The sequence below is a fragment of the Aquarana catesbeiana genome, linkage group LG02 (genome assembly GCF_042186555.1).
Source record: "Aquarana catesbeiana isolate 2022-GZ linkage group LG02, ASM4218655v1, whole genome shotgun sequence".
Classification (NCBI taxonomy): domain Eukaryota; kingdom Metazoa; phylum Chordata; class Amphibia; order Anura; family Ranidae; genus Aquarana; species Aquarana catesbeiana.
This window is the reverse complement of record NC_133325.1, coordinates 277,521,824-277,593,912: the sequence shown is the minus strand read 5'-3', so window position 1 is coordinate 277,593,912 and position 72,089 is coordinate 277,521,824.

The following is a 72,089-nucleotide window of genomic DNA, read 5'->3' as shown; positions in this document are numbered from 1 at the left end:
TCTGTCTAGTTCTAATGTCACCCTTGATCCATCCTGCTCACATTGATAGCTGTTTCTCTAGCTGTTTACTCTGCATGATTCTTAGTCCCTGTGGACCTTGGTAACCCAGTTACCCATTGTGGATCCCTGTCCACTCTAACCATTAATCTAGGGGCTCAGTATAGGCAGAACCGCACCTTCGGTTCATATATAGCGCTTCTCTTGCGCTGGGCATTTTTGAGGGTCTCTTACCCTTCATTCCCTTACTTAATTCAATGCCCATAATGACTGGCCAGTCTTCTCTCTTCTCTACTTGTGCCTATACCCTCTTGCCTCTAAACTACTTTATCTAGCAGATGTACTACATATACCTGTGAACAGCACTATTCTTCCCTTTCTTATCTATAACACTCCGATGGACAATAGACAGGGACAACATAACATATAACCACCAATCAATACAGTTCGATTAAGGGGAGTAAAATAGGTACCCTTTGTCCCGAAAATGCCTTACCGATCAAGGAAGTCTGATAACTCAAATGTAAGCAAAAGGCTTACCTCAGCCGGCTGATTATCAGAAATTCCCGGATCGTCTCAAACTCCTCGTTTCGGATACTCAGGGTCACCTGGAATCCCCTCCTAAGGCAAAGCTCGCCATGCATGACTCGGTTAAATTGATGATAGGCAACTCCTATCCTCATATTGATTAGTGGTTCCAAATTAATAATATCTACTGCAGTAGGGAACAGCATCTTTCCAAATTACTGTTCTGCTTTATTATGACGGAATTGAAGGTTTTTATGCACATGATTACGTAGGTATCACATTAATATTACAATTGTAGGTTTATGGTAACAAGGGGCGTTACATAGGCAGGCTAATTCTAATCAGGACTCGAAAGAATGTAAACATTTACTGAAAACATTATTAGTGCCGTGTGCACAGTGAGGGCAGAGTGCAATACATACAAAATACAATACAATTATATACAGAACTTACAAATTTCCATTACACTGCAAATTCAAAAGCCACGGAACACCCTTTAAAAGTCTATGGGAGAAATCAAAAGTGCTAATTTTAAAGGCTTATATGCATGGTATTGTCATAAAAAGTGTTTGGGGACCTGGGTCCTGCCCCAGGGGACATGTATCAATGCAAAAAGAAGTTTTAAAAACGTTGTTTAGAAGAGTCTGACAGCAAAATGACATTTCAAAGGAAAAAAGTCATTTAAAACTACTTGCGGCGATAATGAATTGTCGGTCCGACAATACACATAAAAGTTCATTGATAAAAACGGCATGGGATTTCCCCACAGGGGAACCCCTAACCAAAATTTAAAAAAATTTTCCCTCCTCTGATGCATGGAGAATTCACGGGACTTCCCTATGGCTTTCCCTGTGATGTTGGAAGGGGACGGGGTCACCGTTTACGTAACCGGGTGACCCCGCCCCCTCTGACAACACGGGGAAAGCCACAGGGAAGTCCCGTGAATTCCCCGTGCGTCAGAGGAATTCCGTTATATAAGAAATGTCAGAAGAAGCGAAGTGTCACACGGCTGAAGACTCCCACTGAGGCGGATCATGTAGACGGAGCGGAGAAGCAGCCTGGAGGAAGATCCAGGACGAGAAGAGCGGAGGAAGAAGAAGATGGAGAAGAAGAGGATGAAGAAGAAGATGAAAGAAGAAGAAGGACACCGAAAGAACACCGGAAGTAAGAAGATGGAAGAAGCCGAATGAAGGAATTAATAAAGGACTTGTCAAAAACCGTCTCTTGTGTTTTTTCACTTTTTGACACTTTTTTTGTGAAATGGTAGGGGTATAAATATACCACCCCATTACCAATTCACACAGGGGGGGCCAGGATCTGGAGGTCCTCTTGTTAAAGGGGGCTTCCAGATTCGATAAGCCCCCCCGCCCGCAGACCCCCACAACCACTGGCCAAGGGTTGTGGGGATGAGGCCCTTCTCCCCATCAACATGGGAACAAGGTGCTTTGGGGGGCTACCTTAAAGCACCCTCCCAATGTTGAGGGCATGTGGCCTGGTACGGTTCTGGAGGGGGGGGTGCTCTCTCGTCCCCCCTCTTTTTCTGCGGCCTGCCAAGTTGCGTGCTCGGATAAGGGTCTGGTATGGATTTTTGGGGAGACCCCACGCCATTTTTTTAAAAATTTTGGCGTGGGGTTCCCCTTAATATCCATACCAGATCTGAAGGGCCTGGTATGGAATTTAGGGGGACCCCCCATGCACTTTTTTTTTTCCTTTGGTTCGGGCTTCCCCTGTGTGGAAATCCCATGCAGTTTTTATCAATTAACTTTTATGTGTATTGTCGGACCAACAATTCATTAAGAGCCGCGAATAGTTTTAAATGACTTTTTTTCCTTTAGAAATGTCATTTTGCTGTCAGACTGTTCTAAACACGGGAAACATGCACCCCTTTTACAGGCATACTATAGACACCCCCCAGGTACGAAATTTAAAGGAATATTACACTTTTATTGTGTCACTTTTAATTATTAAAATTACTGCTCCCGAAAAAACTGCCATTTTTTAAAATTCTTTTTGCACTGATACATGTCCGCTGGGGCAGGACCCAGGTCCCCAAACACTTTTTATGACAATAACTTGCATATAAGCCTTTAAAATGTGCACTTTTGATTATTCATGGTCGTGTCCCATAGACTTTAATGGTGTTCACGTGTTCGAACAAATTTTTTGCCTGTTCGCAAGTTCTGCTGCGAAACGAACCGGGGGGTGTTCGGCTCATCCCTAATGCTGAGTGACTATCCTATTATGCTGAGTGACTATCCTATTCCTCCAATTTTCATGAGGATAGCTTCTAAGAATATTTTCGGTTCAGGGCACCACCACCACTACCTAAGGCCCAATTTTTCTGCCCCTGTTTGACAGGGGCGTGTAATTACAATTTTTGATCAAATATTTAACAGCAGGGCTTGTTCCTGCACTCAACAAGGGTATCTGTGAGGGGTTGCAGTGTTGTGGCACCACCACCACTGCCTAAGGCCCAATTTTTCTGCCCCTGTTTAACAGGGGCGTGTAATTACAATTTTTGATCAAATATTTAACAGCAGGGTCTGTTCCTGTTCTCAACATAAGTATCTGTGAGGCTTTACAGTGTTGTGCCACCACCACCACCACCACCGCCACCACCTAAGGCCCAATTTTTAAGCCCCTGTTTAACAGGGGCATGTAATTACATGTCTTGATATAATATTTCACAGCATGCGCATTCCAGGGCTCACTAAGAGTAACTGTGAGGGCTACAGTGTTCTGGTACCACCAACACCTAAGGCCCAATTTTCCGTAAAGTGTATAGAGCAAGCTGTATAGTATATACAGGCGGTCCCCTATTTTCAAACATTCGACTTACAAACGACTCCTACTTACAAAAGAAGGGAGACAACAGGAAGTGAGAGGAAATCTACCCCTAGGAAGGGAAATTCTCTCCTGTAAGAGTAATATGGGAAAAAGGTGTCTCCACTGATGCTTTATCACCAATCCTTGTTTGCCTAATAACCCAAAATTTTCAAAATCCAATTGTCATTGGGACAGAAAGTTAAGGTTAAATCTTCTTAACAGGGGCACAGACAGAAAACAAAATGTTACAGGGGTGATAACCCTTCCCTATATTATCCAAAAATCTTAAAAATAGATTTTTGGGCTGGCGCTACACTTAAAAAATGTATCTGTTCCAAATTACAAACAGATTCAACTTAACAACAAACCTACAGTCCCTATCTTGTTTGTAACCCAGGGACTGCCTGTATACTGCTGTTCATATAGGGCCTGGGGGCCCCATGCCTTTTTTTTTATTTGGGTGCGGGGTTCCCCTTAATATCCATACCAGACTCAAAGGGCCCAGTAATGGGCCGGGGGGGGGCAACCTTACATTACAGCCGCAAGCAGTTTTAAATTACTTTTTTTCCTTTAGAAATGTAATTTTGCTGTGGTATTGTTCTAAACATGGGTAAACTGCACCACTTTACAGGCATACTACAGTCACCCCCGGCACAATATTTAAAGGAATATTTCATTTTTATTGTTTCACTTTAAGCATTATTAAAATTACTGCTCCCAAAAAACGGCCATTTTTAAAACTTTTTTTTGCATTGATACATGTCCCCTGGGGCAGGACCCTAGTCCCCAAACACTTTTTATAACAATAACTTATTAGCCTTTAAAATTAGCACTTTTGATTTCTTTATGTTTGAGTCCCATAGACTTTAACGGGGTTCACGTGTTCGCACAAATTTTTGGTCTGTTTGCATGTTCTGCCACGAACCGAACCAGGGGGTGCTCGGCTCATCCCTACTTGGCAGATAGCGTATCCATGTTCTTAGAAGTTCTAGATATCATCTCTGTACTGTAAAAATATGGATCATACTTAAGTTCATGGTATATTAACTGAAATTGATATTATTATGGGGTGGGATAGGGTGGTTCTCAAGAGATGTGTTTAGGGATGAGTAGTTCTCGGGTTTGGTTGCTCTCTTTTTTTTTATTTTATCTTTATACATAGGGATGAGCCCGATGTTCGTGTCGAACGTAAGTTCCACTCGAACATCAGGTGTTCGACTGTTCGCTGAATAGCGAACAATTTGGGGTGTTCGCGGCAAATTCGAAAGCCGCGGAACACCCTTTAAAAGTCTATGGGAGAAATCTAAAGTGCTAATTTTAAAGGCTTATATGCATGGTATTGTCATAAAAAGTGTTTGGGGACCTGGGTCCTGCCCCAGGGGACATGTATCAGTGCAAAAAGAAGTTTTAAAAAATGGCAGTTTTTTCGGGAGCAGTAATTTTAATAATGCTTAAAGTGAAACAATAAAAGTGAAATATTCCTTTAAATTTCGTACCTGGGGGGTGACTATAGTATGCCTGTAAAGTTGCACATGTTTCCCGTGTTTAGAACAGTCCGAGAGCAAAATGACATTTCTAAATTGTCGGTCCTGCCAATACACATAAAAGTCATTGAAAAAATGGCATGGGATTCCCCCACAGTCCATTACCAGACCCTTAGGGTCTGGTATGAATATTAAGGGGAACCCCGAACCAAAATTGAAAAAAAAATGCGTGGGGTCCCCCCAAATTCCATACCAGGCCCTTCAGATCTGGTATGGATATTAAGGGGAACCCCGTGCCAAAATTAAAAAAAAAAATGGTGTGGGGTCCCCAAAAATCTATACCAGGCCCTTATCTGAGCACACAACCTGGCAGGCCACATTAAAAGAGGGGGGACGAGAGAAAGCGCCCCCCCTCCTGAACCATAACAGGCCACATGCCCTCAACATGGGGAGGGTGCTTTGGGGTAGCGGCCCCCCCAAAGCACCTTGTCCCCATGTTGATGGGGACAAGGGCCTCATCCCCACAACCCTTGCCCAGTGATTGTGGGGGTCTGTGGGTGGGGAGCAGAAGAAGATGAATGGACTTCGTGGGACACTTTAATGTTTTTATTTTTGAATAAAGGGCTTGTCCCAAGCTGTGTCTTGTGTTTTTTTACCATTTTCACACACTTTTTGTGAAATGGTAGGGGTACATTTGTACCCCGTTGCCATTACACAAAAGGGGGGGCCGGAATCTGGGGGTCCCCTTGTTAAAGGGGGCTTCCAGATTCCGATAAGCCCCCCGCCCCCGGGGACCCCCACAACCACCGGGCAAGGGTTGTGGGGATGAGGCCCTTGTCCCCATCAACATGGGACAAGGTGCTTTGGGGGCCACTACCCCAAAACACCCTCCCCATGTTGATGACATGTGGGCTGGTACAGTTCAGGAGGGGGGCCGCTCTCTCATCCCCCCTCTTTTCCTGCGGCCTGCCAGGTTGCGTGCTCGGATAAGGGTCTGGTATGGATTTTTGGGAGGAACACCATTCTTTATTTAAATTTTGGCGTGGGGTTCCCCTGAAAATCCATACCAGGCCTTAAAGGTCTGGTATGGATTTTGAGGGGGACCCCCACGCCATTTTTTAAAAAAATTTTGGCGCGGGGTTGCCCTTAATATCCATACCAGGGTCTGGTAATGGACTGTGGGGGAATCCCATGCCTTTTTTTCAGTGACTTTTATCTGTATTGCCGGGACCCGACAATTCATTATAGCCACGTGTAGTTTTAACCTATTCCTGACCAGCCACCGCAGTTGTACTGCGGCAGAATGGTACAGGCAGGCGAAGCGCCGTTATGCTACGGCGGGTGCGTGGCCAGAGGGGGCGATGATCGGATTCAATCAGGAACCAATCAATCCCCAGGCCCAGGCCAATGATATCTGGCCTGGACCTGGTGATCGCTCCTGATGAATGATATCCTTCCCCTGTCTGTGTAACTGTAAACACATTTCCCTCGTGTCTGTCTTTTCTGTTCCAGAGTCCTGACTAGGGATGAGCCGAACACCCCCCGGTTCGGTTCGCACCAGAACCTGCGAACGGACCGAAAGTTCGCACGAACGTTAGAACCCCATTGACGTCTATGGGACTCGAACGTTTGAAATCAAAAGTGCTCATTTTAAAGGCTAATTTGCATGGTATTGTCCTAAAAAGGGTTTGGGGACCCGGGTCCTACCCCAGGGGACATGTATCAATGCAAAAAAAACTTTTAAAAACGGCCGTTTTTTCGGGAGCAGTGATTTTAATGATGCTTAAAGTAAAAAAAAAAAAAGTGAAATATTCCTTTAAATATCGTACCTGAGGGATGTCTATAGTATGCCTGTAAAGTGACGCGTGTTTCCCGTGTTTAGAACAGTCCCTGCACCAAATGTCATTTTTAAAGGAAAAAATCTCATTTAAAACTGCTTGCGGGTTTAATGTAATGTCGGGTCCTGGCAATATGGATGAAAATCAGTGAGACAAACGGCATGGGTACCCCCCAGTCCATTACCAGGCCCTTTGGGTCTTGTATGGATATTAAGGGGAACCCCGCACCCAAATTAAAATAAGGAAAGGTGTGGGGCCACCAGGCCCTATATACTCTGAACAGCAGTATACAGGCTGTAGGTTTGTTGTTAAGTAGAATCTCTTTGTAATTTTGACCGGGTACATTTTTAACGTGTTTAGCTCTAGCCAAAAAATCTTTTTTAAGCTTTTTGGAAAACATAGGGAAGGGTTATCACCCCTGTGACATTTGTTTTGCTGTCTTTCCTCCTCTTCAGAAGATTTCACCTCACTTTTTGTCCCAATGGATTGGAAAGCATCAGTGGAAAGGAGAAATGTTTTTCCCATATTAACTCTTACAGGAGAGAATTTCCCTTCCTAGGTGTAGATTTATTCTCACTTCCTGTTGTCTCCTTCCGTTTGCAAGTAGGAGTCGTTTGTAAGTTAGTTGTTTGAAAGTAGGGTCCTGCCCTATATACTCAGCAGAAATTTGGGCCTTAGGTGTTGCTGTGGCCACAACACTGTAAGCCCTCACAGGGCTCTGCTGTGAAATATTAGATCAAGAATTGTAATTACATGCCCCTGTTGAACAGGAGCTGAAAAATTAGGCCTTAGGCACTGGTGCTGGTGCCACAACACTGCAACCCCTCACAGACACTCTAGTTGGAATGCAGGAACGAGCCCTGCTGCAAAGTATTACATCAAAAATCGTAATTACACGCCCCTGTTGAACAGGGGCTGAAAAATTGTGCCTTAGGCACTGGTGGTGGCACCCAGAACCAAAAATGTTCTTACAAGCTATCAGCGTGATGATTGAGGAGGAAGAGGATAATTACTCAGGGATAGTCACTCAGCATCAGCATAGGCAGTCTTTGAAGGGATCTGAGATTTCAAAAAAAATTATTCGGTTACATCAGCATCAGGTGCTTGGTAGCTGGTGGTGATCCAAGACTCATTCATTTTTATGAAGGTCAGTCGATCGACCGAGTCAGTGGACAGACGCACCCTGTGATCGGTTACCACGCCTCCAGCAGCACTGAATGTGCGTTCCGAAAGAACGCTGGATGCAGGACAGGCCAGTAGCTCAATTGTATACTGTGCAAGCTCTGGCCAGTGATCCATCCTCAAGACCCAGTAACCCAGAGGATTTTCGGTGGGAAAGGTGTCCAAGTCTGATCTTGCCCCTAGGTATTCCTGCACCATGTAAAACAGACGCTGGCGATGGTTGCTGGAACTAGGGCTGAAACAACTAATCGATTAATCGACAACTAATCGATTATGAAATTAATCGATTACTATTTTCATAATCGATTAATCGGCCAGTAACATAATGGGGTTAAAAATAATAAAATTAGCCCTTTATAGTAGAAAAAGAGCAAATAATCGCTACTGTAAATATTACTTTCACAGTTCTACAGTAAAAAAATGAACCCCTTACAGTAGTGATCATTTGCTTTTTTTGTACTATAAAGGGCTCATTTTAGTTTTTTTTAACCCCATTATGTTACTAAACATTTTAGACCTGTATTACATCTTTGTGTTTTTTGGTGCTTTTTGCAGAAACACACTACAATTCATTTAACATGGTTTTCTATGGGACACTTTCACAACTATACTTTTTTTCAGCCGCTGCATATTTGGAAAGGGTCAGGGACTTTTTTTTTTTTAACGCAAAACGGTGCTTTTTTGGTTCAATATACTTCAACGGAGAAGCTGCAGAAAAGCATGTAATTCGTTTTTGCAACAAATTGGCCAAAAAACTGTATTTCTCTTCTAATAGTGTATATATAGTATATCTCTTCTGTCTGTTATTCTCAGAGTGGATTTAATATTTTGCTCCCTAACCATATAGTTGGTTGTTTATATTTACCACTGCATAGAGATATTTAAGAATACATCGTTTTTTTTTTAAACTTTACACACTAACTAAATTATACACCACACTTTTTTTTAAGGTTATTAACCGATTAATCGATTAATCGAAACAATAATCGACCAACTAATCGATTATGAAAATAATCGTTAGTTGCAGCCCTAGCTGGAACCGATCATACCTTGGGGCTGCGGACCAAAAAATTGTCTGAACGCATCGGTCAGACGGCCACCTTCTCCACCGCTCCTTCTTTGACTGACCGAAGCCTCAGCAACACGTTGTCCAGAAACAGGAGTTTGTAACATCCCAGTCTCTGGGAACGCCTTGCACAGACCTTTCTGCAAGGCCTCCCGAAAATGTTTCATCCTCTGCTCCCTCTGCGATGGCAAGATAAGGTCCGCAACCTTACCCTTGTAACATGGATCAAGGAGGGTTGCCAGCCAGTATTGGTCCTTCTCCTTGATACCACGAATACGAGGATCCTTACGCAGGCTTTGCAGGATCAGGGAGGCCATGCAGCGTAGGTTTGCTGAGGCATTCGGTCCGGAGTCCTCTGGGTCACTAAGGACGACATGGTCCGCAGCCACCTCCTCCCAGCCACGTACAAGTCCATGTGTTTCTTGGGACTGATCCCTTAAAGACTGCTGCTGATGCTGAGTGCCAGGCTCCACCTCCATACTGACACAATCTTCCTCCTCCTCCTCCTCCTCTTCCTCCTCGTCCTCTTCCTGTGTGATCGGCGGGCACGCAGGAACACTGTCTGGATAAAGGGGGCCTTGAGAGCTAAGGAAGTCCTCCTCTTCCTGCCTCTGTTCTGCCTCAAGTGCCCTGTCCATTATTCCACGCAGCGTGTGCTCCAACAGGTGGACAAGGGGGACAGTGTCACTGATGCATGCACTGTCACTGCTCACCATCCTCGTGGCCTCCTCAAATGGTGACAGGACAGTGCATGCATCCCTGATCATGGCCCACTGGCGTGGGGAAAAAAAACCAAGCTCCCCTGACCCTGTCCTGGTGCCATAGTCGCACAGGTACTCATTGATGGCCCTCTGCTGCATGTGCAGCCGCTGCAGCATGGCCAACGTTGAGTTCCACCTGGTGGGCATGTCACAGATTAGGCGGTTCTTGGGCAGGTTAAACTCCTTTTGGAGGTCCGTCAGCCGAGCACTGGCATTATATGACCGGCGGAAATGCACACAGACTTTCCTGGCCTGCCTCAGGACATCCTGTAAGCCCGGGTACCTGCCCAAGAACCGCTGCACCACCAAGTTAAGGACGTGAGCCAAACAGGGCACATGGGTCATTTGTCCCTGTCGGAGGGCAGAGAGGAGGTTGGTGCCATTGTCGCAAACCACCATTCCTGCCTTAAGTTGGCGTGGCGTCAACCACCTCTGAACCTGCCCCTGCAGAGCTGACAGAACCTCTGCCCCAGTGTGGCTCCTGTCCCCCAAGCACACCAGCTCAAGCACCGCATGGCATCTTTTGGCCTGCGTACTTGCGTAGCCCCTTGAACGACTACGGAGCACCGCTGGTTCCGAGGAAGAGGCCATGGAGGAAGAAGAAGAGGAGGGGGTGGAGGAGAGAGGTGTGTCACAATCATTAGCATTTTGGAGGCGTGGTGGCGGAACAACCTCCAACACTACTGCACCTTGTCCTGCATCCTTCCCAGCTGCCAGCAGAGTCACCCAATGCGCCGTGAAACTTAGGTAACGTCCCTGTCCATGCCTGCTGGACCATGAGTCAGCGGTAATATGCACCTTACCGCTGACCGCCCTGTCCAGCGAGGCATGGACATTGCCTTCCACATGCTGGTAGAGAGCCGGAATCGCCTTCCGTGAGAAAAAGTGGCGTTTGGGTACCTGCCACTGAGGAACCGCACATTCCACAAACTCACGGAAGGGGGCAGAGTCTACCAACTGAAAAGGCAGCAGTTGAAGTGCTAGCAATTTTGCCAAGCTAGCATTCAACTGTTGGGCATGTGGATGGCTGGGAGCAAACTTCTTTCGGCGGTGCAGCAGCTGGGGCAGGGAAATTTGCCTGGTACAATCTGACGTCGGTGTACCAAAATCAGATTGCCCACAATTACGTGGCTGTGACACACCTAATTCTACACCTTCATTCCTCTCAGTGCAGGTCTCAGAGAGGACTGAAGGTCTAGTGGGGTTGGAAATCTCAGCTGATGAGGAGCAAGCAGAGGTCCTCTTTGTTCTTTGGTGTGGGTCTTTTAGATACGCTTGCCAACGAACTGCATGGCAGGTCAACATATGTCTGGTCAAGCATGTGGTACCCAAGCGGGAGATGTTTTGGCCACGCGAGATACGCTTGAGACATATGTTGCAAATAGCAGCGGTGCGATCTGATGCACTCGTCTCAAAAAAGGCCCACACCAAAGAACTTTTTGAATAACGCGCAGAGACTGCAGCGCCCTGCACATGTGGAGCTTTGGGGTGTGATGCAGTCAATGTGCTGCCCTTAGGCTGGCCCCTGGAGGGCATCCTGCCTCGTTGGTGATGTGCCGCCTCCTCCTCCTCCTCCTTCTCTCTCCTATCAGGCACCCACGTTGAGTCAGTGACCTCATCATCCCCTCCCTCCTCATCACTGGAGCAAACCTGGCAGTATGCTGCAGCAGGGGGAGCATGACTGCCAGATTGCTGTCCTTCTTGGGCACCCCCTCTGTCCGTGCTCGTGTTACTGCCTTCATCGAGCTCAGTATCATCATCAGAGCCTTCCAAACGCTGGGCATCCTCCTGGAGCATGTACCCAACACTGTGGTCAAACAGTTCGAGGGACTCCTCAGGAGGACATGGTGGGGCTAGGGAAGGAGTCACTGATGACATTGAGCCGAGGGAAGAGGCCGCTGCTTTGCCAGACAAAGTACCCTGGGCATGGGTGAGAGAGGATGAGGAGGATGAGGACGGCTTGGTCATCCACTCGACCAAGTCTTCCGCATGTTGCGGCTCAACATGGCCAGCTGCCGAAAAAAAGGCCAAGCGTGTCCCATGGCCACGTGCTGATGAGGATGCACCGTCTCCACGACCAGCACTAGACACAGAGCCTGCTTGCCCTCTCTTATTGGCTTGTGACTGTCTGCCTCTCCTTTTTGGCCTTCCAGACATACTAATGGCCTGTAGCTGCACTAAGCTGGGATATATATATATATATATATATATATGTACTGATACTGCAGCTAGCAAAATCAACTGCCTGCCTGTAGTATGAGAACACCACCAACCTTCTACAGGTAGCTTTAGCTGAACACTGTGAGGTGGACGCACCCCACTAACTTGTAGGTTTAGCAGAACACTGTGAGCAGGACGCACTGCACTAACTGTAAATAGTCTAGCTGCCTGACTGTGGTACTAATAGGATCAAAAGAACACCAGCAATTTTCTTCAGGTAGCTGTATTTACTGTAACAAGACAAGCCTGCCTGTCAGTAAGAAGATAACAGAAACGGATCTAGCTGAACACTGTGAGCAGGACGCACCCCACTAGCTTGTAGGTTTAGCTGAACACTGTGAGGTGGACGCACCCCACTAACTTGTAGGTTTAGCTGAACACTGTGAGCAGGACGCACTGCACTAACTGTAAATAGTCTAGCTGTCTGACTGTGGTACTAATAGGATCAAAAGAACATCAGTAATTTTCTTTAAAATACTGTAACAAGACAAGCCTGCCTGTCAGTAAGAAGATAACAGGAACGGATCTAGCTGAACACTGTGAGCAGGACGCACCCCACTAGCTTGTAGGTTTAGCTGAACACTGTGAGGTGGACGCACCCCACTAACTTGTAGGTTTAGCTGAACACTGTGAGCAGGACGCACCCCACTAACTTGTAGGTTTAGCAGAACACTGTGAGCAGGACGCACTGCACTAACTGTAAATAGTCTAGCTGCCTGACTGTGGTACTAATAGGATCAAAAGAACACCAGCAATTTTCTTCAGGTAGCTGTATTTACTGTAACAAGACAAGCCTGCCTGTCAGTAAGAAGATAACAGGAACGGATCTAGCTGAACACTGTGAGCAGGACGCACCCCACTAGCTTGTAGGTTTAGCTGAACACTGTGAGGTGGACGCACCCCACTAACTTGTAGGTTTAGCTGAACACTGTGAGCAGGACGCACCCCACTAACTTGTAGGTTTAGCAGAACACTGTGAGCAGGACGCACTGCACTAACTGTAAATAGTCTAGCTGCCTGACTGTGGTACTAATAGGATCAAAAGAACACCAGCAATTTTCTTCAGGTAGCTGTATTTACTGTAACAAGACAAGCCTGCCTGTCAGTAAGAAGATAACAGGAACGGATCTAGCTGAACACTGTGAGCAGGACGCACCCCACTAGCTTGTAGGTTTAGCTGAACACTGTGAGGTGGACGCACCCCACTAACTTGTAGGTTTAGCTGAACACTGTGAGCAGGACGCACCCCACTAACTTGTAGGTTTAGCAGAACACTGTGAGCAGGACGCACTGCACTAACTGTAAATAGTCTAGCTGCCTGACTGTGGTACTAATAGGATCAAAAGAACACCAGCAATTTTCTTCAGGTAGCTGTATTTACTGTAACAAGACAAGCCTGCCTGTCAGTAAGAAGATAACAGAAACGGATCTAGCTGAACACTGTGAGCAGGACGCACCCCACTAGCTTGTAGGTTTAGCTGAACACTGTGAGGTGGACGCACCCCACTAACTTGTAGGTTTAGCTGAACACTGTGAGCAGGACGCACCCCACTTACTTGTAGGTTTAGCAGAACACTGTGGGCAGGACGCACTGCACTAACTGTAAATAGTCTAGCTGCCTGACTGTGGTACTAATAGGATCAAAAGAACACCAGTAATTTTCTTTACAATACTGTAACAAGACAAGCCTGCCTGTCAGTAAGAAGATAACAGGAACGGATCTAGCTGAACACTGTGAGCAGGACGCACTGCACTAAATGTAAATAGTCTAGCTGCCTGACTGTGGTACTAATAGGATCAAAAGAACACCAGTAATTTTCTTTAAAATACTGTAACAAGACAAGCCTGCCTGTCAGTAGGAATATAACAGGAACGGATCTAGCTGAACACTGTGAGCAGGACGCACTGCACTAAATGTAAATAGTCTAGAAGATAACAGGAACAGATCTAGCTAAACTGAATACAGTATATATATATATATATATATATATATATGCAACACCTGGGATGCATATATATACACAATACACTTTAAGTGCAGCTAACTGACTGACTGTCCTGCCTAATCTAGCTAACTCAAATGAAATGACACTGTCTCTCTCTCTCTAAGCACACCGGAACACACTGCACAGGGCCGCCGTGCAGGCGGCCTTATATAGTGTGGGGCGTGTACTAAATCCCCTGAGCCATAATTGGCCAAAGCCTCCTTGGCTTTGGCCAATTATGGCTCTCTGTTAAGGCGGCGCTGTGATTGGCCAAGCATGCGGGTCATAGTGCATGCTTGGCCAATCATCAGCAAGCAATGCACTGCGATGCCGCAGTGAATTATGGGCCGTGACGCGCCACACGAATTTGGCGCGAACGGCCCATATCGTTCGCAATTCGGCGAACGATCGAACAGCCGATGTTCGAGTCGAACATGGGTTCGACTCGAACACGAAGCTCATCCCTAGTCCTGACCGAGAGGAGAGAGCATCAGAAAAGTGAGTTGCACGAACACTACACTGTCACCAGGTCACGTGGGCACACATTCACCCCCCGATCACCCCCCCGATCACCCCCGATCACCACTGATCATCACCTGCCACTGTGTCACCCAGTACAGCAATCAGATTTTTTCTTTATCGCTGTACTAGTGTCATGACACTAATCAGTGTTAGGGTAATTAGTCTTAGGCCCAGATAGGACTAGGGACCCCCCCTAACCTCCCCAATAAAGGTTTAACCCCTTGATTACCCCTTGTCACCTATGATCACAGTATAAGTGTCACGGGTGATGCAGTTTAGCTAGTTATTTTTTTATAGCGTCAGGGGACCCGCCGTATTTTACCCAATAAAGGTTTAACCCCCTGATCACCCGGCGGGTGATCAAAGTTAGGTTTTAGGGTCAGATAGGGTCTGCGTCACCCCAAGCAGCGTCAGGTTAGTGCCAGTACTGCTAACACGCACGCACCATATGCCTCCCTTAGTATAGTGTTTGAACAGATCAATATCTGATCTGATCAGAACTATATTAGCATCCCCAACAGTTTAGGGTTCTCAAAAACGCAGTGTTAGTGGGATCAGCCCAGATACCTGCTAGCACCTGTGTTTAGCCCCTCCGCCCAGCCCAGCCCACCCAAGTGCAGTATTGATCGATCACTGTCACTTACAAAACACACATAACTGCAGCATTCGCAGAGTCAGGCCTGATCCCTGCGAACGCTAACAGTTTTTTTTGGCAGCGTTTTGATACAGTCGCTGACAGTCAGGAGCTTTTTTACCTGTGAGTCTCACTAGTGTACCAATAAATTTAGAGCCCAAAATGGCAAATCGAAGGTACACTAGTGAAGAGGCCTACATGTTTCTGAGCATGACAGATAGTGAAGAGAAAGTCACTCATCTGTCAGATTCAGGCTCAGAATACGATCCTGTAGATGACAGCGGCACCCTGACAGAAAGCTCTGACGACGGAGTTGTGGTCCCTGCCAAGGTCAGGCTTACCAGACCCCTATCTTCTGCTGTCGTTGAGGTGCAAGAACTGCAGGTCCTCGTATGGAGCAGAGAGCCAGTACTAGCGCCGCTCTTCCTTCTGGTGAACTGGCACGCACCAGGGGCCTAGTACACCCTGGTAGTACATCCAGCACTGCAGTAACACTTGGTGACGTGGCGAGTCCCATAAGTGCAATTCAAGCTGGAGAGTTGACAAGCACAAGCAGTGTTCCACTGCCACCAAGAAGACAAAGACAGGCCCGTCGAGCCCATAGTGCCCTTCCTGCTGCATTCACCAATCCTAATTGGTAACCCACCACTTCTGCAGCACCCGTACTTCCCCCATTCACTGGCCAACCCGGCATTCAGGTGGAAACAGTTGATTTTACGTCACTTAATTTAATTCGCTGTTTTTCACAGAAGATCTCTATAGATCTATTGTGGACCAAAGCAATTTATATGCCGGTCAATTCATCACCGCTAATCCCCAGCTGACCCTTGCCAGAGATTGGAGACCAATTACGGTCTCTAAATTTAAGACCTTTCTGGGCCTATCCCTCCTCATGGGCGTAACTAAAAAGAGTGACTTGCGGTCATATTGGTCCACTGACCCAATTCACCATAAGCCCGTGTTCTCTGCCTTCTCTGAATTTGATCGCTTCTACAAAATTCAGCCCCTCGTAAACCACTTCAAGCAATGTTTTGCAGCCTTGTTTACTCCCCATCAAGTTGTCTGCGTTGATGAGTCCCTGATTGCATTTTCTGGCCGCTTGTCATTCAAACAGTATCTTCCCAGCAAGCGTGCCAGATACAGGGTCAAGATGTATAAGCTCTGTGACAAGGCCACAGGCTATACATATAGTTTTATGGCTTACGAGGGAAAAGATAGTGATGTAGAGCCGCTAAACTGCCCTGACTACATAGGAAGCGCTGGCAAGATTGTGTGGGACTTGGGGACCCTTATTCGGAAAGGGGTACCACTTGAATGGGGACAATTGTTACACAAGCGTGCCACTTTTTAGTCACTTGTTTGATCATCAAATTGGTGAATGTGGCACCGTGTGATCTAATCGCTGGGGCTTTCCCCAGTGGCTTGTAGATTCCCGTCTTAGACTGGGGGAGAGAGCCTGCTTGAGATGTAATAATTTGCTCGCTGTGAAGTGGAGGGATAAGAGTGTTTTCGTTCTTACCTCCCTTTATGCAGACACGACTGTCCAAATTACTACGGCGACTGGTGTTGTGGAGAAACCCCTCTTTGTCCACAAATATAACCAAAATATGGGAGGGGTGGACCTCAACGACCAGTTGTTGGCGCCGTACCTAATTGCCCGTAAGGCCAGATGCTGGTATAAAAAAGTGTCTGTATACTTATTTCAATTGGCTTTGCTGAATGCTCATGTGCTATACAGAGCTTCAGGACGAACTGGATCCTTCCTTAAATTCCAGGAAGACATCATCAGAGCCCTTCTGTTTCCAGACAGTGCTCTGGCCCAACTTCCCAGTGCAAATGCAGTAAGCTGGCTGCATGAAAGGCATTTTCCGCATGTCCTCTCTGGCACCCCTACCCAAAGAAACCCCCAAAGAAGATATTGTGTCTGTAGAAAGCGCGGATTTAGGTGTGACACACACTTTTATTGTCCCTCTTGTCCTGACCAACCTGGTCTTTGCACTGTTTCGAACGCTATCACACACTAGTTGAGTATTAGCGTAGGGTACAGCACCACACAGTCATAAGCACGTGTACACAGGGTCTTGGGATCTCGAAAGATGTGATGGCCATCACATTTTGAGAGACCCTAATATGCAATGTTCAGTTTATTGTTTTTTTACAGTTTTTATAAAAGTGAAAAAAGTGAAAGAAAAAACACACACACAAAAAAATTAAAAACAAAAAAGCCAAAAATAGTTGTGGTTGCATTTTTCTTCTCTCTCTCTCTATTGTTCTCTCTCTTATGTTCGTTCTCTAATTTCCACTCTACTGTTCGCTCACTATTGTTCTATATCTATCGTTCTTTATTTTTACTATGTTTTATTGTATTTGCTTTGCAGGTATAGTATGTTATACTGTAATGTTTGTTTTATTGTTAACCATTATTTGCTTAGCAGGTACGCCATTCAGCTGCAGTGTGGAATTATTTATCTTGACAGCAGCAGCTTTTGCTCCCACGATAGATAAAGCCGTGACTCCAGTGCTGTAGGAGGTGATTTCACCACCACAGTTAAAAAAAGAGCATATATGCCGAAGCATGGGGGCAGCAAGGGGGGAGAAGTAATTTGCTCCTACATTTTGGGGCGGATGCCCCCATGCTTCGGCATATACATATATTTTAGGCACAGATTGCGTTAAAAAATGTTTTATTTTTTACTATGTTTTTTTTTTTTGTATTTGCTTTGCAGGTATGGTAAGTCTTACTGTTATACTGTAATGTTACTTTGTTTTACTGTTAACCATCATTTGCTTAGCAGGTACGCCATTCAGTTGCAGCGTGCATTTATTTATCTTGACAGCAACAGCGTTTGCTCCCATGATACATAAAGCTGCAACTTAAGCGCTGCAGGAGGTGATTTCACCACCACAGTTAAAAAAAGAGCATATATGCCGAAGCATGGGGGCAGCAGGGGTGGAGGAGCGATTTGCTCCTAACTTTTGCGGGCGGATGCCCCCATGCTTTGGCATATATAAATGGTGCAGGTATGCCCATCATTAGAAGTGGGTGGATGAAGGGAGGTATTCTAATGGTGGGCATACCCACCGATCAATCTCTTTTTTTTGTTAAGCCCACAGGCTGCATGAAAAAAAAGATTACAATATATGCCCAACAAGGACCAGCAACCTACTGGTATGTTGCTGGACTTTGAGTGGTTATACCAGAATGATGCCTGCGGGTTTAGGTATCATCTTGGTATCATTCTTTTTCAGCCAATGGTCGGCTTTCATGTAAAAGCAATCCTAGTGGTTAATTAGCCTCTAGACTGCTTTTACAAGCAGTGGGAGGGAATGTCCCCCCCTCCCACCATCTTTCATGGTTTTCTCTGGCTCTCCTGTCCCAACAGGGAACCTGAGAATGCAGCCGGTGGTTCTGCCCGCTGACCATAGAGCTGATCAGAGACCAGAATGACTCCAACCATCTCTATGGCCTAAGAAACCGGAAGCTACAATCATTTCATGACTTAGATTTCGCCGGATGTAAACAGCGCCATTGGGAAATTGGGAAAGCATTTTATCACACTGATCTTGGTGTGGTCAGATAATTTGAGGGCAGAGGAGAGATCTAGGGTCCAATAGACCCCATTTTTTTCAAAAAAGAGTACCTGTCACTACCTATTGCTATCATAGGGGATATTTACATTCCCTGAGATAACAATAAAAATGATAAAAAAATGAAAGGAACTGTTCAAAAATAAGATTAAAAAAGCAAAAAAAATAATTTAAAAAAAAAAAGCACCCCTGTCCCCCCTGCTCTCGTGCAAAGGCAAACGCAAGTGTCAGTCTTGCGTCATATGTAAACAGCAATTGCACCATGCATGTGAGGTATCACCGCGAAAGTCAGATTGAGGGCAGTAATTTTAGCAGTAGACCTCCTCTGTAAATTTAAAATGGTACCCTGTAAAGACTTTTAAAAGCTTTTAAAAATGTATGTAGTTTGTCACCGATGCACGTTTGTGCGCAATTTTGAAGCATGTCGTGTTTGGTATCCATGTACTCGGCCTAAGATCTTATTTTTTATTTCATCTAACATTTGGGCAATATAGTGTGTTTTTTCCAAAAAAAGTGTTTGAAAAATCGCTGCGCAAATACTGTGTGGAAATTTTTTTTTTTTAATCTGCAGGGCCTTTGCTTTAAAAAATATATATAATGTTTGGGGGTTCAAAGTAATTTTCTTGCAAAAAAAAAAAATATCTTTTTATGTAAACAAAAAGTATCAGAAAGGGCTTTGTCTTCAAGTGGTTAGAAGAGTGAGTGATGTGTGACATAAGCTTCTAAATGTTGTGCATAAAATGCCAGGACAGTTCAAACCCCCCCGCCCCAAATGGCCCCGTTTTGGAAAGTAGACACCCCAAGCTATTTGCTGAGAGGCATGTTGAGTCCATGGAATATTTTATATTCTAAATTGTATATTGCTCAAACATGCCATGGGCATATGTGAAATTACACCCCAAAATACATTCTGTTGTTTCTCCTGAGTACGGGGATGCCACTTGTGTGAGACTTTTTGGGAGCCTGGCCACGTATGGGACCCCGAAAACCAAGCACCGCCTTCAAGCTTTCTAAGGGTGTAAATTTTTTATTTCACTCCTCGCTGCCTATCACAGTTTCGGAGGCCAAGGAATGGCCCCATTCTGGAAAGTAGACACCCCAAGCTATTTGCTGAGAGGTATGGTGAGTATTTTGCAGATCTCACTTTTTGTCACAAAGTTTTGAAAATTTAAAAAAGAAAAAAAAATACATTTTTCTTTTCTTTCTTCATTTTCAAAAACAAATGAGAGCTGTAAAATACTCACCATGCCTTGGGATGTCTACTTTCCAAAATGGGGTCATTTGGGGGGGCTTTATGTCATCTTGGCATTTATGGCCTTCAAAACTGTGATAGGTAGTGAGGAGTGAAATCAAAAATTTACGCCCTTAGAAATCCTGAAGGCAGTGATTGGATTTTAGGGCCCCGTATGAGGCTAGGCTCCCAAAAAGTCCCACACATGTGGTATCTCTGTACTCGGGAGAAGCAGCAGAATGTATTTTGGGGTGTAATTCCACATATGCCCATGGCATGTTTGAGCAATATATCATTTAGTGACAACTTTGTGCAAAAAAAAAGAAAAAAAACTTTGTAATTTTCCCACAACTTGTGGCAAAATATAAAATATTCCATGGACTCAACATGCCTCTCAGCAAATAGCTTGGGCTGTCTACATTCCAAAATGGGGTCATTTGGGGGGGTTTGTGCCATCTTGGCATTTTATGGCCTTCAAAACTGTGGTAGGTAGTGAGGAGTGAAATCCAAAATTTACGCCCTTAGAAATACTGAAGGCGGTGCTTGGTTTTCGGGGCCCTGTATGCGGCTAGGCTCCCAAAAAGTCCCACACATGTGCTATCTCTGTACTCAGGAGAAGCAGAAGAATGTATTTTAGGGTGTAATTCCACATATGACCATAGCATGTGTGAACAATATATCATTTAGTGACAACTTTGTGCAAAAAAAAAAAAAAGTTTGTAATGTTCCCGCAACTTGTGGCAAAATAAAAAATATTCCATGGACTCAACATGCCTCTCAACAAATAGCTTGAGGTGTCTACTTTCCAAAATGGGGTCATTTGGGGGGGTTTGTGCCATCTTGGCACTTTATGGCCTTCAAAGCTGTGATAGCAGTGAGGAGTGAAATCAAAAATTTATGCCCTTAGAAATCCTGAAGACGGTTTTTGGTTTTCGGGGCCCCGTACACGGCTAGGCTCCAAAAAAGTCCCACTCATGTGATATCCCCGTACTCGGGAGAAGCAGAAGATTGTATTTTGGGGTGTAATTCCACATATGCCCATGGCATGTTTGAGCTATATATCATTTAGTAACAACTTTTTGTAAAAATTTGTTTTTGTTTTTTTTTTGTCATTATTCAATCACTTGGGACAAAAAACTAAAATATTCAATGGGCTCAACATGCCTCTTAGAAATTTCCTTAGGGTGTATACTTTCCAAAATGGGTTCATTTAGAGGGGTTTTGTACTGCCCCGCCATTTTAGCACCTCAAGAAATGAGATAGGCAGTCATAAACTAAAAGCTGCGTAAATTCCAGAAAATGTACCCTAGTTTGTAGACGCTATAACTTTTTCGCAAACCAATAAATATACGCTTATTGACATTTTTTTTTACCAAAGACATGTGGCTGAATACATTTTGGCCTAAATGTATGATTAAATTGAGTTTATTGGATTTTTCTTATAACAAAAAGTAGAAAATATTTTTTTTTCAAAATTTTTGGTCTTTTTCCGTTTATATCGCAAAAAATAAAAATCGCAGAAGCAATCAAATACCATCAAAAGAAAGCTCTAATTGTGGGGAAAAAAAGGGCGCACATTTAATCTGGGTACAACATTGCATGACCGTGCAATTACCAGTTAAAGCAGTGCAGTGCCAAATTGTAAAAAGTTCTCTGGTCTTTGACCAGCCAAATGGTCCGGGGCTGAAGTGGTTAAATTACTTTTTTTTCTTTAGAAATGTCATTTTGCTCTCGGACTGTTCTAAACAGGGGAAATATGCACCATTTTACAGGCATACTATAGACACCCCCCAGTTACAAAATTTAAAGGAATATTTCACTTTTATTGTTTCACTTTAAGCATTATTAAAATCACTACTCCCGAAAAAATGGCCGTTTTTAAAACTTTTTTTTGCATTGATACATGCCCTTTGGGGCAGGACATTTGCACTTTTCATTTCGCACTTTTCATTTCACACTTTTCATTTCGTGCTTTTCAGTTCCTTTCTTCTTTCTTTCTGAGCGGCCGTTCGTCAACCAGACATATTGCAGAATCGGAGGAGATAACGTGTTATTTATTATTGGCCTTGGAGTTATTGCTTTGACATTTTTTTTGGTTGAATGATTTGATTTGGTATATTTTCTATATTTTTGGATGCATAGAATGCACTTTTTGTTTACGTTCTATGGGCAGATAGCATGACTAATTTTATTTGTTTTCTTTTTTTAATGCACAATAAAAAAATTGAGAGTAAGACTTGGCTATGTGTTTTACTTCAAATGACAGTTTGGGAGTAGGCAGTTACATTTAAAAAATACAATGTAAAATTAACAAGGGACACCAACAAAACTACGGGATAATGGTGTTGTGGTAACTTGTCCAAATAATAAAAAAAAACATAATAATATTATTCTTGATATCACTAGAAAAAAAAGCCTTTGAAAATTTGTTTGCAATAACTCCACCAGTATCACCAGCAAAGCAGCTTCATTGTTATCCCATTAAAGAAGAAGAGAATGTGAGCTGCATTTCGAGATTTCATAATTTGCCACGTCACGAATGTTAATTCTCCATTACGAACGCTAGTTTGCAAGATCGACCGCTTCTGGCTCGTCCTTGCTTCTGAGCATGCGTGTTTGTACTTTGGACTTTTGTCCAACGAACTTGTGTATACACGTTCGGAAAATCCAACACCACACATTTGTCCGCAAAAACTTTATAAGCCTGCCATCCAACATTTGTCCAAGGAAAGTTGGCCAACAATTGTCCAATGGAGCATACACACGGACAGATTTTCCGCCAACAGCCTGTCATCACACATTTCCCCTTGGAAAATCCGATCGTGTGTATGAGGCTTTAGAGAACAAAAGATTTTGATTTAAAAGTTCCAATTACAGACAACTTAGGGACTCACCTATAGGGTGGTGTAAACTTGCATTAGCCAACACTAACATTTATATGGAAGCCTGGGAAAAATAATTAATTAACAATAATAGGAAGTCAATTAATAATGTGGACGAGGCACACTGGTGATTGCCTTTTTATGTGGGGCAGTTCTGAAAAAAGCCTGAAGGGGTATAAAGACACAATAAGGATAACCCTAAAAAAACGATAAAAACGATAACCCTAACTGGAACCTCAAATTCACTGTCGCATATAGTACAATGGAGGTAACTTTTTTAGGTTTGACCTTCATCAAAAGGCTTCCCAATGCCTTGGGAGGGATAGCCAAGTGACTGTTTTTGTTTTGCTTACTTCAGATGCTTCTGTGTACCTTCTCATTAATGTTATATCACTCATTTTCTGGATGCACAGGCTTGAGGGGTGCTCTAAAATTGGAATAAAAGTCATGTCAACACTTTAGGCAAAATAACATTTTAAATTGATTTGTAATTTGTTTATTAAATATGTCTACAATATGGAATATATGCAGAGGAAAAATTATAATTTATCATATTTGCAATACGTGCAAAATGAATATTGTGCAGTCTTGAAATAGTAAAATATAAACACTTTTGGGCACATTAGCAAAAACTAATAGCGTGCATGGCTTGGATCTTACTGCCTGTGGAGAAGTGAATACCTTATTACTATTAGTGGATAAAATACACTATTTATAAGCCCCGTTGTTTATCAGTGACAGTTTCATATGCAGTTTGCATAAGTACTTGATGATTAACAGTGGAGAATAAATATAAGCTACAAATTCTGCTTCTTCAAGTCACAGGACATCACATGAAATATATTTATATAATTAAATGAAATAATAATAATAAAAAAAAAATAATAATTTTATAAATGTTAAGATTGTAAAGATTGCATAAAAACATACACATTTCATATGTAGGACCTCTTCACCCCTATTTGTTGTAGTAACATGCATTACTAACACATAACTTATGCCACTCTGTGCTATACATTGTTATGCCATTTATGACACCACAAAGCTTCTAATCCACTCCTTGGTCATCTCCCGCCTCGACTACTGCAACTCCCTCCTCATTGGTTTACCTCTAAATAGGCTATCCCCACTTCAGTCCGTCATGAACGCTGCTGCCAGGCTCATCCACCACACAAACCGCTCAGCGTCTGCCACACCCCTCTGCCAATCCCTCCATTGGCTGCCACTCAGTCACCGAATTAAATTCAAGATACTAACTATAACTTACAAAGCCATCCACAACCTGGCCCCCAGCTACATCTCTAACCTAGTCACAAAATACCAACCTAATCGTTCTCTTCGCTCCTCCCAAGACCTCCTGCTCTCAAACTCCCTTGTCACCTCATCCCATGCTCACCTTCAGGACTTCTCCAGAGCCTCCCCCATCCTCTGGAATGTTCTACCCCAATCCGTCCGATTTTCTCCTACTTTATCCACTTTCAGACAATCCCTGAAAACTCATCTCTTCAGAGAAGCCTATCTGGCCCCCACCTAACAACTCTACATTTATCTTCTCAATCAGCACATCACCCATAGTTATTACCTCTTGTATCTCTTGACCTTCCCTCTTAGATTGTAAGCTCTAAGGAGCAGGGCCTTCTGATTCCTACTGTATCAAATTGTATTGTATTTGTACTGTTTACCCTCAAGTTGTAAAGCGCTACGTAAACTGTTGGCGCTATATAAATACTGTATAGTAATAATTTAGGCACAAAACCACAGGTGCTAATGGTTGCACACTGCAACACATCTTTACACATATACCATTGAGTTTTTGTTTCACTGCCATTAGCTGGCAGCGCACTCTTGAGGCCTGTACACACGATATGAACATTGGAAGTAAAATTTTATCCAGCGAACGATCAGACGATTTTCAGATCGTTAGTATGGTGCTTTCGATTCTGGTTTTTCGTTAGACAAAAGCTGGATGTGCAGACTATAAAATTTTTGTCATACGGGACCTCGACGTCCGATTTTTGTATAATTAGTATGGTTTTTGTACAAAAAAAATCGTAAGAGCAAGACTACGCATGCTCAGAAACAAAATAATACATACAAAACTAATCAACACATTATGTCACTTCTGAAGTTGTATTCTGTCGTACGATAATTTTCGTATGGTTAGTAACCTAGTTACATAGTAGGCAAGGTTGAAAAAAGACACAAGTCCATCAAGTCCAACCTATGTGTGTAATTTTATGTCAGTATTACATTGTATATCCTTGCATGTTGTGGTCGTTCAGGTGCTTATCTAATAGTTTTTTGCAATTATCGATGCTCCCCTCTGAGACCACTGCCTGTGGAAGAGAATTCCACATCCTAACCGCTCTTACAGTAAAGAACCCTGTATGCAGTTTAAGGTTAAACCTCTTTTCTTCTAATTTTAGTGAATGGCCACGTGTCTTATTAAATTCCCTTTAGCGTAAAAGTTTTATCCCTATTGTGGGGTCACCAGTACGGTATTTGTACATTGAAATCATATCCCCTCTCAAGCATCTCCTCTCCAGAGAGAACAAGTTCAGTACTCGTAATCTTTCCTCATAACTAAGGTCCTACAATCCCTTTATTAGTTGTGTTTGCCCTGCTCTGGACTCTCTCCAGTTCCAGCACATCCTTCCTGAGGACTGGTGCCCAGAACTGGACAGCATACTCTAGGTACGGCTCAGTCATGTAGAGTGGGAGAATTATTGTTTTATCTCTGGAGTTGATCCCCTTTTTAATGCATGCCAATATTCTGTTTGCTTTGCTTGCAGCAGCTTGGCATTGCATGCCATTGCTGAGCCTGTCATCTACTAGGACCCCCAGGTCCTTTTTCATCCTAGATTCCCTCAGAGGTTCTGCCCCTAGTAAGTAGATTGCATTCATATTTTTGTCACCCAAATGCATTATTTTACATTTTTCTACATTAAACCTCATTTGCCATGTAGTTGCCCACCCCATTAACTTGTGCAGATCTTCTTGCAAGGTTTCCACATCCTGCAGAGAAGTTTTTGCCCTGCTTAGCTTAGTATCGGCCGCAAATACAGAGATTGAGCTGTTTATCCCATCCTCCAGGTCGTTTATGAATAGATTAAATAGGATTGGTCCCAGGACAGAATCCTGAAGGACCCCACTTTCCACCCCGGAAATGAAACAAGATCCCCAGGTGGTGGACTTTTAAGGCACAAAATGGTAAAAAGGTATATTCTAATATGAAAAGTATTTATTGAAATATGAAAAATACACAACATTTAATAAAAAAACATGTTGAGAATAAACATTCCAGTGTTGTCATACAAATCAGAATACATATAACGAACTATAACTATAACTCAGTATTCTACATTAAAATAGAGAAAATGATAAATATACAAATATATAGCATATTGTACATTCAAATATAAAGTGTCAGGCAGGATTCATGGAGGGATAATAAAGGGGAGAGCACTTACATAGACTGGAAGTCACAATTGTTTAAAAACATAGAGGTGCCAAGAGGAGTTGTTTCCAAATTGCTTGAGCCACAGAGTTCAATATGCATGCATACCTCAAGAACAGGAAAATGCCTGACCCATATGTGCTGGTCCAGCTCCCCCACGCCCACCCAACACCAACCCAGAGGAGGGAAAGCCAGAGGACCCACTTGGGCCGAAAAGCAGGAAAGGACCCTGAAAACATTAAATTAATTAATGAATGTAAGGTATTCAAAAATGTGTACAGGTTTTCTTTAAACAGTTTTTTCAAAAAAATCTCAAAGTAGCGATAGACCCTCCCATATGGTACAAAGCTTTAATGCAATGAAGTATATTAGCCCATTTTAAAAAATAGCTTGGTTCTAAAATATTGTATATAAATTGTTGACAAAAAATATATATATATATAATAAATATACCTGCACAGTGGTGCGTGGAAATGACTTGGCTGCGTTGCTATTTGTGTGGTAGGAAAAACACAATAAGAGGAGAGTCTGTCTGTGAATGCCACAGCTAAAAGAAAGAATGAAAATGGATAAAAAAAAACTTTTTTGAAAAAAAAAAAAAAAAATTTTTTGTTGGAAAGTGAAAAGTGCGAGGGAGTCAATAGACAAAAATTGATGTATAGGGAGTCAAGGATCCAACAGACCAAATGCAGGCAAATGGTAGAATAAGCAGGCCAGCCAAAAAACACACCTGTGGGAATAATGTGACCGTTCGCTCCAGCACCCAGCCCAGGACTGAACTGGATGCCAGAGAGAGGGGCCTTGATATGCAGAGAACACCCCCCTCCCTCTTCCCCCTCGCAACCAGCCGTATGAAACACAGCTAATCTACTTTCCACCCTGGACCATTCTGAGTACTCCCCATTTATCAGTACCCTCTGAACTCACCCCTGTAGCCAGTTTTCAATCAATGTATTTAACCTATGGTCCATGCCAACGGACCTTAATTTTCAGTAAAAGTTTATGGGGAACTGTATCAAATGCTTTTGCAAAATCCAGATACACCACATCTACAGGCCTTCCTTTATCTAGATGGCAGCTCACATCCTCATAGAAGGTTTGGCAAGAACAATTCTTCATGAATCCATGCTGATTACTGCTAATGATATCGTTGTCATTACTAAAATCTAGTATATAGGCCCTTATCATTATTATTATTATTATACAGGATTTATATAGCGCCAACAGTTTACGCAGCCCTTTACAATATAAAAGGGAGACAATACAGTTATAATACAATAAAATACAAGAGGATTAAGAGGGCCCTGCTCAGAAGAGTGGGGCAGGTGGTACAAAAGGTTGTAACCGTGGGGAATGAGCTGTTGGAAGTGGTAGGAGATTAGTTGGAGACGTGATAGGCTTTCCTGAAGAGATGAGTTTTCAGGGATCGCCTGAAGGTAGCAAGAGTAGGGGATAGCCGGATAGGTTGAGGTAGCGAGTTCCAGAGGATGGGAGAGGCTCTGGAGAAATCCTGGACACAAGCATGGGAGGAGGAGATGAGAGAGCTTGAGAGCAGGAGGTCTTGAGAAGAGTGAAGTGGATGATTTGGGTGATATTTGGAGACAAGATTGGTGATGTAGCTCGGGGCAGAGTTGTGAATGGCTTTGTATGTTGTGGTTAGTATTTTGAATTGAATTCGCTGGGTGATTGAGAGCCAGTGTAGGGATTGGAGGAGAGGGTTGGCAGACACTGAGCGGTTGGTAAGGTGGATAAGTCTGCCAGCAGCATTCATGATAGAATGAAGAGGGGATAGCCTATGGAGAGGTAGGCCAATGAGAAGGGAGTTGCAGTAGTCAAGGCGAGAGATAACAAGGGAATGAATGAGGAGCTTGGTGGTTTCATTTGTTAAAAAAGGGCGAATTTTAGAGACGTTATGGAGGTGAATTCTACAAACTTTTGACAACGATTGGATTTGAGGCTGAAATGACAAGTCAGAGTCTAGGATTACACCTAGTACCCTGGCGTGAGGGGAGGGACTGATGGTTGCATTGTTGATTTTGATGGAAAAGTCATGGAGGGGGGCACGGGCAGGGGGAATATTAATAGCTCAATTTTAGAGAGATTTAGTTTAAGGAAGTGGTGCAACATCCATGCTGATATGTCAGTTAGTAATTTAGTAATACGAGAGGAGACTGAAGGAGTGAGGTGAGGAGTAGACAAATAGATTTGGGTGTCATCAGCGTATAAGTGATATTGGAAGCTGTTGGCAGTTATCAAGTGACCAAGGGAGGAGGTGTAGATAGAGAAGAGAAGGGGTCCAAGAACAGAGCCTTGGGGGACCCCCACAGAAAGGTGCAATGGAGAGGAGGAGAAAGATTTGTAGTTGACACTGAAGGAGCGCTGTGATAAATAGGCAGAGAACCAGATAGAGCAGAATCTCGAAGGCCAAGGGAATGTAGTTTATTGAGAATGAGCGGGTGGTCAACAGTATCAAAGGCCACAGAGAGGTCAAGTAGTAGGAGTATGGAGTATTGGCTGTTGGTTTTAGAAGTTAGTAAATCGTTAGTGAGTTTTAGTAAAGCAGTTTCCGTGGAGTGCTGCGAGCGAAAGCCAGACTGTAAGGGGTCAAGAAGGTTATTTTCACTGAGGTAGGAGCTAAGACGGTTGTAGACTAAGCTTTCTAGAAGTTTGGGTCTTAAGTTGTTCAGGTTGGTAGGATCCAGTGAGGGCTTTTTAAGTATGGGAGTGATCTGCGCATGTTTTAGAGGGAAGGGGAAGGTGCCACTAGAGAGGGGGAGATTGAAGATGTGAGTGAGGGAGCATAGGATAGAAGGAGAGGGTGACCATAGTAGTTGTGAGGGAACAGGATCCAAGGGACAATTGGTTAGGTGGGCATCCGAGAAAAGTTTTGTAACCTCTTCAGTAGTAGCCAATTACAAAGAGGAGAGTGTTGAATGTGCTGCTAGGCAAGGTATGTTGGGTGGGGAAGACATACGCACAGTGGAGGTGTCCTCACGAATTGCATCGATCTTGTCTTTGAAGTGATTGGCAATCTTTTGGGAAGTGAGTGAGTTAGTGAGTAGAAGGGGTGGGGGACGAAGCAGAGAGTTAAAGGTTGCGAAGAGCCGATGGGGACTGGATGACAAGGAATTAATAAGAGAGACAAAGTATGCTTGTTTGGAAGCATGGAGGCAGGAATTGTATTTTAGAAGGGCAGATTTATATAAAGTGAAGTCTTGCAGGCATTTGGTTTTATGCCACAATCGTCCAAGAGCATGGCAATATCTCTTGAGATTTCTAGTTTTGTCAGGTTGCCAGGGTTGTAACGGTCGGGGCCTGATTCTGCGTGTGGTTAGAGGAGCAAGTGCATCTAGTGATGATGAGAGTGAACTGTTGTAGACAGAGGTGGACAGGACAGGACAGGGGAGAGATGATGTCATATAGGTGGTCAGTAGCAGAATAGAGAAGAGAAGGGTTAAAGTGGCAAAGGTTTCTACAAGTAATTGTTTGCTGCTTGGAGGGATGGGTGGTTGGAGGCAAGGATACAGTAAAAGTAATGAGGTTGTGATCAGAGAGAGGAAAGGGGGTGTTGATGAGGTTGCCAGGGTTGCAGAGATGGGAGAATACAAGGTCAAGGGTATTACCATTGGAGTGAGTGGAAGTATGTGTCCATTGGGTTAGGTCAAAAGATGAGGTTAAGTTGAGAAGTTTAGCTGTAGTTGGGCTGTTAACATTGACAGGAATGTTGAAGTCACCCAGAATAATGGTGGGTATTTCAGAGGAGAGAAAGTAGGGTAGCCAGGCAGCAAAGTCATCAAGAAAGCGCGATACCGGTCCTGGAGGCCGATAAATTGCTGCAATCCTCAGAGAAATGGGAGAAAACAGACGAATACAGTGCATCTCGAAAGAAGAGAGGGACAGAGAGGGAGGAGCAGGAAGGACTTGGAAGGTGCTTTGTGGGGAAAGAACGAAGCCAACTCCACCTCCTTTCTGTCTGTTGGGTCTGGGGGAGTGAGTCCAATGGAGACCACCATAGGAGAGGGCAGCAGGAGAAGCTGAGTCAAAATTTTGAAGCCAGGTTTCTGTTATGGCGAGTATGTTAAAGCTATGAGAGATGAAGAGGTCATGTAAAGATGTTAGCTTGTTACAGATGGAGCGGGCATTCCAACGGGCGCATGATATTGGTGGGCTGCTTTGAGGAAGCAGGGGGATAGAAATTAAACTGAGTGGATTGCGGTGGTTGCCAGAGGGGGACGGGTATTGGATATGTGGCTTGCATTTGGAAAAGGGCGGACCAGGATTAGGAGAAATGTCACCTGAGACTAGGAGAAGGAGGAGGGCGAGGAAGGCAAGATGGGAGTGGGATGTGCATGAGCGCACGTGTTTAGTGGCCCTGCTGTTTATGTCAGCATGTGGGTGCAGCAAATGCAGGAGATGATGGGTGCCATAGTAGGGAGAGGGTAAGAGTGAGGGTGATATGTGCGTGCTGCAGGGAAGCGAGGAGGGGTAGAGTAAAGATAATTTGAGGATAGAAGACACCAATGTGAGAAGGAAGAGAATAAGGAGCATGTTAGTGGATAGAGAGTGGGAAACTACTTGATATAAAATATTAAATAAATGTCAAAAGCTGGTTTGCTTGTCGTCTTGCAGAGTGGAGCAGAGTTCTTATTGTATCTTCATCCAGCTTTAGTTATCCTGCTTTCGGTAAACTGCGTCGGTGAAACTGCGCATCACTCGTGACAGAGCCACTCAGGACAGAGCCATTATGTCTGCGCCTTGCCCCTGTCTGCGCCACCCCATAGGTTGGTTTAAATTTATAGGGAGACTAAGCAGGCATGCATTTCTCAGCTGGTCATTATTGGGTCTGATTTGAGACACCTGAATATGGGGAGGAGATGGCCAATACCAGACCAGCTACAGACACAGACTAGGGTCGTAAAGCTAATTACCTCTCTTGATCACTCAAGCCAAATGGGGTTGAGAATCAATCACCAGTAATATTGCTATTGCAGTGTTTGTTATAGAGCTAGCATTAAATATAGAAGATTAAAGATATGGCAGCAGAAGACATTTACCAAAAATGTTACAGCAAAGTCAGTTCAGTAGAGATGTACAGATGGATAGAAGACATTTACCAAAAATGTTACAGCAAAGTCAGTTCAGTAGAGATGTACAGATGGATAGAAGACATTTACCTGTAAAAGAGCAGAGAAGACATGATCAGAATTGATAACTGTGTCGATGAAACTGCGCATCACTCATGACAGAGCCACTCAGGACAGAGCCATTATGTCTGTGCCTTGCCCCTGTCTGCCATCCCCTCCAAGAACTTGCATACAATTGATGTTAGGCTAACTGGTCTGTAATTCCCAGGGATGTATCTTGGCCCTTTTTTAAATATTGGTGCTACATTGGCTTTTCTCTCAGCTGGTACCATTCTAGTCAGTAGACTGTTCGTAAAAATTAGGAACAATGGTCTGGCAATTACTTGACTAAGTTCCTTAAGGACCCTCGGGTGCAAGCCATCTGGTCCCGGTGACTTATTGATGTTAAGTTTTTCAAGTCTAATTCTAATTTTGTCCTCTGTTAGCCATGAGGGTGCTTCCTGTGACATGTCATGAGGATAAACGTTGCAGTTTTGGTTACTGAAGCCCCCGATTCCTTCATGAAGACTGAGGAGAAGAATAAATTCAATACCTTCACCATCTCTCCATCCTTAGTAAATAGATTCCCTTCATCATTCTTTATGGGACCAATATGATCTGACCTCCCTTTATTACTATTTATGTACTTAAAGAATTTCTTGGGAATTTGATTTACTCTCCTCCACTATGTGCCTTTCTTGTTCTATCTTAGCCGCCCTGATTGCACCCTTACATTTCTTGTTGCATTTTTTGTACAGTTGGAATGCTGATGATGATCCCTCAGCCTTGTATTTTTTGAAGACCTTCTCCTTTGCTTTTATATGCATTTTTACATTGGAGATAAGCCACCCAGGACTTTTATTAGCTCTTTTAAATGTATTTCCTATTGGGATGCACTGGCTAATGCCCTTAGTTAATATGCTCTTAAAGCATACCTATTTTTCCTCTGTGTTCGTTGTTCCTAAACACTAACGTCTTCACTTTCAAAATGAGACTAGCATGCAACAAAAAGCAGACGTTCAGTCATCTGAAAATCTGATCGTGTGTACGAGGCTTTAATGAAAGGGCTTGTCTAAAGAAACACACACTAATGAACAATATACTGATTATTAACACCACAACAGAATGTACAGGTGTAAAGGGACCCTTTTTTGGATTGCATCCCATTGCACCTAGCCAGATTGTCTCAATGATCATGCATTTTAATGTACGTGTATTTCTCACACCATAATGGATAGATATGAACCATCTATGCATTGTGGTTATCAGGAAAGTACTTACCAAGGCCAAAATGCTGAGAGCGGTTCACCCTTGTGACTAAGCACAGTCCGCCCCCTGGAGGTGAGACAGGGGAGTGGACGCACAAAGAGGCACAGGCTACCTCAGGAAGCAGGAGATTGTAGACTTGAAGTCCTGGGTCGAGGGAGGCAACTGTGCAGCAACTGGCAGATGGATGATCTGATGAAACGGGTATAAGAGAAAGTCCAGAACCAGGCTGAGGGTCAAACACACACAGGGTAAGTATAATCACAGCAGGCTGAGGTATAAGGCAGTAAGGCACAAGGATAGCCCAGGATACAGGCAGAGGCTCAAGGGCAAGGAGAAGTAGGCAAATCCGGGTCACAGGCAGAGGGTCAAACACTGGAGAAGAGCGGAAGTTCGAGTAGCAAGCCGAGGGTCAGGTTCAGGAGACAAGCAGAGTAGTCGAGGTCAATCCAGGTCAAAAACGGGTAATCAGGTCACAATAACAGGAAGCAGAGATATCACAGGAAGCTGAAGACAAACCAGCAATTGATCTGTGTGCCAGAGTCCCTTTTATAGGCCAGCCCAAGGATCACATGGGGCGTGCGCTATTGCGCATGCGCATGCACCGGATTGCCAGTCCGCGAATGCGCCGGAGCGCCGTTCCGCCGCGCATGTGTGCAGGAACACAATTTTGATCGCTGAAAGCCCTATTCTCCTGACAGTGGTGTGCTTCATTGAAGTAAATAGTGTATTTCCTTTTGCATGTAATGAAGTACACTGCAAGCTCATACAGTGAAACTGAATTTGCCATATTAAATCATTATAACCTCACAGGGAGCAAAATGAAAAGCTGATATTAAAGTGAACATGTGCCCAGACTATGAATACTAAAGTGTTTACATATTCTCAACAAGCAGTGAAAGCACTTTAAAGCAAGCCCTCATTCATCTCTATAGCTATAAGCAGTGGGGAGAAATTCATCTTCAATGTTCACTGAAATCTTAGCTATTTTTCTATTACAAAAGAATCTTGGCAACCTGCCAGCCCACTCTAAAATCTTTGTTGTGATCATTGGTGATGTTTAAAAAGGAATAACTTCACATATGAGCAGCTTGAGAAGTTGGGAATGGCCTTATTGTAAAGCTCTTTTAATTCTTGGTAAGAATATATTAAAAGCTAAATGTCCATAGCCTAGGCACTCATGAACTTTAAAGGTATCTCAAGGCATCAATGAAAAAAAAACTTTGACTATTAAAAAGAGTAAATGGAACACCTGCTCAGGCTTTTAAGCTTTTGAATTTGGTATTGCTGCAGTGTACCAGTCCACCCTAATATTTTTGTTGATAATCTTGTGACTTGGCCGGGCCCTATTCAAACCTTTTTGCAATACAGGATTTAATTGCATACACACCATAGACTTCTTGCAGTCATACAGAAAGCACAGTTATTCAAATCAGTAGTAACAAGAAATGTTTTACATCCACCAATGAGATTCAAAGCTGTCTTGAATACTTTAATCTACTTAGTGATACCTCAAGCATAAAGAATAGAACGTTTTACAACACAGATTTCAGGAAGCAGACCTACCAAACCCACATGTGAAAACCTCACTAGAATTTCACAACAGTACACTGAATAGAGGCCTGTGTAGGGTAAATAAGTAAACTTTCTGAGTAGATCATTATTAATGTTACACAGATAGCATTTACATTGCACTGTTTTTATCTTTGCCTCAGAGATGCTCTGTGATTCACTAATGCAATCTGCCAGGTTTTAAAATGCCACAAAATAAATCAATTGTTCCAGATTGAGTACATTATCATAAAACACCAAATGTCATATGCTTTCAAATATTATCTACTGGTATGTGGAACATATTTCTAGGTTCATTTTATTAAAAAGGAAAACAACTATGGAAATGCAAGCAAGGAATGTTCATCAAATATAACTGAAGATATTCTAATATCACAAAAAATAGAACTGTTTCTTATTTTAACTAAAAAACTAATTTCAAAACACAATGAGGGACAGAAGAAAAGGCCTGGTGGTCTATTGCTAAGCAGCTGAGATCTTTCTTGACGGTCTGATCACATAAGTTGAAAGGAACAGCACAAGGAAACAGAATTTGAATTCCAAAAAATGTGAGAGACAGTTATATAAATAGGAAGAGACCACAATACAAATATACATTTACATTCTGAAAACGTGGACAAAGCTGGCAAAAGCAGACCATTTCCATTTCTAATAATAAGCCTTGAAACATCACTTTAGTCTAAAGCAACAAGCAAAATAATTATTTTAATCTTTTTTCTTATCAGTTTTCATAACATTTAAGCTTACAGCTCTTCAAGAACATCATGTGAGATATGAAAAATGGAAATAGTTTCATTAACATTTTTGGCACTTGTGGATACATTTATAAAGAGGCATGCATTTATTTTCTGTTTTGCCTTTGGATGTAGTTATTTTATTGTTAACAGTTTGAATTCTATTTGACTAGGAATGGGCCGAACAGACCCCTGTTCGATTCACACCACAACAGCACAAAAGTTCGGACCCGAATAACGAGCCCCATTAAAGTCAATGGGACCCGAACGTCAAAAATCAAAAGTGCTCATTTTGAAGGCTTATATGCAAGTAATTGGGCATAAAATGGTTATAGGGGTCCGGGTCCTGCCCTGGGGACATGTATCAATAAAAAAAAAGTTTGTGAAAAACGTCATTTTCAAATGAGCAGTGATTTTTTTTATTTTTTAAAGTGAAAGCATAAAAATTAAAAATTCCTTCCAATATAGTGCCTGGGGGGTCCTCTTAGTCTACATGTAAAGTGGCAGATCTGTACCATGTCTAGAATCTGTTGCAGCAATAATTGCATTCATAAAGCCAAAAAAAATAACATTTTCCCTGCAAGCTGCCTTTATTTTGCTCAGCAACAGCTGGGGAGCCATTGTGTATGATGAGCAAACAATGTAGTGCACTGGGAACAAGATTAGAGATTTTTTTGGATACATTCTGGTGTCACTTTGACTTTGGAAAGAAGTAACGGGTGCGTAAATATTGGTCTTGAGTGTGGGTGGCGCCTTCTCACCATAACACTATAGAGGTAATCTTGATGAAAGGAAGAATTGGCCTTGCTGTAAAAAATTGCAATGATATGCATCTGTCAAACAGGTGCAGAAAAATTACTCTTTGAGTGTCAGGGACACCTTCCCACCATAACCCTATAGAGGTACTCTTGATGAAAGGAAGAATTGGCCTTGCTGTAAAAAATTGCAATGATATGCACCTGTCAAACAGGTGCAGAAAAATTGGTCTTTGGGTGTTAATTGTTCCCATGAAACCTATACCAAAAACATTTTTATAGATGAAATGATTGAACACCCTCAAAGCTAGGCAGCCTGGAAGTCCTGCAGAGATTCCACATCCCAAAAAGACTTAATCAGTGATATCAGCAACAGGGGCTTCATAGCTGGTAATCCAGGACTGATTCATTTTTTTAAGTCACACGGTCCACGGAGTCTGTGGCCAGACGCGTTCTATGATCAGTAATGAAACCTCCTGCAGCACTGAATGCCCATTCTGAAAGCATGCTGGATGCAAGGCAGCCTAACAACTCAATAGCATACTGGGCAAGTACTGGCCAGTGGTCTATTCTCATGACCCAGTAAGTCAGTGGATCGTCAGCTGGAAAGCTCTCCATCTCTGTTTTGGCCCCGAGGTAATCATCCACCATGTGATGCAGATGCTGCTGATGGGATGTGGAAGCTGACAGCCCTTGGCGGCGAGGATTAAAAAAATTCCGAAATGCCTCACTTGGGCGGACACCTTCTCCAACGCTCCTCTCTTGACCAACAGAGGACTCAAAACTATGTTTTCCACAACACTGTAACCCACTACAGTCAGGAAAAATGTTCAATAAAATCCTCTTTAACATGTCCTCAAGAGATTTTATCTTCTGCACTCTCTGTGGGGATGGGATGAGTTCTGAGACCTTTCCCCTTATAACGGTGGTCAAGAAAGTTTGCAGACGAGTAATCATCCTTCTTATTTATGCCATGCAAACTTGGGTCCTTTTGCAGGCTTTGAGGCATGAGGTTGCCCATGTGCCTCAAATTTGCCGAGGCTTGAGAAGCAGACTCCTCGGGGTCACTCAGGATGACAGCATCTGGAACTTCCTCCTCCCAGCCACGTACTACTCCCAAGGGTCCTCGGATTGGAAAGCCATCACTTACAGATTGACACATGTCTTCCTCTTCTTTGAAGCCTTTCAAAGTGCCAGAATCCTCCTCCTCAACCTCCTCCCCTCTCTCCTCCTGTGTGTTCTGTGACATAGGAATGATGGTGTCTCCTGCTGCTCTGCCTCCAGTGCCCTGTCCATAATACCACGCAGAGTCTGCTCCAGCAAGAACACAACAGGGATTGTGTCAATGATGCATGCAGTGTCACTGCTCACCATCCTTGTGGCCTCCTCAAATGGTAACAATACAGTGCATGCATCCTTAATTATTAGCCATTGGCATGGGAAAAAAAACGGAGGTGGCCTGAGCCTTTCGTCATGCCGTACTGGCACAGGTACTCGTTGACGGCCCTCTGCTGCATGTATAGCCACATCAGCATTCCCAAAGTTGAGTTCCACCTGGTGGGCATGTCACAAATCAGGCAGTTTACGGGCAGGTGGAATTCCCGCTGAATTTCAGCCAACCGAGCACTGGCTGTGTATGACTGCCTGAAATGGCTACAGAATCTTCTGGCCTGCTTTATTACATCTTGCAACCCTGGGTACGTACTTAGGAAACGCTGCACCACCAAATTGATGACATGTGCCAGGCATGGCACATGTGTCAACTTTCCCTGTCTAAGGGCCTAAGGGCGGACAGGAGGTTTGAGCCATTATCGGATACCACCATTCCTGGCTCCAGCTGGCGTCGTGTGAACCACCTCTGGGCCTGTCCCTGCAGAGCTGCAAGAATCACTTCTCTGGTGTGGTTCCTGTCTAATAAACACACCAGCTGAAGCACTGCATGGCACCTTTTAGCCTGACTCTGGGAATAGCCCTTTGAACGCTTAGGGGTACCTGATGTTCATAGGACAATTCTGTAGAGAAGGGCATGGAGGTGGTGGAGGAGTAGGAGGAGGGGGTAGAGCTCACAGGTCTGGCATCATCACCACCAGCTGTATGGAGACGTGGGGGCACAACAAGCTGTAGCACCAAGCCCTGTTCTGCATCCTTTCGAGTTGCAAGCAGCATTACCCAGTGTGCTGTGAACAAAATATATCATTCCTGCCCATGCTTGCTGGACCATGTGTCAGCAGTAAGGTGGATTTTATGGCTGACTGCCTTGCCCAACGATGCCAGAACATTCCCTTCCACGTGATGGTAGAGAGATGGAACGGCCTTACGTGAAAAGTAGTAGCGACTGGGAACCTGCAATTGTGGTACAGCACATTGTGCAAATTCACGGAAGGGGAAGAATCCACCAGGCTGAAAGGCAGAAGTTGGAGAGCCAAGAGCTTTGACAAGCTTGCATTCAAACGCTGGGCATGTGGGTGGCAAGGATGTATTTTTTTTCCGCTGCAGCAGATAGGGCAGAGAAATTTGCCAGATACAGTCTACAGCATGTGATGTGCTGCTAGGACCTGGGACACCCTGTTCTATACCATCATCCCTGTCAGTGGAGGCTGCTGATAGGTAATGACTCGGTATTACAGGGGCAGACTGTAGTGGGTAAGGAGGAGAAGGAGGGACAGATTGAGCTCTTTTTGTGTGGCTTTTAGGTGCTCTTGCCAATGAGTGGTTGGATGTTAAATGCCTTGTTAAGCATGTGGTACCCAAATAGTTGGTATTTTTGCCACATTTGATGTGCCTGAGACACCGTTTGCAGATAACAACAGTGCAATCTGCTGCAGATGTGTTGAAAAAGGCCCAGACAGCTGAGCTTTGGGGAGTGACCCGGGAGATAACAGCTCTTTCATGATGTTGGCCTCTTTGGGGTTGTTCCGCCTCACCTTCAGTTTCCTCCTCTTCTCTATCTGGCACCCAAGTCGCATCAGTGACCTCATCATCATCATCATCTCCATCTCCTCCCTCTTCATCATTACCAGTGGAGACAACATGGCAATACGCTGCAGCTTGTGGAACACAAATGCCAATTTGTCTACAAGTGTTCCTCCCTCTCTCTAGGCTCATGTTCCTGTCATCCTCAACCTCAGAACCAACATCTGCATCCAGTAATGGCTGGGCATCATCAAGGAGCACGTGGCTGATGCTGTGTTCAAATAACTCAGCTGATTCCTCAATAGCTGATGATGGGGCTATGGCAGGAATAGATGTGGACAAGGAGGCAGGTTTATCCACTCTGGCAACTGCAGGGGACTACATACTTGTCTCTGCTTGCATGACAGAGGATGAGAAGGATGAGGAAGGTTTAGTAAGCCAGTCCACCACCTCCTCTGCATGCTGTGGCTTGATAGCAAGGGCAAACTCACTAAACAGAGGAAATGATGCCCTGCCTGAGGACTGACCACCACGTCCACCTTTGCCTGTGGATACATTTGTTGCTGGCCTCTTACAGTGCCAAGGGAATGTCTGCCTCTCTTTGTTGTCCTCCCAGACATTATTGGGAGGGAGGGGGCGGTGCTTATAAGCACACAAAACTATATGGCGTTAAACTGGCAGTAATGCACACAGAACTATATGGTGTTAAACAGGCAGTAACGCACACAAAACGATATGGCGTTAAACTGGCAGTAACGCACGCAAAACTATATGGAGTTAAACTGGCAGTAACGCACACAGAACTATGTGGTGTTAAACTGGCAGTAATGCACGCAAAACTATATGGCGTTAAACTGGCAGTAATGCACACAAGATGATATGGCGTTAAACTGGCAGTATCGCTCACAGAACTATATGGCATTAAACTGGCAGTAACGCACGCAAAACTATATGGCTTTAAACTGGCAGTAATGCACACAAAACGATATGGCGTTAAACTGGCAGTAACGTTTACAGAACAATATGGTGTTAAGCTGGCAGTAACGCATGCAAAACTATACGGCGTTAAACTGGCAGTAACGCACACAGAAGTAAATGGCGTTAAACTGGCAGTAACGCAATCAAATAGATGGTGTTTAACCATTACTACACTGATTCTATCTGAACTGTCCCTACTCTAGCTATACACTAATGTCAAGATTACTGACACGGCCTCACTACACTACACTGAAACTATATGAGCTGTCCCTAGTCTACACTAATGTATGTATGAATGACACGGTCTCACTACACTTCAGTGAAACTCTCTGAGCTGTCCCTACTCTAGCTGCACACTATGCAAAGCTGAATGATGGTCCCCCTCACTACACTCACACTATCCCTAGCCTGACACTAAACTAATATTCTACACTAACAATTGAAGCAAAATAGCACAGTATAGCACACTAACTAATAGTTCTGAACAGAGCCCTGTTCTATCTCTCAACGCCGAAATCACACTGAAAATGGCTGCCATCGAAACAATACTTTTATACTGTGTGGCGGGAATGAGCCATGATTGGATAAAGTCGTGATGACAGTGTCCAGTCATGACTCTGACAGTGCTCTGTGCCCTGATTGGCTGAAGCTTTCACTGCTTCAGCCAATGAGGGCTTGTAATGCACTGTTCCGCGCAGCAATGCATTTTGGTCGGTTCGGGGGGGCGAACAAACAGTCAAATGACCCGTTTGTTAGGCTAGTCGCCGACCGCCTGAACAACGAAGGTTTTGCCCGAACTTATGCTCGGGCCAAACCGTTCGCCCATCCCTATTTTTGACCTTAGGTATAAATTAAAGGGTACATTTGCCTTTGATAAAGGAGCCCCAGCTTTAAAAAAAAATCTTCAGTGGAGACAAATTGAGCTTAATCTAAATGAAAATCCTGTAGGCCAAATGTGGCTTCAATGAAGTCTGGATAAAAACTTTAGTGATGTCTGCAGCATCCTGTACAGACTATAGGTAGTGAAATCTGTTAGGAGCAACTACCTGTTGGCTACCTGTCGACTGCCAACAGGTGACAGGTAGACCACGAAGAAACCCTACTGTTGTGACTCGGTCTTTGCTCCAGAACGGCGCATGTGCACACTTACCCGATCCTAGGCTGCAGAAGCAGTCCCACCCCTTGCATACGTGAGTCTGCAGGGCGGGGAAAGCCTCCAGAATACCTTGGGTGGGTTTGGCTCTTCTCTGAACACGCCCGAGTGCTTTATATGGATATTGTATGCCCATCGCCACCGGCCCTACTCCCCAATCTAAGGATACCATGTTGGAAGGTGAGAAGATTGCCAGCTGGAATCAGTACCGCATCTTCCCTAAGCCACTCTGCATTTAAAACTTCTGTACACTCCAGCCCTCCGGACACCGTAGATCTTCTGTACACTCCAGCACACCTGACACCCCCGCCCTCCTGACACCCTAGCCCACCTGACACCCTAGCCCACCTGACATCACAGCTCTCCTGACACCTCAGCCCTCCTGACACCACAACACCATTCCTTTCTAACCCCCCAATACCACACCCTCCTTACCCCCCAATACCATATCCTCCTGACCCCCCCAATACCATATCCTCCTGACCACCCAGTACCATATTCTTCTGACCCCTCCCAATACCATATTATCCTGACACCCCTGCCCTCCTGTTTCCCCCAAAACCATACCCTCCTGATACCCCAGCCCTCTTGACCCCCAATGCTATACCTTCCTTACACCCCAGCCCTCCTGATCCCCCCCAGTACTATACCCTCCTGACACCCCAGCCCTCCTGATCTCCCCAAATACTATACCTTCTTGACACCCCAGCCCCCCTGATCCCCCCAATACTATATCCTCCTGACATTATTATTATTATTATTATACAGGATTTATATAGCGCCAACAGTTTACGCAGTGCTTTACAATATAAAAGGGAGACAATACAGTTATAATACAATAAAATACAAGAGGATTAAGAGGGCCCTGCTCAGAAAAGCTTACAGTCTAATAGGGTGGGGCAGGTGGTACAAAAGGTTGTAACAGTGGGGAATGAGCTGTTGGAAGTGGTAAGAGATTAGTTGGAGACGTGATAGGCTTTCCTGAAGAGATGAGTTTTCAGGGATCGCCTGAAGGTAGCAAGAGTAGGGGATAGCCGGATAGATGGAGGTAGTGAGTTCTAAAGGATGGGAGAGGCTATGGAGAAATCCTGGAGATGAGCATGGGAGGAGGAGATGAGAGAGCTTGAAAGCAGGAGGTCTTGAGAAGAACAGAGAGGTCAATTTGGGTGATATTTGGAGACAAGCTTGGTGATGTAGCTCGGGGCAGAGTTGTGAATGGCTTTGTATATTGTGGTTAGTATTTTGAATTTAATTCGCTGGTTGATTGGGAGCCAGTGTAGGGATTGGAGGAGAGGGTTGGCAGACACTGAGCGGTTGGTAAGGTGGACAAGTCTGGCAGCAGCATTCATGATAGACTGAAGAGGGGATAGCCTATGGAGAGATAGGCCAATGAGAAGGGAGTTGCAATAGTCAAGGCGAGAGATAACAAGGGAGTGAATGAGGAGCTTGACTTCCTAGCCCTCCTGATCCCCCCCAATACCATATCCTACTGACACCCCAGCCCTCCTAATCCCGACAAATTATATACCCTCCTGACACCCCAGCCCTCCTGATCCCCCAATACCATACCCTCTTGTTCCCCCAGTGCCATGCCCTCTTGATCCCCCTGTACTGTGCCCTCCATATACCCCAGTACCGTGCTCTCATGACCCCCTGCACTGCGCCCTCCTGACCCCCCAGTACCGTCCCCCCCTGACCCCCTATACCTTGACCTCCTGACTTCCCTGTAAAATGCCCTCTCAACCCCTACCGTACATCCTACTGACCTCTGTACACCGCCCTACATGCTACCATCCTCTGTACACTGGCCTACCTACTACTGACCCCTGTACAATGGGCTACCTACTACTGACCTCTGTACACTGCCTAACATACTGCTGACCTCTGTACACTGCCCTACATCTTACTGACCTCTGCACACTGCCCTACATACTACTGACCTCTGTACTACTGACCTCTGTACACTGCCCTACATACTACTGACCCCTGTACACTGCCCTACATCCTAATGACCTCTGTACGCTGCCCTACATACTACTGACCTCTGTATGCTGCCCTACCTACTACTTACCTCTCTATGCTGCTCTACATCCTAATGATCTCTTTACACTGCCCCACATCCTAGTGACCTCTGTACACTGCCCTGCATACTACTGACCTCTGTACACTTCCCTACATCCTACTGACCCCTGTACACTGCCCTGCATACTACTGACCTCTGTACACTGCCCTACATACTACTGACCTTGTACGCTGCCCTACATACTACTAACCCCTGTACACTGCCCTACATACTACTGACCTCTGGAACTGCCCTATGTACTACTTGCACTGGCCAGAAATCAGAGCAGGTAGCCAGGCCTGAAATTAGTCAAGAAAATCAACCTGCAGTACTGGATGTTCTGCCTTCATGATGATCTCTGGCATCAGACTTGTGGGGGTAACCAATTACTCCCCAGACATGAAAAAATTGTGAATGAAAACGAACGATGATTTTCTCACTGAAGCTAACTTTTAAGGTAGGCTAAGTTTTTATTTTTGTGCCAGCAACATTAGTTTTAGTAAATATTTCTAGGTTTTTTTAATGTGGTCTTTACTTTTTATTGGGGCTTGCTAGATCATTTCTTTAAAAAAAAAAGGGGCCGCTGCACCCCGGAGATCTTTGGTCTCTTCAGTGTTGTCCAGGTAGATCTCCATCTCTCAAAGGTTGCCTACCCATGATCTAAGAGTCCTCTCTCCCCCTGTCAGAAGTGGCTGAGCTTAGCGCCTAATATATCTCATGTTCTAGATTTTATGCAGGACACAGTGGATGCACTGAATGAAAATTGTTTTGGCTAGGCTTCAAGGAAGCCACACTTGGCATACAGGATTATCATTTAAAGTCTGCTCAATGTGTCTCCTCCAAAGATTTTTTTTTTTAAATACTAGAGCCCTTTATTGCAGTGTATATATTAATACAAATATGAGCTAACCCTTTAAGCTGTTTTATGAATTAAGATATTTTAGAATTAACATTTTTTATACTTTACATATTAGATAAGAGTTACATGCTAATATCTTGCCCATTTGTAAATGATCACATCTTGTGTTTTTAATGACTAGGTTAAAATATTAAAATATAAAAATATTTTTCAAGTATGGGAAATGGATGACTTAGAAAAATAAATGGATATTTCATTGCCAGGAATAGTGACATCTTTCATCTCCCTTCAATAATGATAATCTCAGGATCGCCAGTGTATGCCCAATATGAGATGGTATGAGTTCTGCCTTACTCCTATAATTGCATTCTTCACAGGCATAGTTCAACATCTTTCACCTATGTACTCATCCATTTGATGGGTATCTAGGGGGAACAATAGCTGCATCCTATCTGCTTACTTAGTCACTTCTCCTCCCCCTGTCTGCTGACTGGACAATTAAGAAAAATACATAGAGGTCAAGGTCAATTCTGAGCACTCTCCTTCTTTAACCCCTTGTCTATCAAGGTACGTTTAAAAACATCCTGGTGATTGAGGAGCTAAAACAAGATCACAGCTGCTCTGCAGTCATGAGCTTGATATTGCCTTTTTCAGTTTGCTCTGGGCTTTCATGTAAAAGTGATCTGAGTGGCTGTAGAGCTGTAAAGGTTACTGATGAGCCTGACAATCACTTTTACGGTACTCCCACTAACACTGCCCACTGTGGTTCCCAGGATTCTCCTTGTCCAAGGTACCCAGGACAGTGGCAGATTTTCTCATCCATTCCTCAATCGCCTCTGTGAGTAATGAACTTGAAAGCGACTGGCATTTAATCACTTCTTAGTTCAGAGCTGTCTATCCTGTGCTATTGCGGCTAGGGAAGCAGTTAATAACGTGCAGTCTGTGCTTGATTAGCTCAGTGAAGGACAGAGGTGACATTAATGATCTAATAGACCCCTGATGTCTCCATAATCAAAATCTGTCTCCATAATCAAAATCAAAACCTTTCCTGCATGCAAGTTACGTTTGAATAAATAAATAAACAGTGTTTAAAAATGAAATTCTAATAAAATAAATAAAAATAATAATAACATTTAAAAGCAACCCCACTGCCCCCCCCCCCCACACACACACACACACACACACACACACACACGTATATGTAGAAAGTAATTGTCGGCCATAACCCATGGTTAACTCTAAATTGATAACCTGTAAAGGCTTTTAAACGAAGAGACAAGGAATAGGGGCGCCTCTGAGAAATTATCATAAACACTTTATTTTAAATAAAATATCCACTCACATGAAAGTAGGAGAAGGCATGTACAGGAGCGTGGTGAAGCTGGAAGGCTGAAAAACACAGGGCTGCAAGTAGAAGCTGTATCAGTGTAGCTGGAGCACAATCCAATCCAGGCAAGCAGGGGTGCAGATGACTGAGCACATACACACATAGGTGAAATGCAATGTCCCTGGAGGATGGTATCAGTAGTCCAGTGGAAAAGGAAGGAATCAGTCCAATAATAGCATGAATATCTGTGGAAAGGAGGAGAGAGACGTCTGGCTGGATGGCAGGGCTGCGCTGTATCTCCAGCGATCGTACTGTCCCTGTGTGGTGAGGGAAGAGACACGGCCGTGTATGTGAGATGGAAACGAGGCTTGGAAAGCAGACACAGGCCGGCGCCGAGCCATGACGTCATCAACATGCAACGCGTTTCTGAAATTGCTAGCTATAGATGGATGGAATAGCCGCATTCCTTTTTCAAGCATCTTGAAGAGATCAACATGCAACGCGTTTCTGAAATTGCTAGCTATAGATGGATGGAATAGCCGCATTCCTTTTTCAAGCATCTTGAAGAGATGCTTGAAAAAGGAATGCGGCTATTCCATCCATTTATAGCTAGCAATTTCAGAAACGCGTTGCATGTTGATGACGTCACGGCTCGGCGCCAGCCTGTGTCTGCTTTCCAAGCCTCGTTTCCATCTCACATACACGGCCGTGTCTCTTCCCTCACCACACAGGGACAGTACGATCGCTGGAGATACAGCGCAGCCCTGCCATCCAGCCAGACGTCTCTCTCCTCCTTTCCACAGATATTCATGCTATTATTGGACTGATTCCTTCCTTTTCCACTGGACTACTGATACCATCCTCCAGGGACATTGCATTTCACCTATGTGTGTATGTGCTCAGTCATCTGCACCCCTGCTTGCCTGGATTGGATTGTGCTCCAGCTACACTGATACAGCTTCTACTTGCAGCCCTGTGTTTTTCAGCCTTCCAGCCTTCACCACGCTCCTGTACATGCCTTCTCCTACTTTCATGTGAGTGGATATTTTATTTAAAATAAAGTGTTTATGATAATTTCTCAGAGGCGCCCCTATTCCTTGTCTTTTTTTAGCTATTGGAACTCGCTTTTGGTTTCTTGGTGGCTGCCCTGACTGAGACTGCGGTTTTATATTACCAGTGTACACATTTGTACACCCACATTCCTGGACTATTAGGTACTATATTGTAAGGTATCTGCATATTGCGCCTTGTTACTTGTTTAAAGGCTTTTAAACCATCGCCTATTGGCAATTTTTAGATACCATAATTTTTTTGTCATTTCACAGGTCCTTGAAATTTTAAGGCTTGACATGTTTGATATCTATTTACTTGACACAACCCATTATTTTATATTTTACTAAAAACTTTTGGTGTGATACTGTGTTTGTGTGTACTAAAATTTATTTTAGTGTATGTTTTCTTTAAAATATTCATTTGATAAACAGTTGCGCAAACATCATGCAACATAAATTGCAACTGCCACCATTTTATTCCACAGTGCCCCTGTTTCCGAAAATATATAATTGTTTGGGGGTTTAAAGCTATTTTCTAGCAAGAAAATGCAGATTTTAACATGTGCAAAAAAATTTTTTTAATTGCCCTGTAGAAAAGTGGTTAATGAGGAACTGCAGTCTGCTCACATAGTTTGTAATAAAAACATCTTGCGAATTCTAAAGCTTTCCTCCAACCACTTTGCATATTATTTTATATATATATTGTGATTCTGTACTTGCCAAATATGCTGCAGAAATATCCCTTCACTAAGTCTGGCTGCAACCATTTTAACTGTGGGCAGCTGAAGCTGCTGCCTGTTCACTTCCTGGATTTACACAGACACACAGGAGGCACACCTCCAGCTCTGACCTCAAGCTCTGCAGCCCTGCAGCTCTCATTGGCCCTCTTATGACTAGGAATGGGCTATCTGTTTGAGTCGAACATGAGTTCGACTCGAACATTGGCTGTTTGCCCATTCACCGAACAGCGAACAATTTGGGGTGTTCATGGTAAATTCGAAAAGCCGCGGAACACCCTTTAAAATTCTATGGGAGAAATCGAAAGTGCTAATTTTAAAGGTTAATATGCAAGTTATTGTCATAAAAAGTGTTTGGGGACCTGGGTCCTGCCCCAGGGGACATGTATCCATGCAAAAAAAAAGTTTTAAAAACGGCCGTTTTTTCAGGAGCAGTGATTTTAATAATGCTTAAAGTGAAACAATAAAAGTGAAATATTCTTTTAAATTTCGTACCTGGGGGGGGGGTATCTATAGTATGCCTGTAAAGTAGTGCATGTTTTCTGTGTTTATAACAGTCTGAGAGCAAAATTACATTTCTAAAGGAAAAAAAAGTCATTTAAAAGTGCTAGCGCTAGTGCCGGCTATTAATGAATTGTCGGTCCCAACAATACACATAAAAGTCATTGAAAGTCATTGAAAAAAAAAAAAGGCGTGGGGGTCCCCCAAAATTCCATTACCAGGCCCTTCAGGTCTGGTATGGATATTAAGGGGAACTCCGTGCCAAATTTTTTTTTTTAAATGGCGTGGGGTCCCCCCCAAAAATCCATACCAGACCCTTCAGGTCTGGTATGGATTTTAAGGGGGAACTCCGTGCCAAAATTTAAAAAAAAATGGCATGGGGTTCCCCCAAAAATCCACACCAGACCCTTATCTGAGCACACAACCTGGCAGGCTGCAGGAAAAGAGGGGGGGACGAGAGAGCGCCCCCCCTTCCTGAACCATACCAGGCCACATGCCCTCAACATGGGGAGGATGTCCCCATGTTGATGGGGACAAGGGCCTCATCCCCACAACCCTTCCCCAGTGGTTGTGGGGGTCTGCGGGCAGGGGGCTTATCGGAATCTGGAAGCCCCCTTTAACAAAGGGGACACCCAGATGCCCCCCTATGTGAATTGGTAAGGGGTACATTGTACCCCTACCATTTCACAAAAAGAAAGTGTCAAAATGTTAAAAAACCACAGGAGATGGCTTGGGACAAGTCCTTTATTAAAAATAAAAAAATAAAAAAGAGATTCTAGCGATGTAATCCAATAAATCCATGCTCCTACTCAAGTGATGTAATCCAATTCTCGATCTCCAGCGATGGATGATCTCCAGCGACTCCAGCGAGGAACACGCACAGGATCCTGCCTCCACCGGAGGCACCCAGCCAATGATGCAGCGCTAGCTAGACAGCTCTTATGTAGCTGAGGGAGGGGCTACTCATCACGTGACCCCATCCCCCTCTGACAAGGGAAAATGCCGGGGTTTCCCAGTGACGTGTACGGGTGACCCTGCTCCCCTCTGATGCAATGGGAATCCTAGCCGGCACTAGAGAGAGCACTTTTAAACAACCTTTTTTTCCTTTAGAAATGTCATTTTTCTCTCGGACTGTTTGAACAAATTTTTTGCCTGTTCGCATGTTCTGGATGCGAACCGAACAGGGGGTGTTCAGCCCATTCCTACTTATGACTCACCCCCCTCCCCTCCTGGCAAACTCTAACTAGAGCGAGAGAGAGAGCTGTGCATGATGTCATAGAATAATTTGTGAAAACATGTTATCTTCACACTGCTCCACCTGTGTGCACACAGAATCCTCGTGCATCCCTCCACCAGATTTACCCTCCCCTTTATAGGTTTATTTCAAGAGCTTAAATACAGATCAATCCTATAGGGTATTCCTTCTGTTATTCCTCCTTCCTATGGTCTATTCTTTAAAGTGGTTGTAAACCCTTTACGGACACTTTTTATTACAGGCAAGCTTAAATACGGCTTACCTGTAGCTACCCCAAATGTCTCCCAAACCTGCATTAGCTAGTGTGCCATTACCGGTGGTTCCCGCACGCATGCACAAGAGTGACATAATCACGGCTTCCGGCCAATCACAGTGCCGGAGCCCGTAATATCTGGACGTAACTCTGGGAGCGTTGTCGCCGACCGGACCAGTGTACGAGGACTGCTGCAGGGGCTTCGATCTAAGGCAAGTATTTCATAATGAAATACTATGCTATGCATACTAGCTCATTATGCCTTTGTCTTGCAGGGTTTTTTTTTGTTAGTGGGTTTACAACCACTTTAACTCGGGTGCTGGATCAGCATATGGAGTACTCCTTCCTAATACTAGCCAGTAATCTCCATGCTAATATCACCCACATGTAAAGCAATAGAAGCTTTTAATATTAGGATCAAGAGAAATTGTACCAATGAAATTGATTATGAGAAACAATCAACTGAGTTAGCTAACAAATTTATCAGAAAAGGATATGATCAAGCCTTCATTGAGAGGAAAAGACATAAGGTGGGCAAAACAGAAAGAAACCTACTATTAGGAAATAAACAAGAACAGAAAAGTAGGGAACTACCTATAGCTCTGATAATAGATTATAACCTCCAACATAAACAAGTGGAAAGGATTATTGAGAAATATTGGGATATATTAAAGCATGACGATATCCTGAAAACCCTCATCTCAGAAAAGCCTAGGTTTATATACAAAAGGGCCACATATTTAAGGGATTGATTGTTTAAAAATGTAGTGGAGCCCCCTGTTATTAAAAAAAATCACTGTATTTGATGGAAAAGGATTTTACGCCTGTGGCAGATGTTACAGTTGTAAGGCAGCCATTAATAATTTAAAAAACGGGATAAATTCATCAATAGTAAAAATGGGAAATAACATATATATAAAAAAAAATAATAAAAATGCCATAAAGCTATCCCCTATATTGTAGACGCTATAATGCCCCGTACACACGACCGGTTTTCGTGTCGGAATAAACTCTGAAGGTTTTTCCGACGGAGTTCCGACGGAATTTTGCATACACATGGTCACACCAAATTCCGACCATCCAGAATGCGGTGACGTACAACACATACGACGGGACTAGAAAATGGAAGTTCAATAGCCAGTGCGCCACCCTTTGGGCTCCTTCTGCTAATCTCGTGTTTATCTTGTGTTAGTAGAAGTTTGGTGAGAGACGATTTGCGCTCTTCAGCTTTCGAGCTTTTCAGTCCGTTACTGCTCTTCAGTTTGTGCTTGTGGGGTTTTTATCTGTTCCTCAGTGCGTGTAGTCAGTTTGTATCTTTTTTTACAGTGCGTTCTTGTCTGCTCGTTTCTGATTTTCAGCTTGCTCTTCACAAGCCTTGCTGTTCTTCAGTGCGTTCTGTTCAATAGACAGTAGTGGCCAAAAATGTTTGGGACAAGAATGAAAAATGCTGGGCTCAGAATGATAGTCTTTTCTATTTATTAACATTCAATTTGCATGAGCTGAAAATTGTGTGTGATTGATGAACCAAAAACTAAAACTATATCCCTTTTTTATACACAGGATGAGCTCAGCCAGGAGGAGGGTCTGGAAAGTGGAAGGCAGGAAGAGGCCATGCCCAGTGTCAGCCAGGAGGTGGCCGTGCCCAGTGTCAGCCAGGAGGTGGGCGGGCCCAGTGTCAGCCAGGAAGTGGGTGGGCCCAGTGTCAGCCAGGAGGTGGGTGAGCCCAGTGGCCTCACCCAATCACAGGTGCCTCCCCTCCACCTCACAACAAAAAAGGCCCAGGAAGGGGACAATCAGGGAGGAGGCAGCAATGGGCCCTTATTAGGGAAGCAAGTGATGTCCTCAGAAGCCCCCCCAACACTGAAGAGGCCTATGGCTGCTATCTAGCCACTAGATTGCAGAAATTGGAGGAGGGCCAATGCTTACTCTGTGAGGGAATTTTTGCTCAGACCCTTCAGAAAGGGTTGAGGGGCCAGCTGACTGAGAACAGCCACGTATGTGAGCTCTCCCATCCTCCTCCTCCTCCTGCCACAAGTCCACCACCAGAGCCACAGCCTCCAAGGAAGGCTGCAGGGAAAGCTGCAGGGAAGCATGGAGGGAAGGCTGCAGGGAAGACAAGAAAGTGATAGCCTGGGTTCAGTCTGGTCTGACAGAAAACGCAGGCTGGTGTAGTACCACAGCCTGGGGACATAGATATCATCTGCTGCTGGTCCTGATCCTTGGGAGTCCTGGACCAGATTGGGCTTCAAATTATATGGACTCCTCAAGCTAACAATTTTATTTTCCACAGAGTTGATGTCTGCCTTGGGGGCCAAAAGGCTTTGCAAATTCCAAAAGTTTCTCCAGTGTTGCCTTCCTCTTTATTTTGTTACCCAGATTAAATGGAGATTTTATTTTTCACAATTACTTGCCTATGTGTTTTTCTACAAAAAAGACAGTTTGTTTGTGAGTAGGCAGGTACATTTCAAAAATACAATGTCTAATTAACAAGGGGCACCAACCAACCTCCTTGAGGTTAAAAAATACAAGATAATAATTTTATTGTGGAAACTTAACACAAACAAAAAAAAAAAAAATTATGGAGATCACTAGAAAATAATTTTTCAATAATACAAAAAACAGGAGATCTTGATGAAATAAAAAAAAAAGATGACTATAAAAAATAATTCTAAACATTATTATGGATATCTGGCTTTTAAAAAATAAAAGATTATTCATGAGATTACGAGAAATAATAAAGAAATAAGTTTGTCAGAACTCTGTGTAAATATCAGCAACAAAACAACTTAATCATTCTAGCATTATAAAGCACAAAAGAATGCGCTGCATTAAAAGATCTAAGAATTTGCAGCATGAGGAATGTGCTATCTCCATTACGAACGTAAGTTTTACCAGACCGAGCGCTTCCGTCTCGTACTTGCTTCAGAGCATGCGTCATTTTTGGTGCGTTGGAACAGCATACAGACGAGCGTTTTTTACAATAGTAATTTTTTCTGCCGGAAAAATATAGAACATGTTCTCTATCTAAATCCGTCTGAATTTTCAATGGAAAAAGTCTGATGGGGCATACACACGGTCGGAATATACGATGAAAAGCTCACATCGGACTCTTTCTGTCACAAATTCCGACCTTGTGTACGAGGCATAACTTTGGCGCAATTCAATCAATATATGCTTATTGCGATTTTTTTTACCAAAAATATGTAGAAGAATACATATCGGCCTAAACTGAGAAAGAATTTTTTTTTTTTATATATTTTTGAGGGATATTTATTATAGCAAAAAGTAAAAAATATTGTTTTTGTTTCAAAATTGAGGCTCTTTTTTTGTTTATAGCCAAAAAATAAAAAACGCAGAGGTGATCAAATACCACCAAAAGAAAGCTCTATTTGTGGGAAAAAAAGGATGTCAATTTAGTTTGGGTGCAACCTCGCATGTATATGCAATTGTCAGTTAAAGCGACGCAGTGCCGTATCGCAAAAAGTGCTCTGGTCAGGAAAAGGGTAAATCCTTCTGGGGCTGAAGTGGTTAATCCTTTTAAAAATCTTTTTAATAACACTTTTTTTATTAGCATTCACTTTATATAAACATTTCATTAATCTTTTATATAGTAAATTGTATTTACTCTTTATGATATTCATTTCCATATTTTAAATAAGGGATGTTACTTACATTAGTTCATTATATAATTTTATCTATCCATGGTGGGTCTATATGTTACTTATAGGCCACATCTATGCTAATGCTTGTCTATGACACAGGGTTGTAATGAAAAGGATCCGTAAGATAAAGGCAATACGGGATATTATGCACGCCGTGGGGGTCCAGAGGCAACCACCATACTAGGATAAATATGAAGGTAAACAAACCATAGGAAAATGGCCATCACTTCTGTTTTGTCAAAGCGGGCTACAGAAACATGGTGCCTGACATGTAATGTTTGGACATTCAAGTAGACTATAGGAAAATGGCCGCCAGCTGTGCTGTCAATGTGGGCTACAGCAAGATGTGGCGATCATCGCTATATAAAGCAGAGGCGATACGTCAGCCAATAATATCTCCCCGAGGATGTCACGGGATAGTGACAAAACTAGTAGGAGGGACTAGAGGGGCTGACTTATGAGGAACAAGGAAATGTCCAGGCATAGGTTTCCAGTGTAAAGGATGAAGGGAATACGGCTAACCGGTGCTGCAGAACTGGTTTTCAAGGCTCTGTCTTACTATAAGAAATGTGAGTGTATATATTGGGTTGTTTTATTCAAATAAATAAATAGAAATGATAAAGCACTATTGCAAGCGTCTGTTGCTTTACGTGTGGGTGAAATGAGAATGGAGATTACTGTCTAATATCAGGAAGGAGTACTCCATATGCTGATCCAGCATCCGAGTTAAAGAACAGACCATAGGAAGGAGGAATAGCAGAAGGAATATCCCAGAGGATTGATCTGTATTGAAATAAGCTTATAAGGTCAGGGTACATCTGGTGGAAGGTTGCACAAGGATTCTGTCTGCACACAGGTGAAGCAGTGTGAAGATACCAGTTTTCACAAATTATTCTTCAAATAATATATATTAGATTTTCACATTATGGATTGGAGTGCATAAGGACACTGTGTGGAGTACTGAGCACATTGCACTTTATGTTTGGACATTTTATTGTTTTTTGCATTAAAAGTAGTTTATTATTGCACTTTGCTAGACACAGTGCACTTTATGAGATTGCATTTATTCAATCTTTATTAATTTTTATTAATCTGTAGTATTTATTTAGCGCAGCACTAATTGGTTTAATTTTAAGAAATTAGAGGAGCAGATGTAACTAGGACATATAAATAAGACAACCAGACAGAGGTCCCACATTTTCTTAATTTTACTTACAAAAAGGTTTTGTTGTAGTCAACTGGAGATATTTCCCATTACTTTCTATCTCTACAGATAATAAGGAGAATTCTTGTAAATGGGGACATAAGCTACAATTAAAAACCCTAGTGAGGTTCTTTTCTTTCCCCTGTGTCCAAAGCTTAAAAAGTTTTGGCTGGAGTTGGGCAATACTGATTTATTTTATGACGCTGGCCATAAAACTTGATAAACTTAAAAAACAATAATAACAACTATTGCTGCTGTTTTGTCATTGTTGACTAGTGGAAAAAAGGGAGTTAACTTTTATCCTTTTTCTATCTTTTATTCATTTTTCTTTAAAGAATACTCTTTAAGAGGAACTAAACTCTGGAGGCTGTGTCCAAAAATGACAAGCAGAGGTCAAAAGACTAGCCACCAGCTTTGCCTGTGATCTACTTGCTGCTGATCTTTCCTCGTTACAGGCCTGCTGTGTCTTTTTCTGCAACATGACATGACATGTGTCAAGGTGACCATATTGCTTCTTTTTAGGAGGAATTCAAGATAATAGTTATATGTATCAGGGTACTTCTTAAGTAAAATTGACAGTTCTAAATGTTTCCTATAATATAGGAAATTACATTTTGTATCCAGGTGTACTTTAAGGGAAATTTGAAAAAACATATTTAACATACTTTTGCACACGTTCAGGGTAGAATGAAAATTCATATATAACATTGTCTTGCGCGTTAAATATATCTCAGTGCTTTATGTCTCCAGTTTCTACCAAAACCGCTCTATTTTCAAGCAGATGAAATATGTAGGCATGTATTCCAAAGCCTGATATAAAGCCTGATAGCTTTATATTTATCACAGATGTTCTTGATGTCAGAATTATACCTTAAAGACGGTTCACAGAGATAAACCCTGTTAATAAATCAAAACTACAATGCCTGAAGATCAGAGCTAATAACTTTTCCATAACATTATGTTATATCCCCTTCTGGTAATTTAATATTCCCTCAACTTACCGATTTTCTTAAATGTATACTTTTGACATCAATAAGTCTAAATCTCTCAGTATTTTATATATAGGTCCCACAGGGAATGAATTACAGGGTCTAGCTAAGGTATTTCCTGATAAATGGAAAGGGCATATGAAAGGAAAGCCCCACATTAGCTTTATTGGTGTTAATGTAGCACATATTTGATAATAACTAAATCTCTCTGGAATTAAATATGAAGATGTAATAGAGTCAAAGGTTCCATAATGGATCCATAAAATATTTATTTTTAAGCCCTCTGGCAAACCAATCTTGGTAGATTCTATAAATCACTACACGCACAAATCTGGGATTCCCAATAAATAATAAAATAAAAGCAATTCATGAAATTCAAACCCAACCATCTCTGGGCATAAAACCAAATTCTAATTGTGTCAGTAAGTACTGTATATGCACCCCATCATTTTCCCCAGGTAATAGAGTAATGTGTAAGAAGCTTAAAGGGTGAGTTCACCTTTACCAAATAGCTGCCTATGCAGGTAAGGGGCACTTGTAGTTAAAACAAACTTTGCAGCTTTGGCTAAAGTTGGATAATGCCCTGGCATCATCCTATGCTGCCTTGCTGCCAGAACATTGCTAAGATACTCCAATCTGCTACTGCTCACCCCCACCATGACAGGAGTGAGCTCTCAAACCTCCGCACATGTTTGGTCCACTATCTCCTTCATTCATTCATTGCATTCATTGCAGCATTGCTGAGCTCAGAGCTAAGGGAACAGTGGAAAGAGAGTACGCGGAAGGGGGCAGGATGGGATGATGCTATCTCTGGGAGTTTTTTAGTCAGGCTTCAAAAGTTACGTAAATGGCCTACACCTTTAGCAAGGGCATTATTTAATGTTGGTCAAAGCTACACAGTTTTTTTAGTTTTTTTAATCTAAAGGTGCTCCTTACTTGCATAGGCAATTTTTTGGTAAAGGTGAACTAACTCCTTAAAAACACCACACCCAGTAGTTCTTCATCTTATTCAGCTTTTCAAAAATACAGATTACCACCCAGACTTACATGAATTTAATTGTGGAGACTATGCAAAATGTAGGTTTTAAACTCCTTACCATGAAATAATTGATTTCATATAATTGTGTGATCTTTTTAAATGTTTAGGCATTCACAAACTTCTTTCTGAGGGCATTAAAGTGATACTAAAGTCTTGTTTATTTTTTGTGTAAAAATAATAAACATGTCATACTTACCTGCTCTGTGCAGTGGTTTTGCAAAGAGGAGCCCAGATCCTCCTTTTATCGTGTCCCTCTCCGGCGCTCCTGGCCCCTCCCTTCTGCTGAGTGTCCACACAGCAAGCAGTTTGCAGTAAGCAGCTTGCAATGGAGGCACCCAAGCCGAGCGCTGCTGCTCTGTGTGTCTATTCAGACATGGAGCTGTGGCTTGGACCCTTCTCTCTCCTTACTGGCCCACTGACTTTGATAGACAGCAGCGGGAGCCAAGTCTCAGCCATTCAGGAGGGAGAGTCTCCGCAACATCACTGGATAGAGAGGGAGCTCAGGTAATTATTAGGGGGACTGAGGGGGCTGCTGCACACAAAAGGTTTTTTTATCAAAAAACTTCTGCCTTTAGAACCACTTTAAGCCTGGTACACACAATGAGAATATCGGAAAAAAATACATTTTCATGCCAGTCTCATATTGAAAACAAATAGGTCACTAGAGTTATGGAAATTCTCGTAAGAGGGAATACAACTTCCTGCGATAATTTCATGTATTGTATATTATATTGCTTTTGTACCCCCTTACCATTTCACATAGGGGGGAGGGCCGGGATCTGGGGGTCCCCTTGTTAAAGGGGGCTTCCAGATTCCGATAAGCCCCCCGCCCGCAGACCTCCACAACCACCTGCCAGGGTTGTGGGGATGAGGCCCTTGTCTTTATCAACGTGGGGACAAGGTGTTTTGGGGGGCTACCCCAAAGCACCCTCCCAATGTTGAGGGCATGTGGCCTGGTATGGTTCAGGAGGGGGGGCGCTTTATCTTCCCCCCTCTTTTTGTGCGGCCTGCCAGGTTACGTGCTCGGATAAGGGTCTGGTATGGATTTTTGGGGGGACCCCAAGCAGTTTTTTTTTTTTTAATTTTGGCACAGGGTTCCCCTTAAAATCCATACCAGACCTGAAGGGCCTGGTATGGAATTTAGGGGGACCCCCATGTCATTTTTTTTTTTTTTTTGGTCGGGGTTCCCCTTAATATCCATACCAGACCTGAACGGCCTGGTATGGAATTTAGGGGGACCCCCACGTCATTTTTTTTTTTAATTTTGGTTCCGGGTTCCCCTGTGGGGAATTCCCATGCTGTTTTTATCAATGAACTTCTATGTGTATTGTCTATCCGGCAATGCATTAATAGCCGCGAGTAGTTTTAAAAGACTTTTTTTCCTTTGAAATGTCATTTTGCTGTCAGACTGTTCTAAACATGGGAAACATGCGCCCCTTTACAGGCATACTATAGACACCCCGCAGGTACGAAATTTAAAGGGATATTACACTTTTATTGTTTCACTTTAAGCATTATTAAAATCACTGCTCCCGAAAACAAGGCCGTTTTTAAAACTTTTTTTTGCATTGATCTATGTCCCCTGGGGCAGGACCCAGGTCCCCAAACACTTTTTATGACAATAACTTGCATATAAGCCTTTAAAATTAGCACTTTTGATTATTCATGTTCATGTCCCATAGACTTTAATGGTGTTCACGTGTTCGAACACATTTGTTGCCTGTTCGCATGTTCTGGTGCGAACCGAACAGGGGGGTGTTCAGCTCATCCCTAAACATGACAATGAGTCACTGTACGCCAATGGCCTCCACAGACACCAGATCTCAATACAAGAGAGCACCTTTGGTGTGCGGTGGAACGGGAGATTCGCATCATGGATGTGCAGCTGACAAATCTGCAGCAACTGCGTGATGTTATCATGTCAATATGGAGGAAAGTCTTTGAGGGATGTTTCCAACACCTTGTTGAATCTATGCCAAGAAGAATGAAGGCAGTTCTGAAGGCAAAAGGAGGTCCAACCCGGTACTAGGAAGGTGTAACTAATAAAGTGGCCAGTGAGTGTACAGGTATGTTGAAATGATCAACAGTTTCCATGGGCTGTACATACCTTTTTACATCACTGTATAAGAGGAGAGACTGCAGAGGCCTCTTTAGTTCCCATTCTGGAAAATATATACTTACAGTATAATAAAATGTTTAATTGTATTTATATTCTCAAAGTATATACCAGAAAACCAGGGCAAATATCCACAGATATATGGTAGTTTTATTAGTAGTTATTTTGATTTTAGGTGCTCTGGTTGAATATATTTGTAGGCAGTGGCAGATACTTTATATTAAAATAAGTTGTGTGTCATGTCTAGATAATCACACAACTCATACAAGAAATCTGTGCCACTACTCCTGTTGCCACTTAGTCATATCCTCCAGCCTCACCTTAAACTTGTTTTTCCTTCTCAAAGGCTTCATTTTGAATGTCCCCGAGGTATATTGCTCTCAAGTGTTCCTCAGATGTGTTCCCATGTCATGTACTGGCTCTCGTTAGCACTACTTTCTTGGAACTTTCCCTAGGTACCTGTGGACAATTTCTCCAAGTGCTTTAAAGGAAAGTGTTATGCCCCGTAAACACGATCAGATTTTCCGACAACAAATGTTGGATGTTGGCTTGTTGGCTGAAAGTCCGACCGTGTGTATGCTCCATCGAACATTTGTTGTCGGACTTTCCGCCAACAAATGCTGGCTTGCAGGTTCTCAAATTTTCCGCCAACAAAAGTTTGTTGTCGGAATTTCCGATCGTGTGTACACAAGTCCAACTTACAAAAGTTCACGCATGCTCGGAATCGAAGGAGCCGCACTAGCTATTGAACTTCCTTTTTCTTGGCTCGTCCTACGTCTTGTAAGTCACCACGTTCCCACGTTCGTAACTGGTGGCCAACAATTGTGTGACCGTGTGTATGCAAGACAAGTTGGAGCCAACATCCTTCGAACAAAAATCCACGGTTTTGTTGTTGGAAAGTCTGATCATGTGTACGGGGCATTAGGTTTCAGCAAGATGCCTGAACAAATACTGTAGGTTACTAGCATTCTTGGTATTTACTAAGTATGGTTTACCCTGTTCCTATCTCTGTATCTTTTTCTTGCGGCCCATAACCCTGATAATGATGTTATCGCTCTGCTTTCCTGGTACACTCCTTCTATCCTGATTATTTGTGATTACCAACTAAATCTTCCTGCCACCAACCCTGACTTCCCTTCAGATCCCCAACTGCCTGGCAATTTGGTGCTTAACACTCAGTTTTTACTTGCTGTTAGCCTTTTCCAGGCAAGGATTCTGGGGTTCCCTTTCTTGGGTAGTCTTCCTCACAAGTCCAACACCTGTGAGGCATGCCCTGGTAAAAACTGAAATTCCTTTGGTTTTCATATCCTGATGCCTGCACCATCTACACTACAGGAAACCAAGTCTGGTGTGTGACAAGCTTGTATCAATGAAAAACGTTTGGATTTGCTAGGGAATAAAAAAGCAGTAGTGCTTTTATTTCATCATGCAGTGCTAGAAAAAAGAATTAGAAAATGGCATGCTCTCAGGAGTGTTCTGGACTTCCGCATCCATTGGCCTGAGGCTGGGTTCACACTGGTGCGATGTGGGAAACCCTGCAAATCCTGTGCGGGTTCCTGCATCACACCTCAATCGCCAGAGGTTCACGCTGACATCTGCGAACCACTGCGGGTGTCAATGTAAAGTTAATGAACCCCCAGATCGGTTCGCAAATCACAGTGAAAACTGTAAAATGGCGCAGGAATCGGATCCCATGCAATCATTTTCCAGTGCGGACCAAAAAAAGAGTCCTTCGCCATTTTGGTGCGAATGCGATGCGATTTCAGCCATACAGATTGTATTGCTGAATTTGCATCGCACAGACATCGCATGTGATCTGCACAGCAATGGGGTGCGAATCACATGCAATGTCAAGTGTGAACTCAGCCTATAATGTGATCTGATGTTTGTCTAAGTCATAATAATAAATCCCACACAATGTTTTACTTTACCATATTTTTAATAACTGTATGATGTAAACACTAAAGTTAATTTATACATGCATATGCTTACTAAAAGGAATGAATTTCAGGTTTGTTACGAATGCCAGGGATTCCCCATATTCATGAATCATGAAGTCTGAAAACTTTTGCAGGTTTGCCGCTAGAAATAAGGAACAACATAAAATTACCAATGATGCAGTGTACAGCCATTTCCCTGCTCAGTTGAGTCAAAAAAGTTAATCAAAAGGAATGGGTAACCCAGACCTCTTTCTATTAAAAACATGTTTTTAAAATGGGCATATAGCAACATAGCATATAGTCAGTGTGGTTTGTTCAGAAGAACTGACAATTCTGTGTATTGAGAGATACATTTTTTGTATTTTGGCATTTGTTCTTATCCCCCATGATAGTGCCTGGCTTTCCATGCATTTTTTGACAATAGCGTATTTATTATCCCTACAAACAATCTGAATTTATTAACGATGTTTGCTCGCCACAGACTTCACTGGGCTTCACCACAAAGTTCACAAATTATGAACTTCGAGCAAGATTCACATAAATATTCACAAACCAAACCCAGGCAGATTCACTTCATTCCTTTTCACTTACTAGTGGAACCTCTTTAATTAAAGTTGTCACACACCCCAGACATAAAAAATGAACAAATTACATACATTGCTAAATAGTGCGTATTACCATGAATCCAAAGTGCTGAGTTTGGCTCATCTCTGATACCTCTGCTATCTGCATCAGTCACTGATGTAACTGTAACCCCCCCACCCCACCCCCAGCACACATCAGGTGACGCAAAGGGGGAGATTTACTAAAGCTGGTGCACACAGAATCTGGTGCACCCGTGCAAAGTAACCAATCAGCTTCCAGGTTTTATTGTCAAAGCTTAATTGAACAAGCTGAAGTTAGAAACTGATTGGTTACTATGCAGAGATGTACCAGATTCTGTGTGCACCAGTTTTAGTAAATTTCCCCCATAGGCTCTGTGTTTTTCACTAACAGCCTGTTAGAGGGGGGGTGTCCCTTTTCTTTATTTAGCTATTTGATTAGAGGAAATGTGGGTATATTTTTGGGGACACTTGCTTTAACCGACTGATTAAGATCATGTCACTGCATTTTAGTGGGTCTAAAGCCCCACAGACAGGCCGCATGTCAGGCAGCATCCAGCCCGTTTGTACTGCAGTTGGTCTGACAGAAGCCAGCCATTTGGCAGGCTTCTGTCGAAGGAGCATGACCAAAAAAGGTCTGCCGCCCGGCTCAGGATCTGCTCTCTCAGCCTGTTGGGTTAAACAAAAAATAACAATGTGTACTAAGCTTTAGATTCAGGCTGGGTTCACACTTATGCAAATTGGAGGTGGGTTTCACCGTATGCAATTCGCATGACAGGAGAGTGTGACCAGCCCGTGTGTCTTTGGCTCTAATCAGGTACAAATTCAGGTAGAAATTAGGACCTGATTCGCATCTGAATCTGTGAACAGGGATGCACTGGAGCCCCTGCTGTGAGCCGCGGCCGCAGCATGTGTGAACCTAAGCCTAAGACTTTGGCAATTCTAAAATATAATTTGTTTCTGTCCGAGTCAATTTTAGATTACAAACAGATGACATTGACAGTATGCAGGAAAATGTTATAACAGTATTTGGAATTGAAGAGAACTTGTATGTAGTTTTAAACGCGCTACCTAAGAACCCATACTACAAAATGCCTGCTATTATTTTCTGTACCTATCTTTGACTTATCTTCACTTTGTTACTGAAAACTGACTAAGCCCTGCCAATTGCCACGCCAATCAATGAAAGTGCTTGTCACTGAGACTAAAGAGCTCATTTACTAAAGGATTTGAGATTGCACAATAAATTCTGTGAAAATTCACCTATATTTTTCTAAATATGTGCAAATGAAAAAAGAAAACAGGGGACGCAGCACCAAAACCATAGTGTAGTATAATTAATCAAATGTTTTATTACACATATAGTGTTTTCATATCATGTGGAGGAACATGGGAAACTTGTGTGAAGATGAGAATGGGGCAGCTACAATGTTCTCCAAGTGCCTTGGCCAAGGGCATGGATAAAGATGGAAAGACAGCATCTGAACTGCTGATATTCTTTTGAGCCTGACATAGATCCAAACCAGCCGTGCTCATCCACAGTTCTGAAAGTACCAGCCCCCTTATGATGTCACTGCTGGAGCATGCACAGGACATGTTTTGAGGCAATACAAAAATTGAAAAAAATGTATGAAACGAATTTTAAAAATAATAATGACTAATAAATAAAAATGAAAAAACTGACTGAAGAAAATAGTTTTTTTTACAATTTGTATAAAAATAAAAAACAATAAAAATGTATATATAATATTTTAATAACATCAAGGATGCAAGTTCTTGCAAAAACACATAGGCCTAAAAAAGAGAGCATACATGCATTCCCAAAACAGTATGTACATGTAGCAATGTGAACTATAATTGTTCACAACAAAATAAATATTTTTTTTTCAGATTCATTTGTTAAGTAAATTATTTTGTTACATCATATTCGTTATGATTAATTTTCAGAATTTGTTTAGTATATTCAGATTCTTCGAAATCGATTAGCAATTTTCATAAGTTATTTTGGATTCATTCGTTATGTCGCTTGAAAAAAATAACAGCCCAGAATAGCTGCTTGTTAAGGAGCAGCGGCTACCACGTCCTTCACAAATATGACTCATTCACTGTCAGTGGGGTTCCACGCTGAAGGCAGAATGTAAACAATAGAAACAACGTAGAATATATGGTGATTAAGGTGTGGGTGGCTGCCGCATCCTTAACAATTCTGACTCATCTGCTGTCAGCAGCGTTCCCCTCTTGTAAACAAAAGAAGAGCCAGAATTAGAAAATAAAAAAACAGCGTGGGGGTCACCCCAATCCATATTAGGGCCTTCAGGTCAGGTATGGATTTTGAGGGCAACACTACATCGATTTTTTTTTTTTTTTAATGGCATGGGGTCCCCCACAAAATCCATATCAGACCCTTTTCTGAGCATACAGCGTAGCAGGCCAGGAAAGGGGGGGAGGCAAGCGAGTGCCCTTGAATCATACTAGGCCACATGACCTCGCAATGGGTGTGCTTTGGGGGAGGGGGGCTGTTGAAATGTTTCCAAACTGTAGATTTTGGTCTCATCATTTTACTGAGAGGAGGAAAAGAAAAAGCAATTTACTGACCAGATTAGGGATACACTATGCTGTGATGTTGGAGAACATTAATAAGAAACATTTAATGGTTATAAAGATAAACAAATGTGTCAGATAAATATACCCTCTTACCTGTCAATTAACATCTGATAGGACAGAAACTACCAACTACTGTATCCCAACAATCACCCAACTGTAGGAGGTACAAGATGGAGCCCACAAGCAAACTAAACTGGAGCCTTTCCCCCGCAGTTTTTTTTTTTTTTTTTCCACAATTTTTCCAGTTTTTTGGGCCTTCCTATCTCTAGCTGTGCCCAGACTCTGTGTAAACAGAGTTTATTACCTAGGGTTCTCATGCATGTGGGTTTAGGGGCTCCAAGGTGTGTATGTCAATCAGGGGAAACAGTTTTTTCAGTTTCCTCGATGGTAGGTAATACCTGGAGGAACCTCGATCAAAGATTTGGGAGGGATGAAGTCTCCAATCTTGGATCCTGGATTTGTAAAAAAACAGCACACTAATTGGGAGGTGTGTGCAGGTTTTTTATTTAAGACATGACTAGTGTTCAGGGCTCCACCCCAGCAGACAAAGAAGGCATCTGCCCAGGAGTTAGGATGGCTCCAGCTAGGAGACAGGTGGGAGCCAGTGCAGCAAGACCTATTGGGTTCACGCACTAAGGTTGTGTAAAGACATTGAGCAGAGAGCGGAGACAAACAAGGGCCTGAGCTTAAGGGCCTGAGCAAGATTGCTGCTAGTATAAGCCAGGAGGCTTCTTGTACATTCAAATTTTGTTCCAAAGAAATGCTGTAAAACCCCAGCAAGGGAAACTCATGTGAGTCTCTTTGAACATATGACAGTTTTAAGATGCCCACTCCTAAGGAAAATAATGCTGAATTACAGCTGTTTGTAAATAATGCACTTATCTGTGGACTTCTAAAGGTCCAAGTCTTTAAAAGTCTTTTGTAATCTATTCCACTTAAATCTTCAAAAAGACTGTAATTTCAAAAGCAGGTAACCAAAATATATGTATTATGTAATAAAAAGAATAATAATAAAATATGTAATATATGTAATAATAAATATATAAATGTAGAATACCAAACTCGAATGATATTTTCATGATGTGATTATCTTATAGGTCCAATTACCTTTTCTATCAATTAGGTTTTGCAATGGTAGCTGTATACTGTATGTGTTTATGTACAGAAGAGAGAAGTAGAGATTTTATTTGCATTTATGTGTCTTGACTAATGTATTGTTTTTTTTTCTATTGGACACAGAAGACAGTCATTAAAATGTTACATTCTATGTATTTATTGTCCAGTATTGTGGGCTTTAAAGTTTACATTTAAAAGTGAACACAAACTGTTTCTTTATGTAGAAATTATAACAGCAATTATAATAAAATTGCATTGGCTTATATGAAGCTTAGACTTATAATGAAATTTCAAACACTGATATCATTTTTACATTAGGGAAGATTAACATCCATAGAGACATCTACAATTTAAACTCTTTAAGTTAAGTACAGTACTCTTGAGAAAAGTCTGTTAACTAAATTGGACCATGTAAGTGAAATATAGTAATTGTAGTCTGTAATAGAAAATCTTCTCATAAGACACCTATTTTAAAGCTCATTAATTTTTGTAGCTGATCACGCATAAGGCAGCGTGCAGTAATTTGCTGAATAAGATTGTGAAACCTTATGAATTCTTCATCTCCCAAGGGTGTATGTCTATAATCAGATGAGGTATTCCGGAAGACTCACGGTGTCATACATTACACAGTCCTTAGTAAAATATTTCCTAGAGATTATGTTCCAGTAATTTCAACACGCATAATGCATTTTTCTCTTCACTTGGACTCACACATGCACTTGTAAGATATGTGCTTAATATTCATAGAATATCAATAGCATAAAATTACAATGCTAACAAAATGCAACCTAATCTCATGATTATTTGGATTATTATAGATAGTGGTGTGCAATACATAATACCAAGTAATCAGAGAGCAGCACTGACCAATTTACCAACTCTAATCCTTAGGCATCTCATTACTCATTGACAGATACAATTTCTGGCCCTAATGTGCCATTATATGGGTATCTATCTTTCATCAATCTGCAGTTATATTCCCATGTTATCTGATTAGCCAGGACTATGATGTCAAAAATAAAGCAAAGCAACATTCATTGTATGTAGATTATTAATAGAAACGTATATGGCTAAATATGAACAAATATAAACAATCATATAAAAATGTTTTCACGTATACCTCTCTACATTACGTTTCAACTTAAAATGGGTCTGTCTTCAAATAGGTTAAAGAGGAGCTCCAGTCTCCTGCAGAAAAAATTAATGTCAGCAGCTACAAATACTGCAGCTGCTGGCTTTTAATATAAGGACACTTACCTGTCCAGGACTGTCCAGGAATCCAGCGGTGTCTTCACCTGAGCCTATTTTTCAATCCACTATCGGGTGCTGCCACTACCATCTCCACTAAGGGATACTGGCAATGAAGCCTTGCGGCTTCACAGCCATTTCCCTACTGTGCATGTGCAAAGCGCCCTGTGCTCTCTCAATAGGCTGGCTGCAGGGGGAAGGAGGAGGGAGCCGAACTTTCCATCCAAAACCAGGTACTCAATCCCCTCTCCCCCCCAAAAGGTGCCAAATGAGGCAGCGGAGGGGGGGGGGAAGCAAACAAGCGGAGCTTCCCCTTTTGTGTGGAGCTCCGCTTTAAGCACATTACAGTATGTTGAGTAATGTGTCATTGTAACACTTCTAGGTATTTATTACCTCCCACAGACGTCCCACTACTCCACCTGACAACACATTCATCTGTTTTCCTCTGTAGAAAGACATTATCATCTTTGTTTAGCCATCATCCAGGACCACTGTTTAGTTTCTGTACTATGATACCATCCCCTGATGAACTCTATCAACGTGTGACTTGCTACAAAGTTACAATGTGATCACAGGAGGATTAAAAAGACTGAAGAAATACTTCCTCATGTCTGCAGCATACTAATCACATAATCTCAGCACAGGAATAGTCACTGGACTGGAGCACAAGGGCAGATTTTAATCATAAAAAATAGAGATTTTCAGAAAAAAAATCTGTATTCTGTATTCTGTATTTGTCTGTATATAGTGACATGTCATGAATGCATTCATGCAGACTTGTAATGTTACTGGCAGGCCCATTTGTATAAATGTATGAAAAATGCATAAAAAGCCAAAAGTTTGTGTTTGTTGTGAATAGAACATGTACTGATTAGAAATGTTGTTTTTTTGCTGTTTGTGTCCCCATTAAGGAGATTCATGCTGACTGTTGGTCCTGGCCACCATTGTCTCCAGTATAGCAGGTGAAGAATACAAAATATTTGAGTTGTCACAGAAACGGGAGGAGAGTGTAAATCTTCCAATAGGTAAACTTGTTCTAGTGGTAACTGTCTAAAAGGGGATATTCCCTCACATAGAAAAGATATTAATTTACTTTCTTCCGTGTCTCCAGGATAGGAGATTAAGGGAAGTCTCCCTAATGTACAAAAATAAACCTAACAGGGGTCTTATCCATTATTTACTCTGTCTGTACAAACCTAAAAAAGTTTTACATACTGTACACTATAATGTTACCTGTAAGTGTGTCTATTTATCTTACTTTACACACAAAAACAGTACAACAGGTCCATAGATTTACCTAATAAACAAAATAGAGTTTCCTATTTGTTGGTGCTGGATGTGTGTGTCGTATGCCAGCTTACCTCCATATACAGTATATTGTCATGTCAATGCACCTCATAGCAAAGGACTGTAGTACTTCATGAGCCGTCATATACATTAACATGTCAAAGCACTTTAGAGCATTGACATATTAATATATATATATATATATATATATATATATATATATATATATATATATATATATATATATATATATATATATATATATAAGTGTTTTTGCTTCTTCGCAGACATGCCAACTATATCTGTAAATTGAAAAACCTTTGTATACCTTCCAGCTTTAGAAAAACAACTTGCAGTGCTAATCTGCCTTCACAGCTGCAACTTTCCATAAATTGCAGCTATATTTAATTTGATACTATTTTAGTAATTTTGCCTTGGCTTTAAAAATTCTGAACAAATAGTTTCTTATTACCAAAGTTAGAAATAGATTTGTAGATTGGTTAACATTTTCAGACATTTCCTCGGTTATGAACAATACCTAGTGTTGTCCTTCTGCTATGATGCACTGAAGTATGTATTTGCACCTTAGGGGGCAATAAGATCTTTCAAGGCTTGATAGAGATAATCAAGTAATGAATACTGTATAGCCAGCTTAGTGTCAAACAACAATCATACCGAGATCTATTTAGGTAAAGTAGACGGTTCCTTAGAGACACAAAATTGCCCTAGTCTGCCATACTAGTTACACATTTTAATAAGTGACCCATCTTTTTATTTTTAGAGTTTTAGAATCAATCTGCATTTTAAAATAGAACTTTATCCAATTCCAAGATAAATTTGAATAGCCCATTAAAAAATCAAATAAAAGAATAAAGTTTTGCTGCAATATTCAGCTAAAGTTCAGGGATTCCACCCACAGTACCATTTCTTCCACTAGATGTCCTTAGTCTGATGTGCAACATCATTTAATCCATCTCCCATGAGGACTGGTAAATTTGCACCCGCCCCAGGCTGTTACTGGACTGTGGAAGCAAAAGCAGAACAGTGATGGGCTCATCTATCTGTCACTCTGTCATTTCTCACTTTCTCATTGTCAATAAATACATTGATTGGCTTCTTATTCTGCTTTTTCATCTTCCACTCCAGTCCTGCTGTACAGGGACTCCAAGAGGCTGATACTAGATCAAGTTCAAGTACTTACGCTGTATGTATTTAAAGATACAGTTAATGATGCATTAATAATTGCAGAACTGCATTCACTTGTGTTCTATACATAAGCTATTTAACCACTTGACAACTGGGCACTTAAACCCCCCTCGTGACCAGACCAATTTTCAGCTTTCAGCGCTCTCACACTTTGAATGACAATTACTCAGTCATGTAATACTGTACCCAAATGAATTTTTTGTCCTTTTTTTCATACAAATAGAGCTTTCTTTTGGTGGTATTTGATCACCTCTGGGTTTTTTATTTTTTGCGCTATAAATGAAAAAAGACCGCAAATTTTGAAAAAAAAACGCATTTTTCTTAGTTTCTGTGATAAAATTTTGCAAATTAGTAATTTTGCTTCATAAATTTTGGCCACAATTTATACTGCTACATATCTTTGGTAAAAATAACCCAAATTAGTGGATATTATTTGGTCTTTGTGAAAGTTAGAGAGTCTACAAGTTATGGTGCAAATCATAAAAAATTGATCACACCTGATGTACTGATGGCCTATCTCATTTCTTGCGACCCGAACAAGTCAGGAAAGTACAAATACCCCCCAAATGACCCCTTTTTTGAAAGTAGACAATCCAAGGTATTTAGTAAGATGCATGTTGAGGTTTTTGATGTTGTCATTTTTTCCCACAATTCTTTGCAAAATGAAGATTTTTTTTTTTTTTTTTTTTTTACCCCCACAAAATTGTCATTGTAATGGTTATTTCTCTCACATGCCATGTATATACCACAAATGACACCCCAAAATACATTCTGCTACTCCTCCTGAGTATTACGATACCACATGTGTGAGACTTTTTCACAGCCTGGCCACATAGAGAGGCCCAACATGCAGGGAGCACCATCAGGTGTTCTAGGAGCATAAATTACACATCTAATTTGTTGACTACCTCTTACACTTTTGAAGGCCCTGGAGAACCAGGACAATGACATGTGACACTGACGTGGCACTGATGACAAATGGCACTGATACGTGGCACTGATGACAGATGGCACTGATACCTGGCACTGACACTGATGTGGCACTGATGACAGATGGCACTAATGACAGATGGCACTAATACATGGCACTGATGACAGATGGCACTAATACGTGGCACTGACAGATGGCACTAATACGTGGCACTGACAGATGGCACTAATATGTGGCACTGATGACATGTGGCGCTGATGACAAATGGCACTGATATGTGGCACTGATGACACGTGGCACTGATAAAAGATGGCACTAATACGTGGCCCTGATGACAGATGGCACTAATACGTGGCACTGATGACACTGATGACAGATGGCACTGATACGTGGCACTGATGACACTGATGACAGGTGGCACTGATACGTGGCACTGATGACACGTGACTCTGATGACAGATGGCACGTGACACTGACAGATGGCACTGATGACAGATGGCACTGATGACAGATGGCACTATGTGGCACTGATGACAGATGGCACTGATGACAGATGGCACTATGTGGCACTGATGACAGATGGCACTTATACGTGGCAGTGGGGACAGATGGCACTGGGGACAGATGGCAGGGCAGATGGCAGGGCAGGGACAGATGGCAGGGACAGATGGCAGGGCAGATGGCAGGGACAGATGGCAGGGACAGATGGCAGGGGCAGATGGCAGGGGCAGATGGCAGGGCAGATGGCAGGGGCAGATGGCAGGGGCAGATAGCAGGGCAGATGGCAGGGCAGATGGCAGGGCAGATGGCAGGGACCGTTAACAGCGGGACACCTTTTTTTCCTTTTTTTTTTTTTTCTTTTACACTCACCGCCGCAGCGGTTCCGCTCTCCCTCCTCACACGCTGTCTCTGTGTGAGGAGGGAGAGCCGGCGATGAGAGATGATCTCATATGTTTACATATGAGATCCTCTCTCATTGGCACCGCCGATCGCACTGTAAACGGCCGCTGTCATTGGCCGTTTACGGTGATCTGTGACTGGCTGTGTCCAAGGGACACGGCCAGCACAAAACTTCCGTGATGCACGCCCGCGGGAGCGCGCAATGCGGAAGTAAACAGGAGGACGTCCAGGGATGCCCTCCCGGCAATTGAAGTCCGCGCTGTAGCCGTCTTTCGGCTATAGCGCGGACGCCTAGTGGGTAAACTGTAATTTTCAAATGTATGTTTTTTTTTTGTTGTTTTTTTTCTGTCTTTGAGTAACTGCTTGCTGCCAAATCATGTACCTGTTAGGGATGGGCCGAACACCCCCCCCCGGTTTGGTTCGCACCAGAACATGCGAACAGGCAAAAAGTTTGAGCGAATATGCGAACCCTATTAAAGTCTATGGGACACGAACATGAAAAATCAAAAGTGATAATTTTAACCACTTGCCGACCGCCGCACGACTATATACGTCGGCAGAATGGCACGGGCAGGCAAAAGGACTTACAGGTACGTCCTTGCCTGCCCGCGGGTGGGGGGTCCGATCGGACCCCCCCCGGTGCCTGCGGCGGTCGGCAAATCTCCCCCGGTGATCGGTGGTGAGGGGGAGGCCATCCATTCGTGGCCCCCCCCCTCGCGATCGCTCCCAGCCAATGGGATCATTTCCCTGCCTCTGTATTGTACACAGAGGCAGAGGAAATGATGTCATCTCTCCTCGGCTCGGTATTTTCCGGTCCGGGCCGAGGAGAGAAGACTGTAATGTGAGTGCACCAACACACTACACACACAGTAGAACATGCCAGGCACACAAAACACCCCGATCCCCCCCCGATCGCCCCCCGATCCCCCCCCAATCACCCCCCCCGTCACAAACTGACACCAAGCAGGTTTTTTTTTTTTTTTCTGATTACTGTATTGGTGTCAGTTTGTGACAGTTACAGTGTTAGGGCAGTGAGTGTTAGGCCCCCTTTAGGTCTAGGATACCCCCCTAACCCCCCCTAATAAAGTTTTAACCCCTTGATCACCCCCCGTCACCAGTGTCGCTAAGCGATCATTTTTCTGATCGCTGTATTAGTGTCGCTGGTGACGCTAGTTAGTGAGGTAAATATTTAGGTTCGCCGTCAGCGTTTTATAGCGACAGGGACCCCCATATACTACCGAATAAATGTTTTAACCCCTTGATTGCCCCCTAGTTAACCCTTTCACCACTGATCACTGTATAACCGTTACGGGTGACGCTGGTTAGTTTGTTTATTTTTTATAGTGTCAGGGCACCCGCCGTTTATTACCGAATAAAGATTTAGCCCCCTGATCGCCTGGCGGTGATATGCGTCGCCCCAGGCAGCGTCAGATTAGCGCCAGTACCGCTAACACCCACGCACGCAGCATACGCCTCCCTTACTGGTATAGTATCTGTACAGATCAATATCTGATCCGATCAGATCTATACTAGCGTCCCCAGCAGTTTAGGGTTCCCAAAAACACAGTGTTAGCGGGATCAGCCCAGATACCTGCTAGCACCTGCATTTTGTCCCTCCGCCCGGCTCGGCCCAGCCCACCCAAGTGCAGTATCGATCGATCACTGTCACTTACAAAACACTAAACGCATAACTGCAGCGTTCGCAGAGTCAGGCCTGATCCCTGCGATCGCTAACAGTTTTTGGGTAGCGTTTTGGTGAAATGGCAAGCACCAGCCCCAGGCAGCGTCAGGTTAGTGCCAGTAGCGCTAACACCCACGCACCGTACACCTTCCTTAGTGGTATAGTATCTGAATGCATCAATATCTGATCCGATCAGATCTATACTAGCGTCCCCAGCAGTTTAGGATTCCCAAAAACGCAGTGTTAGCGGGATCAGCCCAGATACCTGCTAGCACCTGCGTTTTGCCCCTCCGCCCGGCCCAGCCCAGCCCACCCAAGTGCAGTATCGATCGATCACTGTCACTTACAAAACACTAAACGCATAACTGCAGCGTTCGCAGAGTCAGGCCTGATCCCTGCGATCGCTAACAGTTTTTTTGGTAGCGTTTTGGTGAAATGGCAAGCACCAGCCCCAGGCAGCGTCAGGTTAGTGCCAGTAACGCTAACACCCACGCACGCACCGTACACCTCCCTTAGTGGTATAGTATCTGAACTGATCAATATCTGATCTGATCCGATCAGATCTATACTGGCGTCCCCAGCAGTTTAGGGTTCCCAAAAACGCAGTGTTAGTGGGATCAGCCCAGATACCTGCTAGCACCTGCGTTTTGCCCCTCCGCCCGGCCCAGCCCAGCCCACCCAAGTGCAGTATCGATCGATCACTGTCACTTACAAAACACTAAACGCATAACTGCAGCGTTCGCAGAGTCAGGCCTGATCCCTGCGATCGCTAACAGTTTTTTTGGTAGCGTTTTGGTGAACTGGCAAGCGCCAGCGGTCTAGT